This window comes from Trachemys scripta, chromosome 11 (genome assembly GCF_013100865.1).
Source record: "Trachemys scripta elegans isolate TJP31775 chromosome 11, CAS_Tse_1.0, whole genome shotgun sequence".
Lineage (NCBI taxonomy): Eukaryota > Metazoa > Chordata > Testudines > Emydidae > Trachemys > Trachemys scripta.
This window is the reverse complement of record NC_048308.1, coordinates 34,043,245-34,115,333: the sequence shown is the minus strand read 5'-3', so window position 1 is coordinate 34,115,333 and position 72,089 is coordinate 34,043,245. Positions and strand designations below refer to the sequence as shown.

Below are 72,089 nucleotides of genomic sequence, written 5' to 3'. Positions count from 1 at the left end.
GGTGGACTTTGCAGAGGATGAAGGAGCGATTCAGTCAGTCTCTTCTATATCAGTTCTGTGTTCCCCTCCACATCCAAACAGGAACCCGTACTTCAACAAGGATCTTTGTCCATGACAGGGATAGTGGGATCAGCCCTGGATGCCACCTCCTGCCTTGTATAGGCCCCCACCACTGGCCACACTACGGTTCTTGGACTGTGTATTGACAGCAATTTACCAGATCTCTAGCTCCATTGCACAAGAATCTAGGATTGCACAGTCCATCTACCAAACCCCAGCACGAGATGTTTGAAGAACAGGAGGTTAGGGCAGATAAGGGGGTCACCCCACAAAATCATATTTCATCATCTCCAGACGAGGTGGTCGTGCCTCCACCACCATTGATGGGTGCCAATTTCTTTCAATTCCAGACCTTGTGAAGGGAGTGGCTGCCACCCTCACATACCTCTTGGGGAGATCAAAGACTTGCGACTCCAGCTACTGGACATTCTGCAGTCAGCAACATCCACCCAGGTTGGTGCTACCCATTAATGAAGCGCTCCTGGATCCAACGAAGACTATGTAGCAAATGCCTTCTACGATCTCACCAACTTGTAAATGGGCAGATAAGAAATATTATGTTCATCTCAGGGACTCTGAATTTTTGTTTGTCCACACCTTGCCTAATTTCCTGGTGGTGGATGCTGTAAATGAACAGGGTAAACAGCATTACTTAGGGTTCACCCCAATGATAAAAATCAGAAAAAGTTACTTTTTTGGCTGAAAGTCTGCGACCCTCCAATTTCGGATCATAAACTAGGTGATCATGGCCAAGTACAGCTTCATGAAATACAATACATTTGCAGCCTTTATTGAACATCTTTCACAGGAGCACAGAGAATACTTTCACACCATCATCAGAGGGTCAGTTATTAGCCAGAACCTCTCTTTAAGCAGCCTTAGGTGTTGCAGACACCATCACCAAATCCATCTCCACAGAGGTTGTTTGCATAAGGCATCCTGGCTCCAGCTCTCGGGGTTCCCGAGGGAGGTTTAGAATACTGTTGAGGACCTCCCATTTGATGGTTGGAAGCTGTTCTTGGGGGCCATGGATGAGTCCTTGCATGCACTGAAGGACTCCAGGGCCATGTTGAACTTTCTGAACAAGAGGAGATTTTGTATGTCTCAAATTGCCCAGAGATCATACCTTGCCTAATTCACTGGCTTTCAGTGAACCACTAAATCTGCTAGGAAGAGACAGACAAATTCCAGAGAAAGAGAGCTGCTAATCCTCCTTCAGCAAGTAATCAGTTATCACTGAAACAACAATTTTGACAGGATAGCTGAGGGTTCGATTCCTCTCTTGCCTCTAGTTTACAAGATGCAACCTTTTGCCCTCCTCCCCAATTTTGGAGACTGCCTTTCTCATTTGCAACTGATTTGATGGTGTATTACAACAAACACGTGGGTCATACAGGTCATAATATCAGGCTATATCATCCGCTTTGTATCCCTCCCGTCCTCCCTCTTATTCCATCTGTCTTTAGAGATTCCTCTCAGGAGACTATACTGAGACCTGGTCTACACTGCCACTTAAGTCAATGTAAGTTGCGTCACTCAGGGGTGTGAAAAAATCTCCCACCAACTTAGCTTCCGTCCTTGGGGAGGTGAAGTACTAAAGTTGACGAGAGAGCGCTCTCCCATCAACTTATCATATCTTCACCAGATCCACTAAATCGATGCCATTGCATTGATCGCAGCACCACTGATTTGGGAGGCAGTGTAGACAAGCCCTGAGTCAAGAAGTGCACTCTCTCCTTCATTTAGGAGCTATGGAGGCAATCCTGTCCCTTCACATGGGGGAAAGGGTTTTACTCAAAGTATTTTCTTGTGCCAAAGAAGGACAGAGAGTGAAGACCGATCTTAGATCTAAGACAACTGAACAAAGTTGTAAAGTCTCAAAAGTTCAGGATGGTGACTCTGGCAGCTGTAATCCTTTTCTAAAGGCATGAAAATATTTTTTTGGTCCTCAGCTTACAGGACACCTGTTTCCATATAGTGATTTACCCCACTCACAGGAAATACGTATGGTTTACCATGGGCCAAGAGCATTTTCAATACTGATTACTTCTGTTTTGGTCCCAGGGTGTTTTTCAAAGATTCTAGTGGTAGTAACTTATCTTCAGCAAGAATCAACTGTATTCTTCCAATATCTCAACGACTGGCTACTCAAGGGCCAATCTTAGGAAGCAGTGCTGACCTCCACCCAGACAGCTCTTGCTCTCTTTCAGGAATTGGGATTCCAGCTAAATGTAAAAAGAAAATCCATGTTAGCGCCAGTATAGATAATATAATTCATGGGGCCCAGGGCTTTCCTTCCCATGGACAGATTCATAACTTTGGCATATCTGGTCTATTCAAGGAAGCCCCAGTAAGGAACTTTTTACAGGTCTGAGGTCATATGGCAGCTTGCACCATTGTAACCGAGGATGCAAGATTATGCCTCCACTGCTTTCAATGCTGGTTCAAAAGGACCTATTTCTGGACAAGAGACAGCTTGGACAAACAGGTCACAGTTTCCCTCCAGGTGAAGAGCTCTCTAGACTGGTGTAAGAATCAACTCAGTGTCTGTCTGGGTATTTGCCATCTCCAGTAGTAACTGTGACAACTGATGCATCATCACTAGCGTGGATAGCATCCTCAATATTGTCACAACGCAGAGCAGATGGTCATCTCAGGAATCTGGTCTCTCTATCAACTTGTGGAAACTCAGAGCACTCAGGAACACCTGCCTTCAGTTCCTACCCCTCACTAGGGGCAACTCAATCAGGGTCATGACAGTGTTGCTTGCATGTTCTGTATCAACAAACAGGGAGACTCAAGATCCCCCTCCCTGTGCACTGAAGTTATAAAGTTGTGGAACTGCGTTCTAGCCCATTAGAATCAGATCTCAGCCATTTACCTTCTCACAGGACTCTGAATGGGAATTGGAGACTCAAATTCTTCACCGGATATTCGAAAAGTAGGGTCTTCCAGAGGTGGAGCTATTTGCAACATGCAGCAATAAGTGTCCCTTGTTCTGCTCAAGAGGAGGCCTACGTTGCCATTCTTTGGAACATGCCTTTCTGCTTCCCTGGACAAAGGTAGTCTTCTATGTGTTCCCTCCAACATTGCTAATACTAAGAGTGATGAACAAGATCAGACAGGACAAAGATAGTTATCTTTATAGTACCGACTTGGCTGAGACCTGTTTGGTAACTTTACCTGCTTCATCTGCGTGTCAGCTGGCATTCAAGCTTCTGACCATCCCCCATCTCCTGTCCCAAGATGAAGCTTTTGTGCTTCATTCCAACCTAGGAGTCCTCCATCTCCGAGCATGACTCTTAGATGGTATACAGGATTAGAATGCACCTACTCAACAGGAGTACGATGGATATTACTAAACATTAGTAGGAAGTCAACTCAGATTACTTCAGATTGTATCACTGTGTTGTACCTGAATACTCTTTGCTTTCAGCTATTTTGGTTTACCTTCTGGACCTGAAGACATAAGGGTTATCAGTTAGCTCTATTAAGGTTCATCTGGCCAAGATATCAGCATTTCAGTCCCCACTAGAAAGGTTTTTCATATTTGCTTACCCTGTGTCCTCAAGATTTATTAAGGGTTTTGGGAACCACTACCTCCAGGTTAAAGATCCTGTTCCTACTTGGAATCTCAACCTGGTACTTAAATACTTCATCACATTTCCATTTGAACCTGTGGCAACCTGCTCCTTGCTTCACTTATCTATGAAGATGGCCTTTCTAGTAGCTATCAAGTTTGCCTGCAGGGTGGTGAAATTGTAGCCTGGATGGCAACCTTCCCTCCCCTCCACCCCTGCCCTTTCCTATTTACAGTGTTCTTCAAAGACAGGTTCTCCTTGTGGCCTCACCCTAAATTCTTACCTAAAGTGCTGTCAGATTTTCACCTTAACCAGTGCATCTGTTTACAGCAGAGAGATCCATGGGTTCCCTGATCTCTATACAGAGACTTTCAAGGAGGATCTCTGGGTGTGTTACATGCTATGCAGCTGGTGCTCCCCTGTCCCCTCCCAAAAAGAGTAATATCGCACACTACCAGATTGTAGGCAACTTCCACAACTTTATTCAAGAACATTCTGGTGTCTGACGTATGCAGAGCTGCTACATGGGCCTCTGTGCATACTTTCACTAAACACTGTCTTGCTCTAGACTGTCAGATCTGATGCTGAGCTTGGTAATTCTGTACTGTTTTCAGTCCTGGACTCAATTCTGAAATTCCCTCCTCCCTGTGGGGATACTGCTCAGGAATCACCTCAAGTAGAGCAACCATAGGGACACTATTGGAAGAAGTTACTCACCCTATGCAGTAGGCTGTAGTTTTTTTGAGATGTGTGTCCCTGCACAAGGTGAGTAACCTTTTCTTCTAGTCGACTTCCCACAAGCTTCAATTTTGGAACCCATTATGTTTCACTGTTTCTATTTGCAACTTACATATTGCCTATTAATATAGTATTAATTTTGAATATACATTATGATACTTATTATGTATGAATTAGTGGCTCAGCTTTGTGACTTTCTTACAATTTAATTTTGATCAGATTTTTTGCATATAATTTTTAAACTAAGAATTTTTAATTTACATATCTCCAACTCAAAATTGGTAGCCAATTAAATACTGTTCAGGATATTTTTAAAGTTCCACTTAAAGTCAGTGAATTCAACTATTGGAATGTGTGTTTGGTCTCCTACTTTTAGACCATTTTATACAGAAGAATGTATACAAACTTTACACAGGAGACAGATTTTTTTTTTTTATTAAATAAAACCTACCGCCACACTCATAGGATGGTGGTTTCCCAAGTTCAGTTCCCAATTTTGGACTATGTTGATGGCATCTCAAAAAAATAAACACTGTTTACAATGCACCCTCTTACAGGCTTTTCTTGTATTTTTTTTTAAAGGATGTGGAATGATAGTTTTCTATGCAATCTAGAATACCATTGTTTTCATAAGGTACAGCTGTACCTTATATACAATAAATTGCTGCATCGTATGTTTCTTTAGGTGCAGTTCCTGAATCTCCTTATGTCTCAGATTTAAATATTTTTAAGTGAACTGTATATTGGAGAGGAACTACAGTGTCTGTAAAGGAACTACATTTATCAACTTAAAACAAATAATCTACATATTTAGGCAGGTTACCTAAAATAAACTAGTTCCTAGGTGTACTTGGCCTCAGAAAATAGGGAAGGTCAGAGTGCACCAAGAAAAGCTTTTAAGGGTCCTAAAGGTTGGAAAGGAAAAAAAAATAGGAAAAGGAGGCAGATAGGAAGCTGGAAACATCTTTCCATAAAGAGAACGAGATTACTGAAGTGTTCATTTTGCATGCTAGTAATGAACAAGAATGATCAAATGGTAACTGGCTTCACCAAGGTTTCTTGAGCTAATCTTTCTTGAAGATCTTTTCCTAGGAGGAGAAAGTGTCTAATAGTGAATTATATCTGTGGGTTTCACACTGAGGGGCTGGCCTATGGAATGTCTGGATGGTGTCATAAAGTTGCATCTCAAACAACTACATTTTGAAGAAGCCGCCTCAACAGACCAAGGCCCAAGAGAAATGTTCATTTCAATGAGGCCAGCATAGAACTTGTCCTTGAACTTTCTTGAAACATTTTAGAGGGCAGATGTGGAGCAAACATGCAAACTTATGAAGTCATTTGGCATCTAGATACTATACCACAGTTAAAAAACGTAAAGTAGATATAATCTTGCATACAGTAGAATCATGACCAATTGAAAATATTGTTGTATGCCTCTATTTCTCATTGTCTACACAAATACCAGATTTACAATCCTCATGCAGTAGAATCAATGCTAGAAAAAATGGTAGAAACTTCAGCTGGCATGTAGACCTTGTACACATTGGTAAGGCTCCGTGCCTGTCTTGGAATTCACGGATTGCGTGACTTTCCACGACCTTCGTGATTTCTGCAGTGGCCAGCGTGGCTGACCCAAGGGTCGCCCAAGCAGCTGGCTCAGGTGGCCCAATGGCTAGCCACACTTGCCACTGCTGAAGCTGCCCCACAGCCAGCGGCACTGGCCTCTGCTCGGGGGGTAGCCGGAGCAGCTGCTGCTCAGTGCTCCCCAGGCAGCCGGAGCAGTGGCTCCCCAAGGTGCACCTCCCCCCCCCCCAAGATTTACTAAAAATACCTGTGACTAAGTCATGGACAGGTCATGAGGCTGTGAATTTTTGTTTATTGCCCATGACCTGTCCATGACTTTTACTAAAAATATCCGTGACTAAATCGTAGCCTTACACATTCGTCATCTTATTGCCCATTTGCTTATGTAGGATAGCTTTATAGAAAATGTTCTGAACTCTAGACTTTCTTATGGCTGTCTTGGAAATTACTCATCATAGACTTTATTTCTGGGCTCTGAGCTTTTCCCCAACCTGAGATATTTGGGCTGTGCCTCTTTTCCTGCAAATACCAGATTCGTCCTCATGTCATTACGGATCTTGGCTATTCCTAGTGTCCTTTTACTCGCTTCTCTGCCTGGAGAGATACAAACAGAATAGCATTTCAGCTTTCCTGTCTTAGCCAATGCAGGCCAGACTTTTAAAGCTTTCTTTGAGGCAGCAGTATATTCCTCACATTGTTGTTTTTCTTGGGGGACAAGAATTTTCAAATATCTATATCCCCAACAAGGCCAACTCATCAAGCTCCTTTTTGTTGGCTTTCTACTCCCCCATCATGTTATAGCTAACAAAATGGGGTAGGTAAAAGACAGAGATGCTTCATCTGTGAAGAAATGTTCTCAAGAGCCATAGAACCACTTTTCAGTACTATTGGTAGAGAATTTGAGGTGAGTACAGAAGAGATGTGGCCAAATTCTGATGCCTCAGAGACAAATGTTAACTGCCTCTGATATTTGCTACAAGGGGCACAGTCCAAATATGTTGATTGAGGGAGAAGCGAGTTCCACCAAGAACATAATCAGCTAAACAAGTTTTCCATTCGTGTTCTCGTATCTTTTTATTTAGTTTTGTGTCCTCACCTAATATAACTAAACTATCAAAAGGGTGGTTTCTATCAAAATAGTGATTCATAGCCCAGTGTGAGAAGTCATGAAGGATGATATGACAACTTAAATTAATATGGGTTACCACTATATATTCTTTAGAATGTAAATCTTCTTTCCTGTGTGTAAATATAACTGGTGATAAGTTTATTTAATTTTAAAATAACTTCAAAACTCATTTTAGAGCTCTACCTAACTTGTCTGTTTCAGCGGGGTGTTTTGGAGATAACTTAGCAAACAGTTATTCCAACTTTTTTCTTTTAAGTAAACTTGACCATTGGGATATTTTTCAACTTGAATGTGATGTTTTTTTTCTTTATTTAATTTTAAGCATAATATGTCATGGGTATTTGCACTGCTTACAGGATACAAGCTGGCATTTAATTACTTGAAAGGAAAGCGATACGTAGAAGCAATTGATATTTGCCATAAGGTAGGCTTTTAATTCATATTTTAATTGTTTGCACTACTATAACTTCCTTTTAAGTACTGAGTTTTTTCTTAAAAAAGAACAGGAGTTCTTATATATGCATCCGAAGAAGTGGGCAGTAGCTCACGAAAGCTTATGCTCTAATAAATTTGTTAGTCTCTAGGATGCCACAAGTACTCCTTGTTCTTTTTGCGGATACAGACTAACACGGCTGCTACTCTGAAACCTGAGTTATTTCTGTATTTTTGAGATTCGGGAACTACAAATTATGTAGCATTTGGCTTTGGAAATTGTTTAATTTCATAAATTTGATAGATGTTCAGGCTACTTGGTTTAGTTCAGCCTGTTTTATCCTAAATTCCTCAGATCTGAGGAATAACTGAGAAAGTACGTGTCTCCAGTGTTCCCTCTAATTTTTCCCACCCATGTGTGGAATGAATTTTGTTATGTGCACCAACATGGAGATGATGTGTGACCCACATCATCTCCATATTGGTGTATATGACAAAATTCATAGGGCAAGGAATTGGGAGCGTGGGAGGGGGGCCCAGGGCTGGGGCAGAGGGTTGGGGTGCAGGGCAAGGACTTCGCTGGGGGTGCGGGCTCTGGGTTGGGGCCAGAGATGAGGGGCTCAGGGCTGGGGCAGAGAGTTGGGTGTGGGTTTTGAGGACTCTGGCTGGGGGTGCAGGTTCTGGGGTGGGGCCGGGGTGACAGGTTTCGGGTGCAGGCTGTCCCGGGGCTGTGATGGGGAGAGAGGACTCCCCCACAGCTCTCTCTCCTCGCAGCAGTACCTGGGCTGAGGGGAGGAGGGGTACCTCACCCATGGCTGTGCTGGGGCTGGGTTGGGTTGGGTCCGGGGGAGGGGTGCCTCTCCCCCAGCCACGGCAGGTCCAGGCCAGGCTGGTTTGGGGCCGGGGCACCTTTACCCCAGCCACAGCAGGTCCAGGTTGGGTTGGGGCAGCGGGAGAGGCGCCTCTTCACCAGCCACGGCACGTCCAGGCCAGGCTGGGTTGAGGCACATCTCCCCCAGCCGTGGCAGGTACAGGACTTGGCTGGGTTGGGGCCAGGAGAGGTGCACCTCTCCCCCGGTTGCGGCAGGTCCGTGGCTGGGCTGGGTTGTGTCCAGGGTTGGGGGAGAGTAATCTGTCCCTGCCGCAGCCCTGAGTGCCTGCATGGCACTTAATGGGCTGCAGCGCGATCGCGCAGCTTAGAGGGAACTTTTGCTTGGCTCTGATATACCATGGGAGACAGCCTAAGTATCCTCTTCTGTCCTATGGTTGCAACTTGGTAAACCATGTAGAAGTGTAACTTAAGTTAATGAAATTTGAGAGCAGAATTCCAATATTAATGTCACATGAAAGACTAGAAGAAGAGTAACTTTTCAGTAGTGTCTCTGTAAAATAAATTTTATGACCACAACAACCTTTTGAAATTTGGTGTAAATTAATATTTATTAACAGTTCTATTTAACTGTTCCAATTTATTATGGCTGACTTAAATAGTCTCAATTTGAGGGGTGAAAGGGATGAGGTTGGAGGTAATGAGAAAAAAAAAAAGTATATTTGAATATTACTTAGTGCAGTCAAGTACTATCTTTCAAGTCACCTGTTTATTAATGACGTTTATAATGGTCATGCCTAAGCGTCAAGCAAGAATGGGGCCTTATTGTGCTAGGCACTGAACAGATTAGCACAGTCCATGCCCCCAGGAGTTAAACTGTTAAGACGCACAAAGGACTGAGGAAAGGAATATAACAGAGAAGCCAAGTGAACAATGTCTGCAGAGCTCATGTTAAAGCCATGTTTTTTGTTTGTGGGGAGGTTAATTAGGAAGGGATGAGCTAAATGGAAAGAAAAGTGAAGGGAGAGGATATTAAAGGCAAGGATGTGAGGGGGACAGTGCAGTGGAGAAGAGGGAAAGGGGCTGGTGTGGAGTAAAGCTGAGATGGAGTATGTGTGAGAGCAGTGGGATGGGCTAGATGCCCTAAGAACAATCCTATCCAAGACCCTAGGTACATACTTGGGTGGCTAGCCTGTACTGCCACAGCCATGCTTCTATTTTTAGCATGTTAGCTCGATCAGAGCCAGCACATGTATGTTTTCTCAAACTGGAAATTACACCTTCCAGCTCCAGAGCAGACCTATCCTATTGGAAGGCAGGGAGAGGGGGTTGGAGCAAACAGCCAATCAGCACAGAGCAAAGAAAGTCCAGTCAAAACTAGGAAGTTCTCTGAATGTCTGATGGTCCCTGTTTTGCTGCTTCTGCTGGTGCTCCTAATGGCTGGAGTCACTGGCTAGTTTCTCCCTGCAGTTTTCCCCCAAGTTCACGTGGTGGGTGGAAGGGACAAGATTGTCTTTATGATACAGCTATTTATGACCTTTGTACATCTGCTGTGATGAAATATCTTATGTATTTATAAGCAAAATCATCAAACTGTTACAGATTTATTAAAAGGTTTAAAATGAAGCTCAAAATAATGACGGAAATAACTGATGACAGTACTTGTTCATTTTAGGCTGCTTTATAACTGGTTTTAAATTGTGTGTATTGTTTGCCTTTAACAGGTCTTAAAAGCACACCCAAACTACCCAAAGATCAGAAAGGAAATACTTGACAAGGCCCGTGCATCTTTAAGGACTTAAACCTTATTTGTATGGATCACTGAATTTTTATCCAATTTTGGAAATTATGTATTGGATATTACAATGAAGAAATGGCCATTCAGTATGTAAATATTATAAATACTGTACACATCATCTAGATCTCATATATAGTTACCCTTCAAAGAGAGGAGAGATTCTTTCTTCAGAGCTGTGGATTTACCTTTTCTCCAGTAGAGGAGGCTTTTGTACATCAGGATTTAATAAACTAAAAAAGAAATAGTGTGTACAGGGCCATCCCTAGCTATTCTGGGGTCCTACGTAGCCCTCCCGTGGGGGTGGGGAACCCAGGCCTTCGCGGGAGGGGGAGGCTGGCTTGGGGGACAGAGGGGAACAACCCCACAGCACTCACCTGCGGCGTGGCTGGGGCCGGGTCGCTGCACTTCCCGCTGCCGGTGAGTGCAGGCCCGGCCCTGTTGCAGTCCTCAGGGGTTGGGAAGAGGCGGGGCTGGGGTGGGGGGCCTGGGGAAGAGGTGGGGCAGGGGCTGGAGCAGCACACAGCTGCGCAGGGCACCAGGAAATTTGGTGCCCTAAGTTTCCTGGTGCCCTATGCAGCTGCGTACTTTGCGTATGGGTAAGGACGGCCCTGAGTGTGTATGAATTACAATTTTGTACTAGACAGGAAACTGACAAGTGATTTCCATTGCTATCTTCTAGAAGGTACTAACTTTAAACTATATACAAATAACCCATCTTGCAGTCCTGTTCCACAACAGGAAGAAATACTACTTTGCTGTGTGAAGAAGAGACATCTGAAAATACAAATAGCTACAAATACCACATGTGTTTATGTAGTACTGATTGAGTACACTTCTCTCAAATGGATTCACCCACAACTAGAATATTCATCTGTCTTCTGCTAGTGATGATTTACTAACTATCAAAAAGTTTTAAATATAATTTGAAAATGTTTTTGGAAGATAACAGACATGTATCCCAAACTATACACAGTAAATAACTTGTATTTAAAAAAAAATCAAAATGTTTAAAATAAAATAGACTAACTCCCTATACTTCCTGAGCATATAGCAATCTCTGGTCAGAAAAGGCAGTGAAGAAATGGAACAAGAACAAGGTGTTTCCCGTCTTAAGTGCTGTCATTTGTGGCACAGCATTTTAAACTCAGTGTAATTTTTCCTCCTCCTCTGGAGGTCATTATTTTTGTTCATCACTAAAGACAACAATCCGTCCTTAATTCTCCTTTAATGATTACTTACAATTTCTCAGTTCCAGCAAATTGACTTAATTAGCAATCTCAATGTAATCTTTATTTATACTGTTACTACAGAGATATTTGTAAATGGGGTTTTATTTTTACATTCACTTTTAACTGAGCTATATGGTTAAAGTGGGAAAGCAGTAGGTTTATATTTTAATACGGTTTTAAATGAAAATGAGCTTTTAATTGAGATTTAGCATTTAGTAAAAAAGATTATTTTTTTGTAATATTTGGTAAAGCTGTTTGATTTAAAAGGCTAGGAAAATCAGTATTCCCAGTTGTGAGAAATATTCGTAACACTCTAAAGTATTTCATTTTGAAATACTTCTGTTTTTGAATGTCCATCCATTGATGTAGTATATCCATGTATAACTAATAGTTATGTGTGTATAACAAATTATGGTTTGTCTCATTTAATCTATAAATGTTTTGCAGAGAGTGAGTTTTGGTTATAGCAATCAAAGATTTCATACTCGGTACACAAAATACTGGCTGTGCTATAAGAACAGTTTCATCCCACAAATGAGGAAGACTGACTAATGAGTGGGTTCTGAATGCTTTTCTCTTGACTGGTATATCTTACTCTACAGAAATTGTTACACTACAGCATTATGTCTTCAAATAGCACATTGTGTTTATCTTTCTCAAAAAAGCTATTTTGGCAAGAAAAGAGAACTTTTAAAAACAGTAATTAACTTCCTAAAATAGCTAATTTCAGTTTCCTCAAGTAATTCTGGCTGCTTATGTTGACATTTTGTAAGGTCCGTAAAAAGACATGACACTTGAAAATGTCTGTTAAGGATGTGTAGCCTACGTAAAGGAAATAACTTAAAAATCATATCTGACATAGCTACCAGTAATTGGGTACAATATCCAGGTTGACTTTTTTTAAAATAGCAGGGACCATATCAAGCCATTTTGCAGTAACATCTGTGGGTGAGGGACAGAACACAAGAAATTGAAACGTTAACTTTGTGTAGTTTCCTCTGACAGTTGTTGTTGAAGGGACTGTTTGGGAGGGCTGCAGAGGAAGGGAAGTATGCAGCTTCCAAATCCTGTAGATCATGGGTGAAGAAAAGCTGCTGTCTTGTGAAGGAATTGGCCCCGATGTCATTTGTGAATGATTATTTTGTCCATCTGGAACAATATTTACTGCCACACAAATCTTGTATCTACTGTGCTCTGAGATGTGTTTTATGGTGCAGTATGTCTACTCCTGGCCTTGTTTTCACTGGCAAAAGTAAGATCTATAATTCACTAATGCAGCTCTACTGGTGGTAGCAGTGGTTAAAGATGTATTAAGTGGGACTCGGGCATTGTTACTAGTGTTGTCTAACAGTAGGGTTAGATGATGATAAAGGCTTATAAGCAGGCCTGGACACTCTACAGCTTCCACTGTTGGTACCACCATCAGAACTGCACCAGAGGGCACTAATGAATCACAGGTCCTATTTTTGGTAGTGTAGATACAGCCCCTGACTCACTGAAGGGGAGCCACAGATTCACCCACTTTCTCACACCCAACCCAGTTCCACCAGCCTCAGCCTGCCTCCATTTGTATTAATGGGAGCAGGATCAACACTTGGTTTTTAAGTCAAAAGTGAAAACTGAATGGTCTACTTCATGATGCTAGTTAGAAGATGCCTGTCTATTCAAAAGAGGCACGAGTGGTTCTGTTTCTGTATCCGTTTAATCTTCGTATATAGTGTTGTTGTAACCATGCTCATCCAAGGATATTAGCAATACAAGATGGGTAAGGTAATATATTTCAGTTGCCCAGCTTCTGGTGAGAGAAAGACAAACTTTCAAGCTTACACAGAGCTTGAAATATGTGTTAACTACTTATGCTAGACAATGTGTTCCACCTTATATTTAGTTGTGACACTGAGTACATTTCCAAGACCTGAAGAGCTCTGTGTAAACTTGAAAGTTTGTCTCTCCCACCAACAGAAGTTGGTCCACTAAAAGGTATTCACTCACCCACCATGTCCATTTAATCTTGGCTGTCTCATTAGAAAGAGCAAACTATGGGGAGGGAGTAAGGAAGGTTTGATCATGGACATTTTGTGATGTAAACACTAGTTGCTAGGAACTGAACTGAGACCACAAGGTCACTTAACTACCATCTGATTATTATAATTTCCTGTTTTTACCAAACAGGGCTGTATTCATATTGGCAATCCTGGTAAAAGGCTTCCAATTTTCCATTAAGAATTCCTGAGCCTTCCAGTCCCTAATGTCTTGTTAAGGATGAAATCTTTTTAGGCGGGAAGTGCGGGAAGAAACCTTTAAATCTGAAGATGAACAAATATGCTGTGATTATAGACAGTCTGTCTTAAGTGTTGCTTAAATGTACTTTTCTCAGATGAATTAAATGTTTTCTCTTTGGTCCATATGAACCACTTCAAACTCTTGTTATTTTGTATTCTTTACATTCTCTCTCAAATTGCCTTTTTTTTTTTTTTTTAAAAACTGAATGACCTTGTTTCATTTCTGTATAATTGGAAATGCTGATTCCTGATCTGCTGTTTTTTATTTTAGTAGTTATTTCTTTTGCAGTCTTTTTCCAACCGCCTTCCTAATAATGGTTTTGAATAGAAGAGGCTCCTGGGATTGAGGGAAGTCAGCTATGTTAATTTCAAAGAGCTCCAATCTTCAGTATGATGTTTCCTAGCAACCCATCTTCCACTCTTGCCTTTGGTGAACAAGGGAGGGGTATGAGTGTGTTTTCTATTGATTCACTCGAGATCTAAGTGTCCTGTGGCTATAGCAACACAAACCAGGGGTGTCTTCTCTCTCCCCCTCCACCCCCTTTTGGTTTAGGATCCCTGAAATATTTTCTAGGAGGACATCCATAGGGTAGCTTTTCTGACTGTAAGCAGAACAGGCTCTGGTAGACTGCTTTTCTATCTCTATTTTGAGCACTATGCCAATACCATAAGAATTATCTTAGAGGTAAAATGGCAATAATTTCACTAGCTAAAATAAGCAGACTAATCAAACTAATACTGAATAATTTTAAAATAAGAGTACATCTTTACACTGGCCAGTGTAGACCAGGTCTAACTATGTTATGAACCACTTTGCAAATTGTTGTAGCCACACTAGGGAGGGTTCACAATAGGGACAACTCTAAATTAGGGTTCTAAACCCTAATCCTGCAAACACTTAAACATGAGTAATTTTATACATATGAAGTTATTGTTAGACTAAGCCTGTGCTGGCCAGAGAAAACTTGTCAGCAACCTTTCTGACAAGAACAATCTTTGAAAAGAGTTTGGGATAAGTGTTTTTCCACTGTAGATTAGACATTTGAGATGAAATCCTGGCCTCAGTGAAATCCGTGCAAAACTCATTGAACAGTGGGGCCAGGATTTTATGCTTGAAGCATATACCAAAATATTAAGCATCAAACATTAAGATGTTCAATTAAGAAAACTTTACACTTAAAAATACAGTATTTGACTCATCAGTAGTAACAATCCATTATCACTGCAGCATGTGGGATTCCTTAAATGTGTAAAGTTGCTCAGATGCGTAAAAGTTTCAGGATCAGGGCCTTCATCCAGAAGATGGTTACACCTGGTCTATGCTTACCAGGGAAATTGTATAAACTTTCACAGGCACCTTACTGGGAACAATGCCTTTTAAAACTGGTTTTGGATAATATGGTCCCTTGTATTGTAAACAAATACTGAATGCTAGCATTTTAAATTTCATCATTTTTATCAAAACAGTACTGCCTAGGCCTCATGTGAAAAGATCTGGGTAAGTATAACATGAGAGCCATAAAAATGTGGTTTTTGTTAATTTTACACTGAACATTTTGCATATTCTGGTAAAAGATAACTCCGTATTCTGGTTATTGAATATTCTGAATCAGTGTGATAGCATCCAAAAACTGGATATCTTTGAAAGATCTGCAAGAAATGGTAAATGGCAAACTAATTACATTTATAGATGGTACTAAATCAAAAGGTGCTCCAAATATCAGCAGGGACAAAAGATTACCAAGTCGGATGTTAAAAATATGGGTGAGATATGAAATTAAATCTGGAAAATACAAACCAACAAATCTAGGGGAAATAATTGTAAACACAGATATTCAATTAGAGATTCTTGGAAAACAATAATGCCAAAAAGTATCTACAGTGATAATGGACAGAAATTGGATAGGAGCTTGCAATTTGATATGGTAGCAAAGAAAGCAAAAGCTATTCTGAGCTGTCTGCAAAGGCATTATGTCATGGACTAGGGAACTGATTTCTCTGTACAGCACTGGTGAGACTGCACATAGAATACTGAAACAGTTCTAGGAAATTCAATACCAGAAAGAGATTCTTAATTCCTTCCTATTTTGTTAAATGCAAAATAAATAAAAATAAAGGCCTGGAGGGTCTGCCCTGGGGGGGTGGGGTGTGTGTGTGTGTGTATGTATGTGTATGTATATATATGTATGTGTATATGTGTGTGTATATATATAAATAAATCGGTATGGCTTTGCTAACTGATGATCAATGGGAAATATAAAATATTGATTATAAGTAACTGAAAGATGCACACATCATGGAAGAGATGTGTATCTTTCTTTAGAGAGAGCCTGAGGCATGTAACCAGGAATGCTATGATGAAACTGAGCAGAACAAATTTTGAGTGATTCCTATTAAAATATACAGTATATTAGTCATTTCAAATTCAAAAGGGTACAGTAGGGACTAATTTATGCTAGTATGGGGTGGACAAGAGGACTTAGATCTTCTGTCTCTAAAATTACTGGAGGTTTTTCCTACATTTTGGTGAAAATATTTTTTTCTATTCTCCCCCCCCCCCAAGGGAGGCGAATCTAGACACTAGCTTAAGATTAAAACATTCCTCTTCAAGTTGGCAGAGATTCCAAAACCAATGTTCCTTCTCTAGTGCTTTCTTTGTCTACTTGTGATGGTGTGCTACATCCTGTTGGGTTTTGGCTATTTGCTTTACAAATTCTTTGCTTGGCTGGTCAAGTGAAATTTTAGTGGCCCCAAATTGCTGTGCATTCTCCAGTATTTATGCTATATGCTCTAAGATTTGCAGTGACCTATGGAATTGATGAAGCCTCCATAAACCACCTTTTTATTTTATTTTATTTTTACTGTGTAACAATGCTGTCTTTAGAACAATACAATCTTTATTTTGTTCACTATTGACTTAAGAAAATAGTATTAGTAATGTACACTAGTACTTTAAATGGAAAGCATGTACTTCTGGTTGTATTTAACCTATTGTATGGCACAGAGTTCAAGATAGCAAGAACAACCCCTAGAACTTTAAATAATTGTCTTAGAAGCTGGTGAGGAAGAGAGAGTTCTGGAAGAAGGGGCATCTGATGCTCTAGTCTTGTTGATATTAGGAGCATCATTTCAGATGTGCAGTGGTGCAGAAACTGAATCTCCCAAATAAGGATTGAGGTGATGCTCCTAACCTCCGCAGGAATTGAAACATCACCATCCATCTGTCCCTGCCATATTTCACTCCTAACCAGGTGTTCTCATTCCAAACCTTGATCCCCTCTTTTCTGTCAACCACACTAATGAAACTCCCTTCTTCCACTGCCCCTAAAAAACACAGCCCTGAAGCTCTGCTTCTGCAGTGCTTATAAACACCCCATGAACAGAACTTTACCCCCTGCTACTTCTATTCAATTGTCTGAACGCATTTAACCCTTGTTATCTGAAAAAGTTATAGCCCTAGCTAATACTTTGGATCTGGGTTTTTTTCTATTACTTATATCCTAGGGGGGGGCACGGGTTAAAAAAATATTTAGATAAAGCAGTGTAACTCACCTGCCACATTGTGTTCCTCCTAATGCAATTATTTCATAACCTGAAAAAGGTCTTTTATGACCAGATTCTTCTTTCTTCATCTTGCAGTGAAATCATAAACTCATTTTGTAACAGTCTGCATATAGAAATTATTTTTACAATTGAACCACTTTTATTTCACTGCAGAAATAACTATGAAGAGAAAATGGGATTGCCCCTGTTCAGAGTTATGTTTAAACATACATAACGCTAGTATTGATAATTAGCAAACTAGCAAAAAATTGATAAATGAGTTAATGCAGTTCTACTCTGAAAATTGACACCTTTTTAGGCTGTGTGCACATTACCAATTTTTGCCATATTTGAATATGGTTGAATAGAATGGGGTTAGATGACATGATGCTGACCACTTTAGACTGTATTCACTAGGAGAAAGTGTTTTTTAACATTTGGTGGAATTTTACTGTAGAGAAGGCAAGTTGTACTTTTAACATCCATTATATAGTGGAGATAAAGTCTAGAAGGTAGACTAGAATTTACTTGAATGAACTCATACAAGAACACCTTGTATTCATAATCTGGAAGTGGCCTCAGTGGTCAGCATAGATTAGTATGAATCATGATAAGCATGTGGCTCAGTCTGATTAAGCCCAGACCCAGATTGCATACACAGTGGAACCAAGAATCCTAGGTGCTTGCTTTACTGATAAAATTAGAGTTTTTTAAAATCCCTGTTACCACTGCAGTCAGTATAACAGGAGAATGAGCTGGATTCCATTTTGGCTCAGCAAAACTAGTTATCTTAATTCTAATAGTAGAATACTTATCAGTGAGCCAGAAAAAAAGACCCCTTGACTTTGAGATTGTTTAATTTAAAAAAAATTATATATAAAGAACATGTGATCTGGAAGTTCGAGAGACACACACATAGGACATTACCTTGTCATTTTCCCCCATAAAGTCACTTTTCAGAACAGAGTCACACCTCAAATTTGGTTCTGAGTATGATTTTTATTATATGTAAAATTGAATGTTTTCTGCATTATGTGACGCAGTGTTTGGGAGATTTTATACTGCCATTATAAAAGGAAGGAACTCACTGTGATCCTCTCTCTAAGGCCTTTTTAAATGTGTTTTCCGCCCCCAGTAATGCATGCAGAGTGTACCTGGTCAACCACCTCTTATATGCAGCACTTATTTTTTTGGAGAAAAACTAGAGCATCCTGCTGCTCAATTAAATGTCAGCCCTGAAACACTGCAAGAAAAAACACATCTACACACTGGAAATTAAACAAAGGAGGGGCGGGGGGAGAAGGGGTAGAAAATTACACAATTTTGCTAAAAGTTACTCACTCCATGCAGCTATTTATAGAAAACAAGGGCAAAAGAAAGTTAAGGGAAATGTTACCAAATGTGCTATGTTCTGTGAGGCACAAGGTTTACATTTTAAGATTTGTACAGTTTTGATATTTCTTGTGTTGTACGAGTATGCAGACAATATGAGCATAATAAAGTAGTAGTACTTGTGGAATCTTCATTATAGTAAGCTTATTCTAACATTATATAAATCTAACTTCAAGTGTGTTTGCTGTCTTTTGTCTGAACCCTCATTAGAACAAAACAGACAAGGCACAGTTCATTCCTTCAAATGTATTTGTACAGAACTAAAAAAATTCTTAATATGGATGTCTTAATGTCAGCTCATGAATCATACTCTGTGATGATTGTAATTATATAATGAATTAAAGCAAAGAACTGCAGAATGTACTGTAAAATGCACTTGATGAATGATAGGGCAAGCTAAAAAAACTAAATGTATTAAAAGACAGTAATTTGTATGGTGCTATTACAATAGTGTATTGTTAGAAGTAGTGTGACATATGCCCTGTGCCAGCTGTGGCTTCCAGTGTGGTAGGTGCTGTATGAACACTGAGTGGCAGTCCCTACCCTAATGTTTATATTCTGTAAATCCTGTAATGTAATCCTGAAGAATTAAATGAGTTTTAAATAGCAGAAATCTGGTAAAACTAAGAAAAATTGAGTCCTGGGAATGTTTGAATTGTTTATGCAGCATTGTTTGGTCAGGTGCAACTTAGCGGGGTCTGCAAGTCTCACAAAGGAGCTGGGGGTAGCGGGAGGGATGATCATGGCTTTGGAGGAGTGTTTCAAAGCCAAGGCGACAATGTGTAAACTCTACCCCACTACAGGGGTGGTCGATAACTACTTACATCAAATAAAATAAACGCTCCTGCATGGCAGAAGAGGGAAAGTGCGGCTGGCACTGAGTGGCACAGCTGAAACTTTGCCCCTTGGCCATGGAAGTGGGACGCCTGTTCCTCCTCTTAAATGGGTTGGTAGATTAATGTGCATTTCATGTGGAAGTGAGAGCTTTCTAGGGCTGGGCCCAGGGCCGGGGGAGCCCGCCCGCTTGAGACCAGAGCTAGGGGAAACCAGGTGCGTATCTCAAGCCAAAAGCACCCGCCGGCTGCTGTCGGCGCCCAGGAGCAGTCTTCCTGTCAGCAGCAGATGCTGAAGAGCACAAGAGAGCCGAGGGCCGGCGGGGCGAGGTGGAGCCGCGGCCGGTGAGTCTCGCTGGCGGCTGGGGCACGCGGGCTTCGCTCAGGCGTACCTGGGCGGCCAGGTAAAGCTGGGGCGGGGCCGGCGCGCACGCGCAGTACAGGCCCCAGGCCCCAGCGCTCACCTGGACGCAGCAGCGGCTCCGCTGGCTGGAGAGGCGCGCTGAGGAGAGCCCGGGCGCCAGTTCCGCGTCTTCCCGCCACACGAGGTGAGCTGCCCCCGCCGCTGGGGGCGTCGGACGCTGACCCCCTGGGCCGGGGGGACCATTCAGGGCGCGGTGCGAGGCCCGCGGGGGCGCCTCGTCCCTTAGGAGCCCTGTTGCGGTGACCGCCACTGCTCCACCATCCCGGCCCCGTGTGGTTGCGGCCGGTTCCCGGGCCGTGGTCCCCGCTTGCGTGCTGGCAGGGCCTAGTCCTCTCCCCTCAGGGCGGGGTGGTGGCCGCAGCTCCCCGGTAACTGTCCTGTATGGGGCGGGCAAAGCGCTCCCAGGCCAAACGCGAGCGTGGTGGGTCTCTCCTCCTGCCCCCGCTTCCCCGCGAAATGCTCCAGCGCAGCCCGGCTGTGTCTAGCGCCCGGGTGTGTCTGCCCGCTCCCGGGGCGGCACAACGCCAAGCTATTGCTGAAGGTTGCTTAGAAAGTAGAAGCGAGCGGCTGCTATGTGGCGAAGGGCAAACAAGTGTCCAGGAAGCGCTCGCTATTATCCGGACCGCTTCTCAAACAGACCTGTTGACTAAAGGAGGCGTATCCTGTTTGGGTTGGCCAGTCCCATGACTTAGTTAAGGTGCTGTCTGCAACTTGCTTGCTCCTCAATGTAACGCTGCCCCTTTCTAATCTAAGTGGCTAGTCAGAGTTTAGTGCGCGGGGGAAACCAGTGGCACCAAGTCAGATACATGGGTGTGTGTGTAAATTCTCATCCCTGCCTATCCACCTGAGCTGTTCTGGTCCAGATCCCCCGTGGGACCCTGTGTCTGTCTCTGCTAGGGAGGTTCCCTCTTTCTTATCCACACAGTGCATGAGCCAGTGCCACCAGGAGTTAAGTTCTTGGCAGACTTCCCTATGTTGTGCTGTACAGGAACAGGTTCCCTGTGCACCAAGTTGCAGTGCTACTCCATCTGGCAGCAGGCCAAATGTGAGTGGTGTGACCCTATGCACCAGGTTACAGTGCCACTCCCTGAAATTTGGCCTGGCGATTCCATCTCTCTGGAGGGACAGCCAGATCAGATTTCAGTACTGGACCTCTCTGACAGAAGCCATATTGATTTAATATGGGAGCACTGCTTAAAAGTGGTCAGATCATGACCCTTCTATCTCCCTGATTTATGGAACTTTGAGCAAGTGCAAAAACCTTTGGTGAGGAGAGGGAGCATTTGCCCTGCCTCCCCCACCCCCAATTGATGCCACTGTTGGAGAGTTGGAAGTAGAAGTGGGTGGAGTCTTTTTGTTTTATGCAGTGTTGTTTGTTTACAAGGAATATACAAAGTCCTGCTTCTGTGAATGCAGGAGGAACAAAGAACAAAATATCCACTTTCTACAGCATCAAGCCTCTTTAGCCAACATTCGACCCAGAGAACTTGCTATCTAGCTTTTTCTTGGATCACTGTGCTCAGAAGCTAATGCTTGACTTTCTTGCCTTTTGCCTCTGCCTCTTTGTTCTTATCTGTTCTCAGTTTCTCTCTCTTCTGTTAATTTTCTCACACTCTCTCTCTCTCACACATACTTATCCAAACAATACTCAGCAAATCCCCTCTTCCAAAACTTCTAGATGGGTTTATATAAGAATGTCCATACTGGGTCAGAGCAATGATCCATCCTATCTTCTGAAAGTGGTCAGTGTCAGATGCTTCAGAGCAGGACTACACTGAAAACTTACATCAGCACAGCTGTCTCTCTCACGACTGAAAATTCCACACCACTGAGAGATGCCGAAGTAACCCGGTCCACCTATCTACAGCCTCTCGGGGAGGTAGATAAAAGCTTAGGCTACATGTACACTACAGGGGGGAGTCGATTTAAGATACGCAAATTCAGCTACGTGAATAGCGTAGCTGAATTCGACGTATCGCAGCCGACTTACCCCGCTGTGAGGACCGCGGCAAAATCGACCTCCATGGCTTCCTGTCGACGGCGCTTACTTCCACCTCCGCTGGTGGAGTAAGAGCGTCGATTCGGGGATCGATTGTCGCGTCCCATCGGGACGCAATAAATCGATCCCCAAGAGGTCGATTTCTACCCGCCGATTCAGGCGGGTAGTGTAGACCTAGCCTCAGTCTATACTACAAAATTAAGTTGGCTTACCTCCAGTCATCATAGGTTGTGAACCACTGCTGTGGCACAGCTGTGCTGCTATAGCATTAAGTGTAGCTATAACCTAACTATGGTGAAGGGAGAACTTCTGTCACTATAGTGAATGTCTACACTGAAGCACTGCTGCAGCAGTGCCACTAGCAATTTGAGTGTAGACATAACCTCAGAAGAAATGAACTGAACAGGACATTTACATGATTCTTTTGCCATAGGTAGGTTAATTTATCCTTACATTTGTGTTAATTGACATAAATCCAACATAAATCCATAAAAAAGCTTTACTCAGCTCTTATAAAGACAAAGTGTTGTTGCACTGAACACTATCTTGTTAATAGTATCATTTAATCAGCTCCCTCTCTCTATCTTTATATAATTCACATAGGATTTATTTTTTAAAAACCTGTTATTGAATTATGTTTCCCTCTCTGAAGCCTCATTTATACTCTTAAGACACTGGACAAAGGAGTTGCATGATTTATCAAGTTTTCTCTTAAGTCTTGGATAGGTGGCTTATAAAATAGATTTGGTTTATAAAAATTGTAGTTATGAGGTAAACTTACAAGTCCACACAATTGAAATTCCTAGGCTACGAAATTTTGTTGTAAACATTTTGTGTAACTATAATCAAAATCATTACATGTTTTTACAAATATTTGAATAAAATGAAAAATGATTATTTTAACATACCTGCGGTATCGAATGTGTCAAACTCACAGTATAGTATTTAAATACATAGCTCCTAATATATTTATGGTATCTTGCACAGTAGTCTTCTGACACAAAATGACAGCATTTGTTCCATGTTTTAGTTTTAATGTTACCTATATTACCTTAAAAGCATTGCATCAGTTAGAAAATAATGTACTTAAAAATATCTTTTGGATTATGTTTAGGTACTTTAGGCCAAATGTGTAATTGATTTATTGAGTTATCTAGGTTAGTGCAACCTCCCTAACTGCCATGGCATCTGCCGCCGTGCTGTCTTTAGCCCCAATTCTACAATGGGTTCAGTGAAGGCCCATACAGGCAGATTAAGGTCGGGGAGGTACAGGACTGGATGAAACACAATTATTGAAATATGTGGTTGAGATTTGGTATCTGTTGTTTAGTTCCAGGATTAAAAAATAAAATAAAAAATCAATACCTCTCAATGCTAACATCATAGGAAGGCTGCAAGTCTGTCACGGAGGTCACAGAAGTCACTGATTCCATGACTTTCCGGGACCTCCATGACTGCTGGTGCAACTGGCCCGGTGGCCGCTTGAGCTGCTCAGGCAACCCCTGGGCCAGCTGCACCAACCGCTGCTAGGGCAGTCTTGGGCCACTGTGGGCCCCCCACAGCAGTAGCAAGAGTTTGGGAGTGGAAGGGGGCTGGGGATTGGGGCGGGGGAGGAGGTGAGGGCTCGGGGCAGCGCTTACCTCAGGGGGCTCCCCGGAAGCGGCAACATGTCCCTCCCTCCCTGCATCCCTAGGGCTCCTAGGCAGAGGTGCGGCCAGCCAGGCAGCTCTGCTCACTGCCTTCAACTGCAGGCACTGCCCCCACAGCTCCCATTGGCTGTGGTTCCCAGCCAATGGGAGCTGCGGAGCGGGCACTCAGGGTGGGGGCAACGCATGAAGCCCCCCTGGCTGTGCCCCCATCTATGGGCCACTGGGTCATGCCGACCGCTTCCAGGAGCCGCGCAGGGAGCCCAGGCAAAATGTATCCTTGCCTATTCCTTGTTCTGGACTTCTTTGTCTCCTGTACTTCCATGCATGGTGGTTGGAAGTGGGAAAGTAATGGCATTACTCATTTTGTGCTACTACAGTTGAATTCTTCGAGGTTCTGACCATCTTGGGAGTTGTGTGCTCAGCAGTCTGCACTTTGCAAGATCAAACCCTTACTGATTCTGTACTACTTCGAGTGCTTGCTCATGTCAATTCTATTCTAGGTGTGTGCATGCCCACGTGGGTGCACAGTCGTCAGAGACTTTTGCCTTGGTGGTATTCGTAGGTTCAGCTGCGGCGCTCCCTTGTCAGTATATTAGATGCCGCCCACCCGATTCATTCTTACCGCACGGGACGGTTGGTTGGAGCACCTTGTCTTGCATCACAAGAGCGTTAGTGGTTCTTACAGTCCATTGTTCTGTCTCCTTTGTATTTAGTTGATAGGTTCAGAAAAGGGCAACAAAAATGATTAAGGCTAAGGAACAGCTTCTGTATGAGGAGAGATTAATAAGACCGGGACTTTTTAGCTTGAAAAGAGACGACTAAGGGGAGATATGATTGAAGTCTATAATATCATGGCTGTTGTGAAGAAAGTAAATAAGGAAGTGTTATTTACTCCTTCTCACAACAGAAGGACTAAGGGTCACCAAATAAAATTAATAGGCAGGAGGTTTAAAATAAACAAAAGGAAATATTTCTTCACACAACGCACAGTCAACCTATGGAACTCTTTGCCAGAGGATGTTGTGAAGGCCAAGACTATAACAGGGTTCAGAAAGAACTAGATAAGTTCCTGGAGGATAGGTCCATCAATGGCTATTAGCCAGGATGGACAGGGATGGTGTCCCTAGCCTCTGTTTGCCAGAAGCTGGGTATGGGCGATGGGCTGGATCACTTGATGATTAGCTGTTTTGTTTATTCCCTCTGGGGCACCCGGCATTGGCCACTGTTGGAAGAGAGGATGCTGGGCTAGATGGACCTTTGGTCTGACCTACTATGGCCGTTCTTGTGTTCTTATTATGGTCACTACTGCTCCCGCTATAGCAATGTGATTCTGGTAGATGCATTTTAGCCATTTAAGTAATATCAAAATGAAATAAAATTAAGCCTTGCCCTGAATTAATGGATTTTTAAACATACAGAGCTGTGAATCCATGTGTATCACAATATTGACAAAGGGATGGGCCTTCTGTACTAAAACTGTCTTTTGGGTGTGACCTATTCATTGCACTAATTTTATAGTACAACTAAAAGCGTCTTATATTGCAATATAACTCCTTAAACCATACCATTCATTTTTTAGTTGAAAAGCACATGCTAAGGGCTCTTACACAAAATAACTTCCTAGTCTTGATTTCTACATTCAGTAACAGTATGTATAGGCTAAAAGGTATGCTTGGTTGCAGGATCCCTTCCCCACAAAAATGATGGGCTAAGCAGATAATTCTGATCAGATACACATTATGGTGTCTCTTGGAGTCAGAGGCTGGGTTACAATGTCTGTGATGACTTTGCCAGTTTCTTGCACCAATTAGCACAGCTCTTGGGTCCCCCACAAGGTCAAGCCCTTAATACATACATGACTTATTGTGCCATATTTATAAAGCTTGACCATAAACATTTCCTGATTCTTTCTCTATACTGAAAAGCAACCTTTAACTCAAATTTTTTGATTTAGGCTCATGGATTCAGCATACTTCTTTTTATTTAAACATTTTAAGAGCTTATAAATGTAGGTTTTAGCATATTTTGTATTAAATTCAGATTTCATTGTAAACAAGTTTATTATTAAAAATAAAATCTGATTTAAATAAAAAAAATTAAAAAAAAATATTTTTAAAAAAATCAATTTTTATCCACCCTCATTGCTAAGCATCAAGAAATGCACCCATAATAGAGAGCACTATTTTAAGGACTAGCATAAAGTTTACATTCACAAATTCAGCACTAGCATACTGTTGTCTGTGAAAACAGTACCTTACGTTTATCATGAAAAATAAACACAAAACACATTTAAATGTTCTACAATAATTCATCCAGTCTCCACAAATCAAGAGCTCACACCTATCAATTTCAACCCTGTAAAAGGCTTGTATACACTTGAAATGCTACAGTGGCACAGCTGTGCTGCTGTAGTGCTTTGTAAACACTATCTATGCCAGAAGTTGTTCTCTCCTTGGCTCATGCAATCCACCTTCCAGAGAGGCGATAGCTAGGTTGATGGAAGAATTCTTGTATTGACCTAGCGCTTGTCTTCACCAGGGATTAGGTCAATTTAACTACGTTACTTGGGCAGTGTGGATTTTTCACACCCCTGAACGATGTAGCTGGGTTGACCTGACTTTTTAGTGTAGACCAGGCCTAAGTGGTGGTGTTCCTTCGAAAAAGGGGTTTGAAGTAAAAGTCAGATATTAGAAAAATGTTAGTCACATGGCCATTTTTAAAACAGTCATACTGGTATAAAAAAAAATCAAGCAGTGCACAAATGACAATAAACTAGGGCTGTCAAGTGATTAAAAAAATTAATTGTACAATTAATCACACTATTAAACAATAGAATACCAATTTAAATATTTTTGGATATTTTCTACATTTTCAAATATATTGATTTCAATTACAACACAGAATACGGAGTGTACAGTGCTCACTTTATATTTATTTTTGATTACAAGTATTTGCACTGTAGAAAAACAAAATAAATAGTATTTTTTCAATTCACCTAATACAAGTACTGTAGTGCAATCTCTATTATGAAAGTTGAACTTACAAATGTAGAATTATGTACAAAAATAACTGCATTTAAAAATAAAACGATCTACAATTTTAGAGCCTGCAAGTCCACTCAGTCCTATTTCTTGTTCAGCCAATCGCTTGGACAAACACGTTTGTTTACATTTGCAGGAGATAATGCTGCCTGCTTCGTGTTTACAATGTCACTGGAAAGTGAGAACAAGCATTCTCATGGCACTGCTGTAGCTGGCGTCGCAAGATATTTACGTGCCAAATGAGCTAAAGATTCAGATGTCCCTTCATGCTTCAACCACCATTCCAGGGGGTATGCCTCTATGCTGATGAGGGGTTCTGCTCGATAACAATCCAAAGCAGTGCAGACCGACGCATGTTCATTTTTATTATCTGAGTCAGATGACACCAGCGGAAGGTAGATTTTCATTTTTGGTGGTTTGGGTTCTGGAGTTTGCATCAGAGTGTTGCTTTTTTAAGACTTCTGAAAACATGCTCCACATCTCATCCCTCTCAGATTTTGGAAGGCACTTCAGATTCTTAAACGTTGGGTCAAGTGCTGTAGCTATCTTTAGAAATCTCACATTGGTATCTTCTTTGCATTTTGTGAAATCTGCAGTGAAAGTGTTCTTAAAATGAACATGTGCTGGGTCATCATCCAAGACTGCTATAATATGAAATATATGGCAGAATGCAGGTAAAACAGAGCAGGGAACATACAGTTCCCCCCAAAGGAGTTCAGTCACAAATATAATTAACACATTGTTGTTTTTTTAACGAGCATCATCAGCATGGAAGCAGGTTCTCTGGAGTGGTGGCCGAAGCATGAAGGGGTATATGAATGTTTGGCATATCTGGGACGTAAATACCTTGCAATGCCAACTACAAAAGTGCCATGCAAATGCCTGTTCTCACTTTCTGGTGACATTGTAAATAAGAAGAGGGCAGCATTATCTCTTGCAAATGTAAACAAACTTGTTTGTCTTAGTGATTGGCTGAACAAGAAGTAGGACTGAGTGGACTTGCAGGCTCTATTGTTTTGGTTTTGAGTGCAGTTATGTAAACAAAAAAATTCTACATTTGTAAGTTGCACTTTCACAACAGAGGTTGCACTGCAGTACTTGTATGAGGTGAATTGAAAAATACTATTTCTTATCATTTTTACAGTGCAAATGTTTGCAATAAAAAATATACACTTTTTTATTTCAATTACAACACAGAATACTATATATATATATATATATATATATATATATATATATATATGATTCTACATTTTCATATACATGAAAATGTAGAAACATCCAAAATATTTAATAAATTTCAATTGGTATTCTATTGTTTAACAGTGCGATTAAAACTGCGATTAATCATGATTAATTTTTTTGAGTTAATCGTGTGAATTAACTGATTAATCAACAGTCCTACAATAAACATTTTAAAATGATATTTTAATGCAATTTTTGTAGACTTTTTTTTCACCCGTGTTAAAATGGAAATCCTGGTGTTACTTGAGCTGTGATAGTGCTGACTTGCAGTCCACCCTAGATCTTTTCTCAGGTGCCTATCATAGCCTGAGACTTTTCCTTAACACTGGGAAGACTAAGGTGCTCCACCTGCCTGCCCCAGTGCACATTTTCCCCCCCTTCTCCCACAAATTGTCATCAGTGGTGAGCCCTGGAAAATGTTGAGCATTTCCCTTACCTTGGTAGCCACCTCTCCCAGACAGCCAATCTTGATGTGGAGATTGAACATTGTGCCAGCATATCCTTAAGAAAGTTGTTCAGTCATGTCTTAATTAACAGAGATCTGTGTATGGAAATTAAGTTCCTGGTCTACAATGCAGTAGTCATCCCCACTCTTCTTTATTGTTGTGAGACATCGATGGCATATCTAAGCCATCTTAAGCGTCTGGAGTGGTACCAACAACACTGCCTTAGGAGGATTCTCTGTATCAGATGGGAAGATTGTCACACCAATGCCAGCGTTCTCTCTGCAGCTAAAATCACCAGTGTTGAGGCAAAGATTATGAAACATCAACTTCGCTGGGTTGGTCATTGTGTGTGGATGGCTAATACTAGTTTTCCAAAGCAAGACCTCTTTTCTCAACTTAGTCATGGTAAGAAGACCCACAGGGGACGGAGGAAACGCTACAAGGATACCCCGGAAGAATGTCTTAAGAAGAGAGGGATTGACTCCACGAATTGAGAAGAGTTGCTGGCAATAGACTGCAATGCCAGAGGATGTTGTGAAATCCAAGTCTATAACAGCGTTCAAAAAAGAACTAGAGAAGTTCATGGAGGATAGATCCATCAGTGGCTATTAGCCCAGGATGGACTGGGATGCAAAACCATGCTCTGAAGTGTCACTAGCCTCTGTTTACCAGAAGCTGGGAATGGGTGATGGGATGGATCCCTTGATGATTACCTGTTCTGTTCATTCCTTCTGAAGCACCTGGCATTGGCCACTGTCAGAAGACAGGATACTGGGCTAGATGGATCATTGGTCTGACCCAGTATGACCCTTCTTATGTAATGGCATCTCATCATACATCAGGCCTCATCCCATTATGAAAAGAATTGCCTTGCTCAAGAGGAGGAAGAAAAGTGTACAGCATCCTGGCCAGCAGTTGTGCTCTCTCCAAGCAACCACCTGTCGTGGAAAATCCTGTAGAGCACGAATTGGACTCCTTATCCATCTTAAGTCTCATCAATGACATTTTCCCCTGACAGACATCCTCGTGTTGAAGGATAGCTGATGGATAGTGCTACTGTTCCACCATAGCCACATTGGAGCCAGGGCTAGAGTTAGTATAGGGCATGTTTTGGAGCAGGGTAAAAAGTGGAGGTGTTGTGTTTAGAAATTTGAGTTTTATGTAGATGTCCAAAAATTGCAGTTTTTCAGGGCTCTCTCTTTGTATATACATGTAGAGGTGCAGACTCACCCCTGTGGCAGCGCCTCCTGCTGCTGACTCTGGGAATTAGCTCGATCCAGCCGTCAGAGCACCCTCTGCAGGCTGATGATCCACCTATCCTTTGGCCCCGTGTCCCTCCCAGGACCCTGGTGCCCCTTTCTCTGGGTGCTGCCCCCTGGCAGTAGACCCCTCAGTACTAGGGTCTCTCCTCCCAGGGGAGCCCCCACCCACTATCCCTACCTCGCCTCAGAATAAGGCCCCTGCCAGTCACCAACTAGCCCCCGCTCCCTGGGGCAGACTGCAGTATAGGCCACTCATCACAGGCAAGGTTGGGTTTGGACCTGCTGCCTTGGCCTACCCCTGGGCTGCCCTCTGCAATCCCCAGTACCCCTTGGTCTCCTATTAGGCCACAGCCTGGGGCTATCCAGGCTGGAGCTCCCCAGCCCTGTTCCACCCAGGTACTCTGTCTTAGCTCCCTCTAGCCAGGCCCTTCTCTCTCTGAGTGCAGAGAGAGACTGCTGAGCTCCTGGCTCCCAGCCTTTTTATACAGGCCAGCTGTGGCCTGATTAGGGCATGGCCCAGCTGTGGCTACTTCCCCAATTGGCCCAGCTTTTAGAGCTGCAGCCCTTTGCCAGAGCTGTTTTAAGCTCTTCCAGGCAGGAGCGGGGTAACCACCCCACTACAATACAGTAATAGATTACTCGCTGCAGTAGTATATACTGTAATGAGTAATCTCTTCATAATGTTCCCTAGAGTTCTTTAACATACTGTTTCAAACTGTATCACTTTAGCATGCACCAGCAGGGTCTACACAGACCAATTAATGCACAAAACATTTGTGTGCTTTAGAAATCACACCCCCATAGTCTGCATTAGTGCTCCATCCATGTAGACAAGCCCATAGATTCAAGTAGCAATTTCTGATGTTTCTCTGGTGTTTATTGACTAAACACCAATTTATTTATTTATTTATTTTAATTGGAAGTGTTTTATTGGTGTATATTTGTTAAATCTTAAAAGCTGGAGCCCTATGTTAGTAGTACAATTTCAGGTCATTTGGTCAAAGGGTTCCTCAGATAAAGCCCTATCAAAAAGAAGCTAATTGTAATATACAAATTGTTCTAGAAAGCTTATATGTAAGTCATGGATTTCATGACTTTCCAGAGACCTCCGTGACATTCTCAGCTCCAACCCCACCGCTCCGGGGCTGAAGCAATCAGCTGGCTGGGGCTCTGGAGCTCTGAGCCTCCAAGGGCAGTGGGGAGGCCCCTGTAGCTCCAAGTTGCCCGCTACAGGTGGTGCTGGACCCCCAAATCCCCTCCCCGCAGCAGGGCTTGGGCTCTCATCCCACCATTAGCCCCATTTTGTCAGAATTATTTTTAATAAAAGTCAGGGGACAGGATTCCATGAATCTTTGTTTATTGCCTGTGATCTGTCCCTGACTTTTGCTAAAACTAACAGTGACAGAAGCTTAACCTTACACATGCATTCTTGTAAATTGGTATTCCATAACGGGCTAGAGTGAGAAAGGAGGAGAACATACATTGAGATGAATGGGTCACGTCATACCTCTGCGGTCCTCCTATGTTGTAGGGGGTTGTGCAGATCCTCTTCCCCCTACACTAGCTCTCCAAGTGAAGTGTGGAATCTGGGGCTCCCCTTCGCTCCCCCTTAATGCCTCCAGGCGGTAGATGTGCTCTTCATAGCCTATTGGTCTTCAACTTCCTTTATGCTAAGGCCCATCTAGCCCTACTGGGATCATGGATGGGACAGAAGGAGGGCAGAGCTGATGGCTGAGTGGTGTTTGAAGGAAGCCACCTTGTGTCACTCTCCTCCCCCACACAGCTGCTCTGCAATCATGCCTGTCTGTCTCACTACTACCACCTCCTCAAAAACTAAGGGAAATTCACTGCCCAAAAACACTGTCAAGAATGAAGGTTGACTGGCAGTGCCTCATATCCTTCCAGAATATTCAATGCCTATGCTTAAATCTCTGAAAACCAATAAATAGAATTAAGGTACATATCAGTCCTCCCCTGGTCCTTCCTGTAACCTGAACTGTGCCCTCTTGAGTGATGCCCCTGACAGACATTGTAGCACACTATCTTTCCAGATGATATGGAATACTGTGGGGACACAGCACATGAGTACAGTAGGAGAAACTGTCAGACTGTGTCCTTACTAAAGCAAAAGTTGTGCTTAGGGTGAGTTTAGTGAACACCAATTGACTACAACTGGCCTATACTCAGCCACTTCACTTGCTTTGCACAAACCAAACCAGAATTATCACTCCTTAAACCTTGGCCTAAGGATTCCCTCGTCAACATCTCCTGCATCTACCTCTATTCCATAGTGCACTGTTATGTATGCTACCAGACTGCTACAAATCCTCATACCAAGAATATTTCGCTCCTCTACTTGCACAACCCACATAACTCAGCACAGAAATGAGGAGTCTCTGGTGCCTTTGGAGGGCAGATGCACCCCTCCAAAACTCCCACTGTGAGCTGTGATACTCTATACCAGTCAATGCAACGGTCCCTAACACAGTGAAAGGCACTTGGAGTACATGAGGACAAATGAGAGAATACAATTTGGTGGGACCTATCATATTTCATAAAATGGCACATTTACTTTATCATTCATCATGTCTATTTATTATGGGGTAGTCCTGGCTGAAACAGACCGTATATCCTCAGTGGATCTTGCCCTGGTACCTTAACTCTTATTTCCTGGTTTTCAGAGGTTTAAGTACAGGTGCACGTGACATTCTGGAAGAGTAGGAGGCACTGCCAGCCAACTTGAACTGTTTGTTAACAAAGTTCTTGGGCACTGAATATTGATATTTTGTGCTCTGTACTTGTGTGCCTAGGCTTTTAGTGTATACTCCTTTTGTAAGAGAAATAATCCCAAATATTTTTAAAACACATAGGTCATATCATATGGTGCTGTTTGATCTCCTCCATCTCTCTTGACAGAAGCATGAACTCTACAGAGCTCAGAACAAATCTCATATGTGTTGCTTCTACAGGATGTATGATTCGGAGTATTTGCAGATATTAAGGGAGTACTGCAATGATCAGGATAGTGATGAGGAAGATGTGGACATATTTGAGCGCTATAACTGAATGCTGATGGACATAACAGAAAAAAATTGCCAGGTTGCTGCTGGCATTCATGGAACAGCTCCACCTAGTGGAGCACAACTTTTGGGCCTGAGAAATGAGCACTGATTTCTGGGATAGCATCATAGTGCAGGTTTGGAATGAGGAGCAGTGGCTTGAAAACTTTTGGATGCAAAAGAGCAGGTTCCTGTATCTGTGTACAGAGCTTGCCCCAGCCCTTTGGCCTGGGAACACAAAATGAGAGCTGCATTGACAGTGGAGAATTGAGTGGCAACCATGCTCTAGAAATTTGCAACATCGGATTGCAATCAGTCAGTGGACAATCATTTTGGAGTCCGTTGTGATCCAAGTATGCAAGGCCATTAAACATTTCCTGCTTCAAAGGACTGTGACTCTTGGTAATGTACAGGAAATGATGGATTTGCAGCAGTGGGGTTCCTGAACTGTGGTGGGCGATAGACAGCATGTGTATCATTATTGTGGAACCAGCCCACTTAGCCACTGAGTACATGAACAGAAAGGGCTAGTTCTTCAAGTGCTATCCCTGTGGGTGCTCCACTTTAGGTGTTCGTGTGCCCCTGCACTTGTAATCAGAAATTTGTGGTAGCAGTGCCAGATTGGGTCGCACATGCGTGATCCCCGTCTTGCGCCAATTCAGGCAGTTAACTAATGCTGTGCGATCAATCCCCCCCCCCCCCCAGTTCTTTCTCTAGCACTTTTGGGTTTGAGTCGGCGCACTTAGCAGCACTTTGCTACTTCGTTCTTTAGCCTATTTACTACCGTTATTTAGTTAGGATGGATAGTTCATTAGTTTCTCTTTGTCCCCGTCACCTCGTTTTAAAAAAAAGTGATTTTTTTTTTTTATTCTCCTTGTTAGAAGCTAGGTTTCAGTTGACCTTTAAGAATAGTCAGCCTCTGTGGAGACAAAAGCCTTTCCTGATGGGAATGCGTGGTTCCCCGAGCTTTAAACGTTGCCTCACCTGCAGGCTCTCCATACCAGTTTTGGACGAACATGCTCAATGTGTTTGCTGCCTAGGCGAAACATGCATAACACAGAAGTGTCCTCATTGCCACAAGTTAACTGCTCAAACAAGAAAGGCTAGAGACTTACAACTAAAACTCCTTCTCATGAAGAAGTGTCTCAGACCGATCTCGCTTCTGACAAGGGTCCCTCCTCCTCCACTCAGGCTTCTGATCACCCCGCTAAAAAAGTGTCCAAAAAGCAGGTAACCATGTTCCCAATGCAGAAATTGCCCAAGAAATGCCGTTCCGCGAACGGGCAAACAGCATCGGCACCAAACGCACCAGCAGTGCCAGGAGCTGAGATAGTGGGACCATCTGGCACTGCTGGTACCATGAGAGCTAAGGGCTCTAAAAGAGCCAGCTCGGACGCAGGCGCTAAGGGGAAATTGAGACCCCGTGCTTCGACACTGATGCAGCCAGAGCCGCGATCAACACACAGTGGCGAGGCACCGGTGCAGACTGTGGCTCACTCTTCGACCCCCACTGCACGCTTGGTGCACACAATGGCACTGCCTATGGTGCTGACATATACACCGCAGCTTCCGGCACTGATGCTCATGCAGCCTCCGGTGCAGATCATGCATACACCGCAGCAGTTCCTACGGCACAAAGATCTCTTAGTCGGATCTCCCCCTGACTCTCCCATTCTCAGCACCAATGTGACCTCGGCATCGACATGACCCCGGCACCAAGTCTCCTTGCGACTCCATCGTGCTCCATGCCACCCTTTTCGAGCAATAATGAGGAGGACAAGGAAGGACAAATAGATTCTCCTCCACAATCTCCTGCCCACCATGAGCCACCCAAATCGAGACCCCCTCAGGGGGCATATTATAGTGATCCCAAACATCCAAAGTGGTATGACCAACCCTGGGGCCCTCCTATGCCCCTTCCGCCCGTGGGCATACTGGAATCCATCAGCGACACACCCCACACAATAAGGTCTGCGTCCCACATCCAGACTAAGCACATAGCAATCGTCTGAACCTTTGGTACCTGGACCTTCGGAACTGACAGGGGAAGGAGATGAAGAGGAGGAAGAGCCCTCAGACCAGGAAGGGGCATCACCTACCCACCTGTCATCATTCTCCCCAGATGACACACTCATTCCTTCTCTCCTCAATATGGGGGATGATTTCAAACAATTCCAGAACCTATTTAAAAGGGTGGTGAAGTCTCTGGACATCTCTCTGGAAGAGGTCCAGATGGCACAGCACAAACTAGTGGACATTTTGAATACATCCTCTTCTTCCAAAATCACTTTATGAATGATGCGATAATGGAACCTATCAAGACCAATTGGCAGACCCCTGCAACTGTTCCTCCAACTTGCAAAGGGTCTGACAAAAAATATTATGTGCCAGCAAAGGGCACAGATTTCCTTTTCTCCCATCTGGCACCCAATTTACTGGTGGTCAACGCAGTCCAGGAACATGCAGACAACAGCAGCCCAAGAACACACTTTATAATAAGGACTGGAAAAGGCTTGACCTTTTCAACCACAAGGCTTACTCTTCGGCTACACTACATCTCCGGATAGCCAATTATGTGGCCTTGCTGACAAAGTATGATTACAACAACTACACAAAGTTTTCTGAATTTATTGGCTGTTTCTGAAGATAAAAAACAATTTACAGCACTTGCAGCAGAGGGACAGCTCATCTCTAGAACAGCCTTCCAAGGTGCACTGGACTCTGCAGACACAGCTGCAAGAGCAGTGGCGACCGCAGTGGTGATGGGAAGGGCCTCGTGGCTCCTTCTCTAGGGAAGCCAGAAAGATGTGCAGTCCACGGTCGAAGACTTACCATTCGAGGGGCCCAAACTCTTCGCCGTAAAAACTGATGACTCAAACGATCCATCCATACACTCAAAGATTCACAGGTGACACTCTGATCTCTGGGGATTTATACACCTAGACCCAAGAAAAGACAGAGGAGTTACTATCCCCCTCAACGCTACTGCCACACTCTGTACTCACAACAATAACAGCAGTACGAGTCACAGGGTCGCAAACACAGGCCATCGAGGAGAAGACCGCCTATTCTTCCAGCAGCTGCGTCACAGCCATCAGTGTCCAGGCAACAAATTTGAAGCCTTGGTCAAGGGCCTGAGAACTCCATGTCTTTCTATGCTGAAAACATCTACTCTTTCCCAACCATTCGGAGATTGCCTGGTTCCGTTTTATCCAATCTGGAAAACCATCACATCCAACAGATGGGTGCTAAAAATCATACAAACTGGTTACCCCTTTCTTTTCAAACCCCCCCCCCACCCTCCCTCCCTGTCCCTCTTCAGGGGCCCCTCTCACGAGCATCTACTGCATGAGGAGGGAATCCACCTCAAACATCTAAAAGCAGTAGAACCCGTTTCAGCAAGACACAGAGGGAGGGGATTTTATTCCCACTATTTTCTCATGAAGAAAAAGTCGGGCAGGGGGAGACTCATTCTCGATCTATGGCGACTCAACAAGTTTGTGAAGACGCAGTGCTTCAAAATGGTCACACTAGGTACAGTAACTCCTCACTTAGTCGTCCCGGTTAACCTTGTTACGTTGCTGATCGATTAGAGAACATGCTTGTTTAAAGTTGTGCAATGCTCCCTTATAATGTCATTTGGCAGCCGCCTGCTTTGTCCACTGCTTGCAGGAAGAACAGCCCGTTGGAGCTAGCTGGTGGGGGCTTGGAACCAGGGTGGACTGGCAGCCCCCCTATCAGCTCCTCGCTCCCCTAAGGTCTCTGTGCGGCAGCTGCCCAGCAGGCTATCAATTGCCGGCAGTTCAGCTGTCCCTCCCTCCTCTGCCTTGGAGCTGCTCCCGGAAGCCACCTGCTTGCTGTGGAAGGGGGGAAAGAGTCTTTTGTCTGGTGGGGGAAAAAAAATTCCCTGAACCTAACCCCCTCCCCCATTTACATTATTCTTATGGGGAAATTGGATTCGCTTAACATCGTTTTGCTTAAAGTCACATTTTTCAGGAACATAACTACAACGTTAAGTGAGGAGTTACTGTACCATAATTCCAGCACTTGAAAAAGGGGATTGGTTCTCGGCCCTCGACCTCCAGGATGCGTATTTTCATATAACGATCCATCCCTTACACCAGAGATTTCTCCTATTTACTATTGGACAGGAACATTTTCAATACAAGGTTCTTCCTTTTGGCCTATCCACTGCCCCTCAAGTTTCCCCATAGGAAACTAAGGAAAAATGTTTTAAAGTTACACAAGCCCTTATCTGTATTTAAAGATGCCAAATGTTTTGGTCATCAGTAGAAACCGATCACCTTTATATCACCACTTAGTTCAGCTTTTCAACTATGTGTGGCTCTTGCGGGGGGGGTTTAAATAAAGACTTTTTTCATTTAAATTTTTCATAGAAAAATCTTTAAAAGTTACTGAAAATAACAAGTCGAGAAAAGTGTCATTTTTATTTCAGGCCCCTAAAAGGTAGCCATGTTTATAAGCATAGTTAGTTACTGAACTCCTCCCTCCCCTCTGTTAAATCCTAAATTAATAATTCCAGGATATTTACTAAATAGTAATAGAAAACAAGTTGAACAGCATTGTCAGTCACAAATTACCAGTATTGGATGCATTAGAGTATTTACTAAATGCAGTCTCCTTTTGAACATTACTCTAAACAACCATGAGAAATGTAATGAGATATGATAGATATGAAATCATAATGGTATAGAGAGGGTTAATAGGGAAGTGTTATTTACCCCTTCATGTTACACAAGAACTAGAGGTTCTTCTTCGAGTGCTTCCTCATATCTATTCCAATTAGGGTGTGCGCGCGCCACGTGCACGATCGTCGGAGAATTTTTACCCTAGTAACACCCGGTGGGTCGGCTGTGGGACCCCCCTGGAGTGGCGCCTTCATGGCGCTGGATATATACCCCAGCCGACCCAGCGCCCCCTCAGTTCCTTCTTACCGCCCGTGACGGTCCTTGGAACTGTGGAGAACGGCATAGCTGTCCTCCACTCTCCCTAGCTTTTACTTTGGATAATTGTTCTAGTTCTTAGTAGTTATATAGTTAGTGTAGTACAGTAGTTTGATAGTTACAGAATTAGTTTTATAAGTGAAGTTAGCAGGCTGGAAGGGGTCCCTCCCCCCACTTCCTCCCTGCGTGCCGCCCGGGCTCATGCCCAAGGCTCTGTGGTTTAAGCCATGCTCAGCCTGTTCGAAGCCTATGCCAATGGGAGATCCCCACGACTCTTGTTTAAAGTGCCTCGGGGAGTCTCACCAGACCGAAAAGTGTAAGATCTGTAAGGCTTTCAGGCCTCGAACCAAAAAGGAGCAGGACTTTAGACTCAGTGGTTTGAGCATTGGCCTGCTAAACCCAGGGTTGTGAGTTCAATCCTTGAGGGGGCCACTTGGGGATCTGGGGCAAAATCAGTACTTGGTCCTGCTAGTGAAGGCAGGGGGCTGGACTCGATGACCTTTCAAGGTCCCTTCCAGTTCTAGGAGATGGGATATCTCCATTATTAAATAGCTCCTTATGGAGGTGGCCCTCAGCCCGGATCCTCCTTCAGCACGCCCCAAGTTCCGGCACCGAGTGCCTCGGTGCACAGTGCTCCGGCGGCGACTTTGAGTACTGCACCATGAAGAGACTCGGATAGAGTCCCACGGCACCGGCCTTCGCCGGCACCGCATCCACCGCAAGCACCTTGACGCCATTCCCTGTCCCCAGGACAGAAGAGACCTCACAAGCCGGAGGGGGCTGCCTCCCAACAACAGGCACCGGCACCCCCCTTACCAACCTCGGATTTGCGTCCGGGACCGGAGCGACCGAGGATGCAGGCGCCGATATCGGCACCGTTGACTCTGGCACTGACAGAAGGGCCATTGAGTCAGTCACGGACTGGCTCCCCGACCTGCACCGTGGTTGAGCCCCAACTTCCATCGACGCTGGAGATGTTTGCAACGGCAAGGGACTTCATTGCCCTTACAGAACTGGCACCGACTCAGACTACGGCACCGCATCTCACCTGTGTGGTACAGTCTAGGGGCAAGCCAGCCCTAATATGTCCACCATCTCCGAGCATGGACTCTTGGCACCGCTCCCAATCTTGGAGTAGGTTCCGGCGCCGTTCTCTATCACGGCACCGGTCATACTCGCAGCCCAGATCTTCCTCCCGGTACCGCGGTGCCTCGCGGAACCGCCCCGGACCCTGGTACCGTTCGGACTCCCGACGCCACTCCCGGTACCAGTCAGAGCGCCAATCCCATCCGAGAAGCCGCTCCCGGCACCGCTCCCGCAGGCGGTCTTCATCGTGATCCAGGTCTGGATCTCGGTACCAGCATGACCATTGGGACCGTTCTCGATCCCAGTACCGCTCCCCGGCACTGCGCAGAGACCGCTCTCCTGTGGGCCGGCACCGGTCGGCACTGGTCCCAGCAGAGTCAACGCAGGCATGCTCCGCACTGCCCTGGCCCTCACGCTCCGCCTCACACTCTTCACAGTCGGACGGCGCCTCCCGCTCAGCCTATCCCGCACTGGGCCAAGCAGCGGACAACCTGGGTCATTGGCAGGACGAAGCCGAAGACCTTAGCCAGGAGTCTGCACAGTGGTCCTTCTGGACCCCGTGGGCGTACCACCAAGCCCAAGGGCTTCCTCCCACTCAGGCCATTCAGAGCCCCGAGTACCAGAGGCCACCATCAGTCACCCCTCCCCCCCCGGGGGGGTATGAAGACGTCTTCACCCACCCCTACGCTGGCCCCAGACCCCGGTACAGCGGATCCTGGACATCAGGACCCCTCGCAATTGGACTCGCCACAGGATCCATTAGCTCCTGTAGCATCTTCCTCATCTTCTCCAGATGAGGCGGTGGTGGGGACAACGACCTCGGGGCCCCCCCCGCCGATAGACCTACGTGCTCACCAAGACCTTTTACATAGGGTGGCACGTAATATGGACCTCCAAGCAGAGGAGATAGTGGAGTTGGAGGACCCGGTGGTGAGCATCCTTTCAGCTGACACCCCATCCGGGTAGCATTGCCCATCATCCGCACCATTCACGCCAACGCCAAGACAATATGGCAGACCCCTTCCTCTATCCCATCTACGGCCAGAGGGGTAGAGAGAAAATACTTTGTTCCCTCTAAGGAGTATGACTACCTGTATACTCACCCTCAGCCATGTTCACTGGTGGTGTCCTCAGTGAACACAAGGGAACGGCATGGTCAACAGGCTGCAGTGCCCAAATCTAAAGATGCCAAGCGCTTCGATTTGTTTGGACAAAAAATTTACTCAGCGGGGGGCCTTCAGCTCAGAGTCGCAAACCAACAAGTGCTCTTGAGCTGTTATGATTATAACTTGTGGAACCCCATGGGTTAAATTAAGGATTTGATTCTGCAAGAGTCCAGGGATGAGTTTGGGGCTTTAGTGGAAGAGGGCAAAAATGGGGCTAGGACCTCCTTACAGGCCTCTCTTGATGTAGTGGACTCTGCGGCTAGGACCCTGCCATCGGGCATAGCTATGCGATGCACCTCCTGGCTTCAGCTGTCTGGCTTACTGCCAGAACTGCAACAGACCCTGCAGGATCTACCATTTGATGGGCAGGGCCTGTTCTCAGATAAAACGGACTCTAGATTACAGAGCCTAAAAGACTCCAGAACCATCATGCGCTCCCTGGGGATGCATGTCCCAGGTACCCAGCGCAAGTCCTTTAGATCACAGCCTCAAAGGTTCTACTCTCCCCCTTGTCCAAGACAGGACTTTTACAGAAGACATGGACAAGGTGGCAGAAAGAGATCTGCCGGCCACCAACCCAGTCAGAACCAAGGCCTTCCTAAACCATCGTCAGGGCCTAGGCAAAATTTTTGAAGGTGCACCCGACGACAGCGTACTAGTCACCACCCAGGATCCTTTCCCTCCATTTTGAGATCGTCTCTCCCATTTCCACCATGTGTGGTCCCTTATAACTTCAGACTGATGGGTTCTTTGCATGGTGCAAAGGGGATATTCTCTCCAATTTTCTCTCCCCCCACCCCATCCTCCCTCCCCATCCCTCTTCAGGGACCCCTCTCATGAGCAACTCCTTATACAGGAGGTCTTTATGCTCCTGTCCATGGGAGCGATCGAGGAGGTTCCATCAGAGCTAAGGGGCAGGGGGTTTTACTCCCGCTATTTCCTAATCCCCAAGGCAAAAGGGGGACTTCGACCCATATTAGATCTGCGCGGACTCAACAAATTCATGGTAAAGTTGAAGTTCCGCATGGTCTCATTGGGGACCATTATCCCTTCCCTGGATCCTGGAGACTGGTACACCACCCTCGACATGAAGGACGCGTATTTTCACATAGCGATTTACCCTCCGCACAGGCGCTTCCTTCACTTTGTGGTAAACCATGAACATTACCAATTTGCCGTCCTTTCCTTCGGGCTGTCCACGACTCCAAGAACGTTCACCAAATGTATGGTTGTCATGGCAGCCTACCTTCGTCGACAACGGATACAGGTGTTCCCGTATCTCGATGACTGGCTCATTCGGGGCCACACCAGGGAAGAAGTGCAATCCCAGGTCCAACTCACCCTAGGCACGTTGCGCAAGCCAGGCATCTTACTCAAGAGAGAGAAGTCAACCCTGGAACCAACCCAGAGAATAGAGTTTATCGGGGCAGTCTAAGACTCCAGACTCGCCCGCGCTCTCCTGCCGGACACTCGTTTTCAGGCTATCGCAAACATCATCCGCAGCCTCCAAAGCTTCCCGACTTCCACGATAAAGATGTGCCTCGGCCTTCTGGGGCACACGGTGTTGTGCACTTATGTAACCAGGCATGCCAGACTTCGGCTCCGCCCGCTTCAGGCCTGGGTATCAACGGTGTATTGTTCAGGTCGGGACAGCCTGAACATGATGGTCACGGTTCTGGAATTGGTCTTGACCTCCCTCAGCTGGTGGCTGAACCACATGTCGGTGTGCGAAGGGGTACCGTTTCACACCCCACAACCTTCCTTATCCCTTTTCACAGACGCATCATCTCTGGGCTGGAGCACCCACCTCGGGGAACACCAGATGCAGGGCCTTTGGACCACATCCGAACTAACTCTGCACATGAATGTACGAGAACTGATGGCAGTACGCCTAGCGTGTCAGGCGTTTCGCGGTCTCCTACATGGCCGTTGTGTGGCAGTCCTCACAGACAACACCACGGCCATGTTCTACATCAACAAGCAAGGGGGAGCCCAGTCATCCCCCCTGTGCCAGGAGGCTATTCGCCTGTGGGAGTTTTGCATAGTCCACTCGATACATCTGATGGCATCGTTTTTCCCAGGAGTCCAGAACACGCTGGCAGACCATCTCAGCAGGTCATTCCAGACTCACGAGTGGTCGATTCATCCAGATATCATCCACTCCATCTTCCGGAGGTGGGGTTTTTCCCAGATCGACCTATTTGCCTCGTGCATCAATTGTGCCAAGTGTTTTCTTCTCTCCAAGGGCGCTCTCAGGGCTCCCTATCAGACGCTTTTCTACTTCCGTGGAAAGACCAGCTTTCCCTCCATTCCCGCTGGTCCACAGGGTCCTGCTCAAGCTCTGCAGGGACAAGGCATGTATGATTCTAGTCGCCCCAGCATGGCCCAGGCAGCACTGGTACACCACATTCCTGAAGTTGTCGGTAGAGCCTCCGATCATGCTCCCACTGTGGCCGGACCTAATCTCCCAGGACCACGGACAACTCTGTCATCCCAACCTACAATCGTTCCACCTTACAGCGTGGATGCTGCATGGCTAACTCGGGCAGAGTTACTCTGCTCACAATCGGTGCAGTAGGTTCTGTCAGGCAGCAGGAAACTCTTCACTTGGGCCACCTACTTAGCCAAATGGAAGCGCTTCTCCTGTTGGTGCGAGCAGCGCGCCACGCTCCTCTTGCAGGCGTTGATACCGCTTATACTAGACTATCTCCTATCAATAAAGCAGCAGGGCCTTGTGATATCATCTGTCAGGGTGCACCTAGCAGCTATCTTGGTGTTCCATCCAGGAGAACATGCTTCCTCGGTCTTCTCTAACCCAATGGTAGTTAGATTCCTAACGGGCTTAGATCGCCGCTATCCACAACTGCGTCAACCAGTTCCGGCGTGGGACCTTAACCTGGTCCTCTCCAGGCTCAAGGGGCTCCCATTCGAGCCAATGGCTACCTGCTCACTCCTTTACTTATCTTGGAAGACAGCCTTCCTTGTAGCCATCACTTCAGCGAAGCGTGTTTCTGAAATCAGAGCCTTCACGTTGGAGCCTCCGTATACAGTCTTCCTTAAAGACAAGGTGCAGCTTCGCCCCCACCCTGCCTTTCTCCCCAAGGTGGTATCAGCTTTTCATGTGAACCAGGATATTTTCCTCCCAGTCTTCCATCCAAAGCTGCACGCTACTCGGCAGGATCAACGTATGCACTCTCTGGACGTTCGCAGGGCCCTCGCATTCTATATTGAGCGTATGAAGCCGTTTAGGAAGACGACTCAACTCTTCGTTGCAGTGGCTGACCGGATGAAAGGCCTACCGGTCTCATCGCAACGGATCTCCTCTTGGATCACGTCCTGTATCCGTGCTTGCTACGACTTGGCCGGTGTCCCGACGCCACACCTCACCGCCCACTCCATGAGGGCTCAAGCCTCGTCGACTGCTTTCCTGGCACAGGTTCCAATCCATGAGATCTGTAGGGCGGCGGTTTGGCCATCTGTTCTTACCTTTGCTGCTCACTACACGTTAGTTCAGCAGTCTAGAGATGATGCCGCATTTGGCTTCGCAGTTCTGCACTCAGCGGTGTCTCACTCTGACCCCACCGCCTAGGTAAGGCTTGGGAGTCACCTAATTGGAATTGATATGAGCAAGCCCTTGAAGAAGAAAAAACGGTTACTCACCTTTGTAACTGTAGTTCTCAGAGATGTGTTGCTCATATCCATTCCAAACCTGCCCTTCTTCCCCACTGTCGGAGTAGCCGGCAAGAAGGAACTGAGGGGGCGCTGGGTCGGCTGGGGTATATATCCAGTGCCATGAAGGCGCCACTCCAGGGGGCTCCATAGCCGACCCACTGGGTGTTGCTAGGGTAAAAATTCTCCGACGATCGTGCACGCAGCGCACGCACACCCTAATTGGAATGGATATGAGCAACACATCTCGAAGAACAACAGTTACAAAGGTAAGTAACTGTTTTTTCTCCTGATGAAATTAACAGGTAGCAGGTTTAAAACAAAAGGAAGTATTTCTTCACACAATATACAGTCAACTTGTGGAACTTGTTGCCATGGGATGTTGTGAAGGCCAAAAATATAACTTGTTCATAAAAGAAATAAAATTCATGAAGGAAAGTCCATCAATGGCTAATAGCTAAGATGGGGACAAGGCCCCCCTGATCCAGGTGTCCCTAAACCTCCAGCTACCAGAAGCTAGGACTGGACAGCAGGACTTGAAATTGCCCTGTTCTGTTCATTCCCTCTGATGCATCTGGATCTGGCCACTGTTGGAAGCCAGGCTAGATGGACCATAGGTCTTGTGCAGTATAGCTGTTCTTATGTTCTTAAGTTCTGATCTATCTTTTAAAACTGTTTTCTTCTTTTGTTAGTCATTCCCAACAAAACAGGTCAAAGTTGCCCCTTTTTATTCCTTTCTTAGTCTTTCCACAGCTATTGGGGGTGGAGGGATAGCTCAGTGGTTTGAGCATTGGCCTACTAAACCCAGGGTTGTGAGTTCAGTCCCTGAGGGGGCCACTTAGGGATCTGGGGCAAAATCAGTACTTGGTCCTGCTAGTGAAGGCAGGGGGCTGGACTCAATGACCTTTTGGGGTCCCTTCCAGTTCTATGAGACAGGTATATCTCCATATATTTAATTAATATAGTTTTAAATTTATTCTCAAATGTGTAAACTGTGTTTGTGTTTAACTAGTCCTTCCTGCATACATTCTTAATTCTTTAGAACTATATGGCTTATCTCTTTACCACCACTTTATAATATATCTTGTAAACAACTGTGAAATCATATCTGTTATTTGTTAAAGACTTTTGTTCTAGAAGTGCATGGTAGTTCCCATCTAATCTATTTGATGTATTTCTGAGGCACCTATCTGCTTGCTATCATAATGTGTACAACAGGATGTAGACGTACTAAGTAATATGTAAAAACAATACATTCCTCCTTGCTTCTGATAGTAGCAGCAATGAGGCAGAAATAGTATAGGTGCAACAACTGTGTCCTTCAACTTTTCTCTCCTCTCTCAACAAAAACTCTGTACTAGTATCTCTTGGTATAGCAATCAGCATTTGTGATTGTATAAAATTCTAGAAACTACCTTTCACTAAATAATTCATACATGTAGTGGCATTCTTTCCTGCTCCCACAAAGTTCTCTTTTCAGGGGATGTCAGAGGTCCCTTTGTCCAGGCATTTACTGTTGGGTCCTGTGTAAGGATTCAGTATGCATACAGATAAATGTCCAGTCTTGTTATGGAGGCTTGTTCTGACTACATTGTTCTCTCACTCTTCCTGGATCTTAGTTAATTCTAAGTGTATGTTCAGTCAAGGAAGTGCTAGCCAAATACCCCCTATTTCCAAGTCACTCAGAACAGTAGAAATATTTATTAAGGAGAACGATCCTAGGAGGTCAGATATTTCCCAAAACTGCCTCCACTCTCACTTACAGTATGCTTTCCCCATTCTGCAAATATTTTCTGTTTCAGCAGGATGTTATAACTTGTTTAATTAATAGTATTTCCTAGAAGGAGAAGTTAATGTTTGATTTATAAGAGTTTGGAGGTTAGACATATGATTAAGTTGCACAATTATACTAATCTTTTATTTTGTGGTTTAAAGGCAGGTATATCTGATGTCCCAATTGAGAACTAGCTAATCCAGCAATTCTAAAACTTGCTTACTATGTGTAATATTTAAAAGTACTTGATACACCAATACCACCTTTTATAATTAGGTGCAGTCATAACAGATCCTTATTTTGACACATCTAAAAAAATCCTGCTCTTTTCTCACAGTTACAGAATGAGCTGTTTTCCTCTTTTCTCTCTCTCTCCATGAGCAACCTTTGAAGCAATAGACCCAGTGCTGCACTTCTCTCAGGGTGGAATCTCACAAGTCACTTTTAGACTGGGTCTCCGGGCTCTGGCACCTCCATGTACCAACTGTAATTACTTCAAACGCCTGACTGTGTTTGGCCATTTGCACAAATTTTTTTCAGGAGCCGTGCACAGTAATCTGTGTATTTTCTTATTTAAAATATAGCACCTCTTTTCTTATTAGACAGTGAATAACTATATTGAGTTTAGCCAACTTACTGGTATGATTCTTTTGGCCTCTAAAACCTCTCACCCACTTGATTATGGTGAATGGAAGTTTTGTCTGAGTGGGGTCAAGTGGGACAAGGAAAGCTGTTGGTTCCCTCTCTAGAGGGAATAAATATAGGGAAGGCAGGGAGCAGAGCAGCCCAGTTGTTGTTTCTTTCTCAAGAGGGGGACTCGAACTGCCAAAACAGCTATATTTTTCCTGGGGTGGAGAGGAGGGATGGAAGAACAAAAAGGCCACTAATCCTTTGAGACCAAGAGGGAGGAGCTGGAGAACAAAATGCTCAGGTTCAGAGGAGGAAAATCTGGGAAGCTGTAGGCCTCTTGTACTACCAGGAGGATAGCAACTCGCTCTTAAATCCTAGACTGCAGGCTGAAAAGAGGACCTCTGCAAAGAGGTGGGGGCAGAATTGATTTATGGGTTTGGAGTGTGGGAGTGAACGTGTGTCAATCTAGTGTAAGAAAATAAAACAATAATTAGTAAAATGGAGGTGGGGGGAGAGAATTGGGCGGTAACACACTCTTTAATTTTATCCAGGCTAGTATGGAATTATTCCTTCAACATTTGCCTAACTGCATACAAAATACTACATTAAGAGAACATTAAGGTTGCAAAGTCAAACACTGAAAAGTGAGGAAATGCCAGAATTAAGGTTGCCTATCTAACCTTAATGTGGCGCCCTTGTTAAATGTTACAATTGATTTTCACGTTTTGTACTTTTGCATTGTAGTGCACACTTAACTGCATACATATTAATACTTTTTTTTAATTTACAGGTGTTTCCGTTTCAAGAAACGTTATTGAGACCAGTTTGATGCTAAAGAACATCTTTATCAGAAGTTTTTATAGATGTGATAAACTTTTAATACCAGAATGGCTCACATAAGAATACTAAGACGATTGTTTAAGAAACTGTTTTCCCACGGGAAGCTTTGGAAGTTTAGCATTGTTGTTTTTGTTTTTCTAGTATTTTTGTTTTTGTTACAAAGAGAAGTAGGTGTTCAAGACGCTAAACATGAACCAGGGATTGAACCAATTGTGGGAAAGAGAAGTGATGTACTAGGTTTCATGTTAAATGCTGTGAACAATATTAAAGGTGCAAAGCCAAAAATGCAAATAAAAGCACCTGTTAGGCAAACCAATATTCCTGGAGAGAGACACTGTTTGCCAGGACATTATACACTAGCAGAACTGAAACCTTTCTTAGAGCGACCTCCTCAGGACCCCAATGCCCCTGGAGCTTCTGGTAAAGCATTCAAAGCTATCAATTTAAGCCCAGAAGAGGAGAAGGAGAAGGCGCGTGGGGATGAAAAACACTGTTTTAATGCTTTTGCAAGTGACAGAATTTCTTTGCACCGAGATCTTGGACCAGACACTCGACCTCCTGAGTATGTTGAAATCCATACATTGAGAATAACATAATTATCAAACATAGAGAGACCCAGCATATTCTCAGAGCAACTTGGGCAGCATTTAAATACACCGAACACTGCAAACAGATGTCATATAACAGGGGTCAGCAACCTGCAGCACGCGTGCCAAAGATGGCACGCGAGCTGATTTTTAATGGCACGTGTCTGCCTGCCGGGGTCCCGGTCCCATTCAGCCCCCCCTCCCCGCCCACCGCTCTCTCCTGCGGGGGCAGGAGGCAGAAGCTTGGTCCTGCCAGCAGCCAAGCTCCCCCTCTCCCCTGCTTCTTCCCCCAATGTGGTGCTTTCCTGCGCCGATCAGCTGATCGCCCTTGCCAGGGAGAGGGGGAGCAGAGCCGCAGCATGCTCGCTGCTCCGGGGAGGAGGCAGAGAAGAGGTGGGGACGGGGTCCTGGGGGAAAGAGGTGGGGATGGGGCATATCCCCTCCAGCCCCCTGCTGTGAGCACCCCCATGAGCCGAGCACCCCAGCCCTCTGCCCTGACCCCTGAACCCCCCCATCACACACACACACAGCCCTCTGCCCTGACCCCTACACTGCCTCACACACCTCCAGCCCCCATTCTGACTTCTGCACCCCGAGTCATACCCAGCCCCCCTACACCCCATACCTGACTCTTGCACCCCCCCACATCCCCACCCTGAGCACCAAACGGGAGCTCCTGCAAACCCCTCCCCCCACACACACACACATTCCCACCTGCACCCCCGGTCTGGGGTCCCGGCCACCGGCCCCGCTCAGCCCGCTGCTGGTCTGAGGTCCTGGCTGCTGGCCCCTTGCCAACCAGGGTCCCGCAGGCTCTCAGGGGCAGCTCCAGGCACCAGCGCACCAAGCGTGTGCCTGGGGCGGCAAGCCGTGGGGGGGCGGCCTGCCAATGGCGTGTGGGCAGCAGGCAGGGACTTTCGGCGGCAATTTGGCAGTGGGTACGCCGAAGGCGCGGGACCGGCGGACCTCCCGCAGGCATGCCGCCAAAAGCCGCCTGACTGCCGTGCTTGGGGTGCAAAATACATAGAGTCACCCCTGCGCAGGCCCTGCTCAGCCTGCTGCCGAACTAGGTGAACTGAACCCCAGGCCGGCAGCGGGCTGAGTGGGCCGGCGGCGTAAAATCAGCGTTTTAATTTAATTGGAAATTAAGCTTCTTAAACATTTTGAAAACCTTGTTTACTTTACATACAACAATAGTTTAGTTATATAATATAGACTTATAGCGAGAGACCTTCTAAAAAACGTTAAAATGTATTACCGGCACGCGAAACCTTAAGTTAAAGTGAATAAGTGAAGACTCGGCACGCTACTTCTGAAAGGTTGCCGACCCCTGCTCTAAGCCAAAGTCAAAGAGATTTGCATTTTTTTACATATAGGAAGAACCTAACCTTTATGCTCCTACTTGATAGGTAATTATAGTATCTATATGGCATACATACTGGGAAATGGCTGGTGTTTAGAACAAAAACAATTATCTGGCTGATATGTAATAACCAAACACAGGAAAAATAAAGCTTTAAATGGTTTTCTGTGTTGCTTGGTGAACCATTCTGAAATTTGTATATCTGTTCTCATGAAGTTTTAAGACCTTCATTTACATGGTCTTTGAGTCATGTTTTTTCAGATGCAGATGCGATATGTATGCCTGGCAAAAATGAAGTTGTGCTGTTCCACCTGGCTACCTAGTAGCTGCCACCCACCTTTCTTTCCTCTCAAGCGAGTAGCAGTAGAAGTGATTTTTTTGAGAATGGAGCGTGAAAGGATTTTGCAGCGTCCTTTTCTTTGTAGTTTCTCTTCTCCGTTGTCCAGAAGTTATGTAGCTTCCGTCCTCTCCTGCTGCTTCTCCTCAAACCTCCCAGTCATGGGTAAACCATGCCACATAATCTTTTCTTCCATTACATCATTGGGAGTTGTCTGCTGGGTACGCTGAGCCCTCAAGTGTTTAGGCCAGCAGATCTGGGACTTGTGCTCCTGCTTTGCACTTGTACACAATTCCATTTAAGTATCTTGAAGCTTTAAAACTAAAGTTTTAAAGTTCTTTATCTCCTCTGTGAACTAAGCAAGTATTAACCCGCCTTACAGATGGGGATGCTGAAATACAGGCTACATAAGTGGCACAGGCAGGAACAGAACCCGTATCTGACTCCCAGTTTGGTAATTTTCAGTCCCAGACCATTCTTATTTTCAATAAAGGCAAACATTTTTATCTGGGGTAAAAGACCAAATTAAAAGTTTTTCTTTTTTGTTTTGTTGCTGAATTGTTGCCTGTTATGTGGCTTTATTTGTGTGCGTATTGTTTTTAAATTAGGAGTTGTTAAACTATACCTTTTAGATGAAGATAGTTTCTTTCTGGATCGTATACATAAATTAAATTAACTTTAATATTAGCCTTGATTTGTTAAGACATCTTGTTTGTAATGTCATGTAGACAGCCAACATTTTTAGGAACATAGGAATGCTGTACTGGCTCAGACCAGTAGTTTATCTAGTCCAGAAGACTGTATCCAACAGCGGCCAGTACTAAATGCTTCAGAGGAAGGTACAAGAAATTATTTGGTATGCAGGTATAGGTGCAGTTATAGACAATGCCCCCAAGGAAAGTCTTCTCCTAATCCTTAGTAGTTAGAGCCTGGTTATGAAGGAGAGTGTAAATTCCTTCCAAAACATTTGATTTTTCCTCTCCTTCCACTCTCAGTATTTACTATTATAACTCTGGATATTCTTATTATGCATCTTAATGTCTATACCCTTTTAAGCTCTTGGACTCAATGACTTCCACAGACTGACTGATTGCATTCCAGAAAGTATTGTCTTTCAATATGCCACCTTCCAGTTTAATTGAATGTCCCCTTAAATCTATAATGCTCACTTCAGTGATTAGTAAGTAATAATAATGCCTAGGAGAAACTGGATGAGTCAAAACCTGCATGCACAATTCCTATTGACTTCCATGGGTGATATATGGTTGACTCCAAGAGGAAAACTGGACTCTATTTCAAAGGTACTTGACATCCCTGCTGTCAGAAGTGACTTCATTGCCCAAATAGATATTCATGAGGTATTAAGAATTGGCTATCAAGAATTCTATTTGAGATGCTGTATGACACTTTCCATTTCTTTATTTTCCAACGCTTGGATGGAACTAGAAATTATAAGAGGGGAAAAAATAAAATGTCAGTAATTTCTCTGTTACAAAAAGGGTGTTTTTTTAAAGACTGAATTAGAGTTCATATTAAATTTTATATAATGTCTAAAATCTCTTTTAATCTTTAGATGTATTGAGCAAAAATTTAAACGTTGCCCGCCACTGCCTACTACAAGTATCATAATAGTTTTTCACAATGAAGCATGGTCTACTCTGCTAAGAACTGTTCACAGTGTGATGTATACTTCCCCTGCCATACTCCTAAAAGAAGTTATTTTGGTGGATGATGCCAGTGTAGATGGTAAGAATTTTTTTTTTTTTAAATCTTACTTTTCTAATTAATCCATGTTAAGATTACATTCGGGATTAATCAGTCAGTGATATCGGTTTTGCATCAATAATGGTTAGAAAGAATGAGAACGACCGTTATCTCTTAGTGTGTGTGTTTCAATTTGTAAACACTTGTGTGTGTAATTAAGTTTACTTAATTGGTTTTAATACTCACATGCAAGATAGAAAATAGAAGGTTTTTCTCCCTTCTGTTTTTAACTCCATTTGGCAAATATGGATTTCTTGTCTATTCATCCCAGTGTTCTAAGTCTGTACCTCCCTAACACAAAGTTTATATGTTTAAATGGTTTATTACTGTTTAAATTGCATAACAGTGCCACTGTGATTAGTGACCACATTAACCCTTGGGGAAACAAGTTATATTGCACTTTGTAGAAAAAGGAGTCCTAGGATAAAGCAACCTACTACTAACCTATGATTATAGGCAATGTTTACAATGATCTGCAAATATTTATACATGTGTTCCTCTTTAGGCCTGTAAATGGTCTCATTAAACTAAGTGTTTGAAGATAAGGGACAATATGAGAAGAAATGATTACATATTAAAAGGTGGAGCTTTAGGTAATTGTCTAAATAATCACAGGTGCATATACTTTGGATGATTACAAAGCCAATTTTACAAACTTGCATACACTGAAATACTGAGGCAGACATCTGAAAGAACACACATTCAGATCAATGCACCTATGGTTGTTTGCAAGTCCACGTATTTGGAATATCAACAAAGTTGGAGATACGGTGCATTCGGAAGCAGAAGGCCACTTAATATTAATATGGAAGTGAGAAGATACAAAAACTTCCAAGAAAAATTAAACCTCAGAGGCAAATAAATCTTCTTAAAGATCTTTAACCATCTGTATATTTAGAGCTCCTACTGTGAGTAAACATTGTAGCTCTTGATTGTTTATGCTTGCAAGATGTGCACATGCACCCATATGTACAGGTAAAACCTGCACTTGTGTATTTGTGTATGTAATTTGGGTGGCGAGGTGCACGATTACTGAGTTTGCTTGCAACATTAGGTGATACAAATGCAAAATGCAGGCCTATTGGAAATGTCCCTTGCACTGTGAATGCTTTTATAATTTTTTTTGTAAAGTAGAATCAGTAATGACCAACAGGAACTGCTCTTTAGTAGAAGTCACTCCTGTCAGAGACCCAAAAAACCCCAAAAACCTGAATTCAAGTCTTGCTTCCACATTGCAAAATCCTTTAAAATGTATTTTATTTGGACTTGCATACACTTGCATTGGCTTTTGATGCCTACTATAGAATCTTAATAATCACATGGACACAATAGTAATAAAATTGAATGCAGGCTACCTGTGACAGAAATTCTGATTTTATTTTAGTCTCATCTAAATGAAATGGTACCCATTGTTTTCATCTTTTAAAGCTTTAAGAATTGAGATGGTTTCTCTTCAAATATATATTTTATAAACCCCAAATTTCAAAATATGTTTAATTATAGGCTACTCAGCAAAATTTAACCTTTTCAAAAGTTATATTTTAACATACTAGCATGCAAAGTTGATCGTGACGTTAAAGAAAAAAAATTAAGGAATCTCAGGCAATGGGTTTCTATTGAATACTCTGAAATGTATTTGTCTTTTCAGAATACTTGCATGATAAACTAGATGAATACGTGAAACAGTTTCAAATAGTTAAGGTAGTCCGACAAAAGGAAAGAAAAGGTCTAATCACTGCAAGATTATTAGGAGCTTCAGTAGCAACAGGAGAGACTCTCACTTTTTTGGATGCACATTGTAAGTACATCTGTGCTACTTGTATGATATATAGTAGTAGTATTTAAAATATCAAATATTTAGGAAACTGTATTGTGTTCATTTTATAAATCATCGTTTTCAATTTTACTTTGTTTTAATTTCCTTCTCAGTGTTAGAAATGTAAACTTTGCCAAATTTACCTTTTAATATAAAATAAGCATGGCGAAAGTTAATGCAATGCTGTCTAGAACAGTGCTTCTCAAAGTCAGGCCGCCGCTTGTTCAGGGAAAGCCCCTGGCGGTCCGGGCTGCTTTGTTTACCTGCCGCTTCCACAGGTTCAGCCCATCGTGGCTCCCACTGGCCGCGGTTCGCCGCTCCAGGCCAATGGGGGCTGCGGGAAGGGCGGCCAGCACATCACTCGGCCTGCGCTGCTTTCCACAGCCCCCATTGGCCTGCGACAGCAAACCACGGCAAGTGGGAGCCGCGATCGGCCAAACCTGCAGAAGTGCTCAGTTGCTTGTGCCAGGGACTCTAAAGAGTTGACAAAATTGTCTAACTAAGCTTGGAGTCTGGACGAGGAAAGGGGGAGCATAGGCTCTGGAAGGTTTGCATGTTCATTCTGATGAACTATAGCATTTCTGAGTGCTTTATAAACATACGTTAATTATCATAACCTTCCTGTGCAGTAGCTAAGTACAGTTATTCCTATTTTACATATACAGAAATGGTTGCAGAGAGAGATTAAGTGACTAGAGTAAGAGGGTGTCAGTGTCTGAGCTGGGATTGAACCCAGGAGTCTCTTGCTATTGGTCCATGCTAGTTCACTAGAGCTCTCATACTGCTGAGCTAACTCTCCTTGGAACCCTCGGCTACAGTGGTAGCTAGGGTTACCAACTTTGGTTGGATGAATTCCTGGAGGTTTCATTGCATGACATTATCTTTAATTCCTGGAGACTCGAGGACAATCCTGGAGAGTTGGCAACCCTAGTGGTAGCTCATCAGGAAGCAGCAAGGTTGTAGGCAGTTGGTGGTAGCTGAGAAGGAGCTTCTTGTGGATCTTGGGTACCATTGACCACTTATAGCATAGCCCACTACTACTGGGAATTGATCTGGGGTCTTGCTAAAACTGTGAGATCCATGGCTGTGGGGTTTCATGAATTGCAAAGGCCATGAGCAGGTATATGGTGAGTAAGTAATTTATAAATTTTAACAGTGACAAACTTTCAGATATGATGATCAGTTTATATTGGCTTACATTTAAGGCTCTCTTCCCATTTGAATTGTTAACTATTAAGAAAGTACTAGTCAACATTTACTTTTAAATAGGCACATAAATAACATTAGTCAGCTAGATCATACTAGTGAAATTTGATGCAAGAGTAAGAAAATCTTTTAAAAAGAATTTCTAGCATAATCAAGAATTATTTACCAAGTATTTTAATGTTCATGAAACATTACAAATTCTAAAATGATTGTTATGGAAAATCATTCCAAAATGCTTAACGTTGTAGTTATGTTCCTGAAAAATGCAACTTTAAGTGAAACGATGCTAAGTGAATCCAATTTCCCCATAAGAATTCATGTAAATGGGGGGGGAGGAGGTTAGGTTCCAGAGAAAAATTTTTTCACCAGACAAAAGATAGACGCGCGCACACACACACACACACACACTCACTAAGTTTTAAACAAACAATTTAATATTGTACACTACACAGCGATGATGATTGTGAAGCTTGGTTGAGGTGGTGAAGTCAGAGGGTGGGATATTTCCCAGGTAATACCTTACTGCTAAATGATGAACTAGCTTTTGGCTGAGCCCTCAAGGGTTAACCCATTTTTGTTAATGTAGCCTAAAGCTCTACAAGGCAGCACAAATGGAGGGAGGGGAGACAACATGGCAGACAGAGACACACACCCTGTGTGTGAGAGAGAGATGCACATTGCCCCTTTAAGTAAGCTGACCCCACTCGAAGTACACTGCCTTGTTAAATAGATAAGCAAGTTGAGACAGCAGCTGCTCCCAGGAAGCTCCCTCCATCCTGAGTCCTGTTGTGTCGTGTGGCCCCCCCAATGGAGATGGTGTAAGTGGGGTGCAGGAGCAGGGGGGAGGGACACACCCTGACATTAGCCCCCCTCTCCCTGCCCCTCCCTGCACAGCAAGCAGAAGGCTCCTGGGAGCAGTTCCAAGCCAAAGGGCAGGAGCAGCACATGGCAGTGGGGGGAGGGATAGCTGCACTGCAGGCAATTGATAGCCTGCTGGGTGGCTGCTGCACAGGGAACTTAGGGGAGCTGATAGGGGGACTGCCGGTCCACCCTGGTCCCCACCAGCTAGTTTCAACGGGTTGCTCTTCGTGCAAGCAGTGGACAAAGCATGCGGCTACCAAATGATGTTATAAGGGAGCATTGCACAACTTTAAACGAGCATGTTCCCTAATTGATCAGCAATGTAACAAAGAAAGAATGTATATTTTGTTTCTCAATTACTTAGAATTGCATGTTCGAAATAAATTTTTTTGATTCACATCACACTTGATGTCACAACTGATAGAGCTGAATCTTTCATTAATTATCTTCAGCCTTAGCTCTTTGATTGCAGACGGTCTTTCACTGTGTCTCTCTTGTTCATGCCTGCTCTCATCCCAGGGTCTAGCCCAATCTTTACTTCACTTTGTCCTCCTCCTGGTCCCTTTTCTTAGTAAGTTTGTTTTGCTAATTTTTTTTTTTTTTAATGCCAGCACTTGCTTTTTTTCCTCCAGACACATGATCACTTATGCCAAAATCTAAGCCCACTCAGCAAGGTCCGGTTAGGTGCCTCTAAGCTAACATTTAATCTTTTAAAGGAAAAAAAAAGTGTGGATTCTACAAAACATGACTCTGTTCAATAATAGTCCCTTAATTATACTTTCATTGTGAAGAAAAATTCCAGTGCTTCATTTAATTAATTCTTTTCTCTCCTGCCCCTCATTCCCATAGGTGAATGTTTTTATGGCTGGTTAGAGCCATTGTTGGCACGAATAGCTGAGAACTACACTGCTGTTGTAAGCCCTGATATTGCATCCATAGATCTTAATACTTTTGAATTCAGCAAGCCTTCTCCTTATGGACATAACCATAACAGAGGAAATTTTGACTGGAGTTTATCATTTGGATGGGAATCTCTTCCTGAACATGAAAATAAAAGAAGAAAAGATGAAACCTATCCAATTAGGTAAACAGTTGAGCTTGTAGAATATTTGAAATTCTTCACTTTGCAAATGGTTTGCTAAAAAAGTTCTAATTAGCAACTTCTAAACAAAGCATTTCTTTGCCTGAGGATGGGAATAGCAGCACTGGAATCAGAAGTCTTAATATCTTATGATTTGAGATCTTTCACTTATTGGAATATTTTCTGTAGATTTTATTTTTTTTACAAATCAGATTTTTACAAACAACTTTAAAATGATAAATATAAACACATTGTCCTTCTCCAGTAGATTTTGTTTGTAATTTCCCATAATTGCTTCCAGCAATGGAAGCAGTGTTAGTCTGTCTACATGAGCACTTCTATCAGTTAAATTTTTAACTACTACATCATCTCATTCTGTTCTGAATGGAGTTAGATAATGTGGTGGTTAGAATGCCAGTAGCCTGTCTATGCTAGAACTCCCAATGGTGGATCTGCAGCTACAAGAAATTGGAGAGAAAAATGCTAGTGTAGACACAGTTACAGTCTCCATAATGTATACTGGTTGAAACTGTCTCATTGTAAAAAGAAGAACAGGAGTACTTGTGGCACCTTAGAGACTAACAAATTTAAATTTGTTAGTCTCTAAGGTGCCACAAGTACTCCTGTTCTTCTTTTTGCGGATACAGACTAACACGGCTGTTACTCTGAAGCCTGTCTCATTGTAAGGCACTTATTTAAACTCATACTGGGGCATAGTACTGTTTCACAGCAAGGTAACAAAAATATAGCAGAACCATCCCATGTACGTTAACAGAAAAACTAGACAGAGGAGGACTAATAGGGTATAAATGTGGGTGGAGTGAAGAAAATTTTCCTGAAATGCAAGTATGTTTTCTGTTTTCTCTCTCTCTCTCTCTCTCTTTTTCTGGTGTTTAGTTCTAAAGTTCATTGCATTGGTTTGTTTAAGTGCCATCCATCCTGATATCTTAAAGAACTCTTGATGTCTTGTCTGTCATAACTCATTAGTAATGGCTAATTATTATATGCCTATTTATAGTGTTTTGTACCTTGCATCGTGGGAATGTATAATAGACTTGAATGATAGGCGCATTGAAAAGGTGTGGGGGGGAAAGAGAGGAGGAAATAAATACTTTTCATTAGCTCTGCTGCCTGGGCATCAGCTTTTTCTGTTTGCTCATATTTCACATCTTGAAATGCTTCAAGAATTACAAAAAAAAAAAAAAAAACCTTAAGTGGGGACTTTGTGGATGGTGGCAAGTTTGTTAAAATGTCCAAACTGAGAAAACAAGCTTGTTGTGTGTGCTGCTCATCATCTTACAAAGAAGGCAGACACCCATATCCATCAACTACTATGTCTATAATAATAATTTCTATATTTAGAATATACTTTTTTGGCTTTCAAAATGTTTTGTAAATAAAAGTTTAGATGTGCTACACAAACATTTTGATATAATTGAAGAACCTCTTAAACTGATGAGAGAAATAGCCTAAAAGTTATTTATGGCTACTGATCCAGAAAGTTCCACATCTGCATAAAACTATTTTTCTTACATCTTCCGCAGAGTGACATGAACTGATGTTGCACCCTTCAGAATAAAGCCAGAATTAAAATATTAAGGATCACCGAGAAGATGGCAAATGGGCAAACGGACCCTTTTTAGTATGGTTTAAGAAATTTTTCTGAGCAATCCCTCTCAGAGATAATATAACTGAATTCTGGTAGAAGAATACCCACAAAGAAAGGTGCATCTCCCCCAAATTCCAGAACAGCTGGGGTGCTTCTTATCACGGTACTGAAGAGTCAGACCTGGCCAGGCTTTAGGCTGAGTACCAGTATGGAATAACACACATAGTGGTTGATCTCAAGATCTCAGTACATTGGAGAAAGGCCAGACATCTTTACTGATGCTCTCTGCCTTTTCAGCAATTTTTTGTCTGTTCATTGGATCACAAGGTGCTGCCAACACAGTTTAGTTACTTACAGGGATGGAAAAATGCATAAAGTTAACTAATGACCTGTCTACCTAGGAAAATTTATTGATATAAATATACAGCTATAGTTATTCTAGCATAACTCCTTGTATGAACACTTATTCTGGCATAAGAATGCCTTTTTCCAGTTTAGTTTGTTGTTCTGGAATAAGCATATGCACACAGGGAATTACACTAGTATAACTGCAGTGGTATAATTATGCTAGTGAATTTCCCCAGGTAGAGAAGCCCTTCAGCCAGTTTAAACCTTGCATCAGTAACTTACTTAATGGTTTCTCTTTTTGCAGAACACCTACTTTTGCTGGAGGTCTTTTTTCAATATCGAAAGACTATTTTGAATATATTGGAAGCTATGATGAAGAAATGGAAATATGGGGAGGTGAAAATATAGAAATGTCTTTCAGAGTAAGTTTAGAGATATAATCATATGTCTGGCCTTACATCAGTCCAGTAAATGTGTCCTCAAAAAAACACACAACCCCGCCCCCCATCCCACCCCACCCCGAAACCACGGTATCAGACGTTTGCCGTAGTTGACCGATTCACCAGAGAGGTCAAGGACTGAAAGAACGTGAAGACTGAGCTATCACTAATCTATGGGCAGAAAATAATAGAATAAATAATAGGCTTGTTCACTATAGTAAGAAAGTGTTTGGATTTGATATCCAAAATTTATGCTTCCAACATTCACCTGTGGACTTGAGTTTTGATTAACAAATCCCATTTTCTAACGCAACTAGAGGTCTTACCTGGGTGTTTAAGATGAAACATTAAAATTGTAAAGTAGATGTTGTTTTTAGACCTTGTAAAAATTATAACTTCAATGGACTTATACAAAAATACTATCACCAGGTATGGCAATGTGGTGGACAATTGGAGATCATGCCTTGCTCTGTTGTTGGCCATGTCTTTCGCAGCAAGAGCCCCCATACTTTTCCAAAAGGCACTCAAGTGATCACACGTAATCAAGTTCGCCTTGCAGAAGTCTGGATGGATGAATATAAAGAAATATTTTACCGGAGAAACATAGAAGCAGCAAAAATTGTGAAACAAGTAGGTGGTGGTGGTGGTATTAGAAATCACTCTTGCTGCATTGAAAGTTTTGGTGAGCAAAAGTTATTTGTTGACAAAAGTATGTAAGACTTCTAGATAGTCTAATCAAAAGTACTAGGCAGGACAATGTTTTATTTGCTCAAATATCTAGTAAATAAAGATAGGTGTTTCACTTGCTCTTGAATTCTGATTGTTTGCTCTTTAAAGACCTATAATTAGAGCTTGTAAGATAGGGTACTCACCACACCTTTGTGTCAGAGTACAATGCTGCAAGGGATCCTTGTCACCAGCCTGTCCTGTAGACCGTTATACCTCTCACTGGGTCTTCTGTGGCTCAGTCCTCCAGCCAAGTCCCCTTCCAGGGTAACAACAAGATCCAAAAACTGCTTGGGGTTATTCTTAAGCTTGTCTTTTGGGGTCAGTCTTCAGTCTCACCCTAGGCTTAATATGCTTTCCATTGCGCTTTCGTGCCCCTTCCTCAGGGGCTACTAGGGGAAACCAGGCCCATTCTCTACTCTGGCTTTCAACCCAGGGACCCTGTATGAAGCAGCTAGCTGTGCTCCTTCAGACATGCTGCTGTTTCCTTGTGCCTTTCCCTGCGCCACTTTCTACCTCTAAGCCTCCTTGTGCTGTTTCCCCACACCCTGTGCTTAACACAGCCTCCCTTTGGTTCTCAGGCCCCTAGCTTCTTCCTAGATACTCCCAGCTTCTCCTTTTTCTTCTGAAATGATCCCTCTTTGACTCCACTGAAGTGCTTTTAACTACTCTAATTTAGAACCTCCCCTACCGGAACCTAACCTCCTCCCTGTGGAGCCTCTTGCCTGCTTAAACCCTATCTTTGTCCGCCCCCATGGGTTTCTCTCCATGGAAGAATCCAGTCTTCTTTCTACTGAAATTCCTTGGATTCCTTATAAGATTCAGGTGCCTAATGATCCTTACCTAAGTCTGCACCCTCAGCCCAGGAGGCAATTAATCTATCAATCACAGGTGCACTAATTGGCTCGTCTGCCTATCACCTATTAGGTAAGGGGTTGAACCCCATCAAAGAGCTGTTTGAAAAATGTTGATTATCAAAAACATATTTTTGTTTGAGTAATAAAACGTGAAAAATTTGATTTGTTTGTCCCTCGTGTTTTTTCTGCTATCTCAAAAAACAGTTTTTGCAGGCCTTTCATTTTACCAAATGGCATAATTCCATTTTTACATCACAAAAAAAGTTTTTGTTCATTAATTCAACTGAGACAGCCATTTGCAAGCAAAAAAAAATTGAATTGGCATATTTTTATGAAAATGCTGGTAAATGGTTTCACTGACCAAAATTTGGTGACTTTTTCATAAAGCAAATTTTTTTTTTTTAAGCAAATGATTTGTGAAGGGAAAATTTGTAGAAAAACTATACCTAAGTGCCTGAACAGTGGAAATTTATCAGGCAACCATCAGGCTACTGAAATATCTTTGCCTTGAGATAGAAGAAACACTGACACTTAATTGAAATTGTTTTCTACCGTATCTATTCCATTAGTGGTTCTCAACCTTTTTTCATTTGCAGACCCCTAAACATTTTCAAATAGAGGTGCGGACCCCATTGGAAATTTCAAATGAAGGTCCGGACCCCTTGGAAATCGGTTGTGTGTGTGTGTGTGTGTAGTTGAATTCTGTTCAGTTAGTTTTCAGTCTGTCTTTCGCAGACCCCTTAGACATAGTTTGTGAACCCCAACAGTCCCCGGATCACAGCTTGAGAATCTCTGTACTACATCAAAATATACAGTAAAACATCTAAAATAGAATAATATGTTTAGATGCATTTTCACATTTATTATTTTTTTTTAACAAAGTATCTAGTGGGAGATTGAATCTTGTCCATGTGTACCTTTTTAGGCTGTAAGTTGAACCATGCTTAGTAACATTGGGCCAAATTTATCCCTGAAGTAGCCCCACTGACTATTGAATTAATTTGGTCCAATATCCCTTTATTTTAACACACAGGTTTCTATTTAAAACACAACCTTCTTAGCTAATTGCATATTGTAAAGAAACTGATTATTCATTGTACTAATTGACTTTTATTCTGTTGTTCTAAGGTTCATTTGGGCTTTGTGTTGCTCCTTTGTTGTTTGAGCCCAAGAAATGTGATTTATAGCTGGAAACTGTTCCTTGCACTTGGTTACAGCTATTATCAGGAGTGGCTTGTTCATTTTACTTGTTGCCAATACATTAATTACATTTACCAAACAGGTGATTACCACTCCAAAGTAAATACAAATACTTAGGGTGTGTGTGTGTGTGTGTGTGTGTTGAAGAGAGAGAGATGAAGAGGGGGAGGGGTCTTACAGCAACAATTTTGTTGCCATTCAATATTGCTTTGGACTTTACTTATCATATAACATCTACTTTTCCCCTTCAGCCAGTTGGTCTGTCTCTTATCCCTTACACAACAAAAACTTATTTGGGCCCCTGATTAAGAGTCTTCTCTCATTTCCTATACAATTTCTGATTCTTTCTTGACCTTCCTCATGGTGCAGACTCATAGAAATGTGAAGCTGGAAGGGACCTCGAGAAGTCATTACTAAGGCTGCGAGTTTGTCACGGAGGTCACAGATTCCGTGAGTTTCCGTGACTTCTGCAGTGGCAGGGGCAGCTCAGGCAGCCCCTGCGCCATGCGCACCGGCCGCTGCTGGGGCAGTCTCGGGCCACCTCCCACCCAGCAGCAGAGTTTGGGTGTGGGAGGGGGCAGGGGGTTGGTGCACCAGACGGGGGTGAGGCGGGCTCTGGGCAGCGCTTAACTGGTGGGCTCCCTGGAAGTGGTGACATTCCCCTTGCTCAGATGCTAGGTGATCACGGGGATTCCTTGGAAGCCTATTCCAAAGCTTAACTACCCTTATAGTTAGAAAGTTTTTCTTAATATCTAACCTAAACCTTCCTTGCTGCAGATTAAACCTATTAGTTCTTGTCCTAACTTAGTGGACATGGAGCAAAATTGATCACCATCCTCTTTGTAACAGCACTTAACATATATTTGGTCTGTTAGCATGTCTCCCCTCAATCACAAGACTAAACATGTGCTTAGTTGTTTTTTTAGCCTTTGCTCATAGGTTAGGTTTTTCTAAAAGTTTTTTTGTTTTGTTTGTTTTTTTGCTCTCCTCTGGACTTGCTTTATTTTGTCCACATCTTCCCTAATGTGTGTCACCCAGGACTGGACACAGTACTCCAGCCGAAGCCTCACCAGTGCTGAGTAGAGTGGGACACCTACCTCCCTGGTCTTACATACAACACTCTCTTATTAATACGTCCCAGAATGATATTAACCTTTTTTGCAGCTGCATCACATTGTTGACTCTTCTTCAATTTGCGATCCACTATAATCCCCAGATCCTTTTCAGCAGTACTACCACCTAGCCAGTTATTCCCCATGTTATAGTTGTGCATTCGATTTTTCTTTCCTAATGGAAGTACTTTGCACTTATCTTTACTGAATTTCATCTTGTTGAATTCAGACCAATTCTCCAATTTGTCAAGGTCATTTTGAAATCTAATCCTGTCCTCCAAAGTGCTTGCAACTCCTCCTCCAATTTGGTGTCATCTGCAGATTTTATAAGCACACTCTGTACTCTATTATCTAAGTCAAGACTAACCCCATGCACACCCCACTAGATATGCCTTCGCAGTTTGACAGCAGCACTCTCTGCTTAGCAACAAACAGAAGGTATTCCTTCATTAGTTTTGTATTGGAGATCAGAACAGAAGCAGTTTAATACTGTGTTTTATTTCATGAACTGTACATACACACAGCATTAAACTGCACTGCATATGTGTGTGTCTTCCACTACATTGCCTTACTTTGACAGCCTCACATTTACACCTAGACTAATTTATTGTTAACCTAATATAATGTGTTGGATTTTCTTAACGTAATCAGTATTACGTTTCCCTGCTCCCTGTTGCCATTGAGGACCCTTACAGCACTGCTTCAGAGGAAACATGGGTTGGGTTTGCTCTGCCTGTAGCAGTTGGAAGTGTGTGCAAGAGGTCAACGGTGCTATGTCTCTATAAGTCTAATAGATGCAATTTTTATGTATTAAATGTATTGCTGTGTTTTGTTTAAACCCAGTATTTTTTTAGATTTAAATATTAAACTCACACACTTGTTTAGTGCTACTCTCCAGGACATCTCCCAGACAGTTATATACATCTAATTTGTTATTGTTTTGGGGTGTTTTTTCCCAACAGAGCACATTTGGAGACATCTCAAAAAGACTTGATTTAAGGCAGCGGCTACAGTGCAAAAATTTTACTTGGTATCTAAATAATGTTTATCCTGAGGCATATGTACCAGACCTGAATCCTCCATTATCTGGATTTGTGAGTGTATTTCCAATTTTGGTTAATTTCTGTTTCACTATATAATCCTACCACTGAAGTCTGCCTGATTTCAACCCTAAAGTAGTATAAACAACAGTACTAGCAAGTTTAATTCAGTTATTGTTAGCATGATTCTAGAATTTCCCTGACTAGTGTGGGAATTCTTTTCTCCAAATTTTGCTAGAAGAACATTCTTTAGACTCATTCTTTAAGCTTGTGTATACTTGTATTTTTTATGAAAATCTCCCTCATGACTAGCACATGTAGCTCCACAAGTGCACTTTTTACTTGACTGATGTTTCACAACCCTGTTCAGATGGTAGTAACATTAGTACTCCTACAGTTTCTAGCTCTGAAGTGGCTGCAGCAGCAGTGTTAATTAAATGGTGAGAGATTTTCCAGAAATTGTCAGTATAAATGCAACTTTAAATGGTCTGTAACATGGTTTTCAGAGAGAAATCCCTGCTCAAACTGATGAGGGAAACTGTGCTAGAATCCTGTTTTAGCTTAGCTTTTCCCACAACTCTCTTTGGCTCCTTCCACACTGTCTCTTGCATGTGGATTCTTTCTCAGCACTTATCTATAAGGCCATCATGTTTTCCTGCACCATATTACTTCTCATGTGTTATAGTCCTATAAGAAATTAGCCTACTAATATTGGCTAAGTTCAGGTGCATTTGGGAATAGTTAAAGTTTATTGTAAACTATTTTGTTTTAGCTTTCTCATATAACCTTAATAGGTTGCTTGCCTTCTTATATTGCCAGCTGTTCAGAATAGAGAATATGTCTTCCTGAGTGTGTGGACAATGCCTAACCTATTGTGGGTACTATCAGAATACAATAATGAGGTTTAGTCTAGCAAAGATTTAACTTCTTGTGTGGACAGGGTTGTACATTTAAAGATAGAACTTTAAGTAAAATAGCTGTTTACTCTTTTTAATTGTTGGCAAGTTTTAAATAATGTAGTTATATGCAAAAATAACTTGTTTTCTTCAGTTAAAAAATGTAGGTAGACGTCTATGTCTAGATGTTGGCGAAAATAACCACGGTGGCAAACCATTAATTATGTATACCTGTCATGGACTTGGGGGAAACCAGGTAAAATGTTGTTATACTTAATTTCTTTCGCAGCTGATCCACACAGATATAACATATCCCTATGCAAAGCTTAACTTTCCTTCTAGTAGTTTTGGCATACATATTTTAGTATGAAGATAAGCTAATTGTTTTTGTTACCTATATTATTCTTGCATGAGAGGACAGTAAATATAAAAATTGTAAGGACGTTTCTATGATCTTTCACTGTTATGGTTCAGATCTTCAAAATTGCTTGCACAAAAACTGCACATGTAACTTTAGACAGACAAATACCCAGGCGCATTCATGCAAGTGAGAAATTGCATACACATACAATGGTATTTTTACCGTAGAAGTGGTTTGAAATTAGTTAAAAGAATAGGGTATCCTCACCTATAATAGCAGAAGCTGACACTGTAATAATTGCAAACTGTATTACAGAGAAACTTTTTTTTTTTTTTTTAATTTAGAAAATTGTTGGTGCAAATTTCTAGTATAACGATCTTCTCAGGAAGAATTGAACCTCCATTTCTGAGTCTGGGCTATTCAGTAGGCCTTCCCTTAGTGGAATTTACAGGGGCAGTTGGATGAAAAAATTTCTGGACACATGCAGAAAGTGCACAGAATAGATATCTCAGCCACATGATACCAGTTCACTGCTCTGTCATGCAACTTGCAGTTCTTTCTCATTTGACTTCTCTGCTACAGAAACACTTCTTTTTCCTCACTTTTCCTTTGTAAATGTTACCTTGATTCTTTTCTCTTATTCTTCCTCCTACTGCTTCTTTCTCTGTCACCAGGACTCACGCTGTCAAGGAGGAAGCCGGTGGGAAACTGTCAGTGGGTGATCGAACAGCCAGACCTGAGCTACCTGCCCTGTCATGCTTACAGCCTCATAGTGGGAGGTCAGAGTGGTCTGCCCTGTGCCAATAAAAATCTAGCATTTTGAGAAATATAACATTTTAAATTGCTGAATTTCCCAACAGGAGCTCTCCTTGACACACAGCTCTTGGGGCACGAATTGCCTTTTAATGTGTGTTACAGCACAGTGCATCTCTGATACTGAGTCCTCTAGCCACTACTGTAGTGTTAAAAAACAAAACAAAAAAGAACTGTCTATGCTGCTTTCTTAAATGCTGCCTCACACAGTCATTAGCAGTAAATGTTACTGAAACACTGTAAACATCAGTACGTTGAATAAAAATAGTTGTACCTGACAAGTTATTTCACTGCTGATTTGATACACCTCTACCTCACTATAATGCGACCCAATATAATGGGTTCGCATATAGCGCGGTAGCAGCAGGGCTCCGGCGGTGCTTTAAAGGGTCCGGGGCTCCGGCTGCTGCGGGGAGTCCCGGGCCCTTCAAATCACCGCTGGAGCCCTGCCACCCCTACCCTGGGGCTGCGGCAACGGGGCTCGCTGGTGCTTTAAAGGGTCCGGGGCTCCCCGCAGCGGAGCCCGGAGCTCTTTAAATCACCGCCGGAGCCCTGCCCCCCCCACCCCGATATAACAGGGTTTCAGCTATAACGCGGTAGGGATTTTTGGCTCCACACGACCGCGTTATAGCGGGGTAGAGGTGTACCTGTTCCTTTTATCAATTTTTTTTTTTATAATTCTCTCTTCCTCTTTTTCTCAGTAAAATCATTGGATGTTATCTATGGTATGTTCAGTTGTTAACAGTGTTTAACAGCTGCACAACCTAGGGGGTCTGATCCTGCACCATTAAAGTAAATGGAAATTTTCCCTATTAATTTAAATGAGAAAAGGGCAGTTATAGGTCTGTGCTAGCTGACTTGCTATGTTAGTCTTTTCTATTATACAGCATTTTCCTCTGGATCCCATTCACTATATTACTTGAGGGATTATGATTCTATATTAATCTCTTCAGCAATTTACACAAGCTTGGAACAAAAGCATGGTATTAAAAGATCTGCTACACAAAGGCATAGTCTGCCATATCTACTTTAATAAGTTGTCTTGGTGAAGTGAAGCAAAATTCCACATTTTTTCTGCTCAGTCATAATATTCTGAATCTTGTTAAAATTCTTTTAAGATCTGTATTTATTGTAGATGGTGCTGGTAGTGATGTGTGTAGTTAAAGATGCTCAGCACTTCCTAGGATAACAGTGCATTTTCTGTTGCTTATAAACTTTGCCAAACTTTATTGGTTTGGTTTGAAATTTTCCATGCTGGGTGTCTGCCTCAAGGTGATTTTTTTTATTTCAGCAAAATATGGTACAGCTATATCTCAAAAAGAGATTAGGGAAAAATACTAAACTCCCTATTTAGCAACTCAGTGTTTTGGAGCAGGTACATAAAATATGGAAAGGTGGTCATACTGATGTCAGGGATGTGCCTTTACCATCCCTGTAAAAACCTGCCAAAATTTGGCTGACTTTTGAGTGTCTAAAATCTCTGTTAAGCATATGCTCAGTAGAGATACGTTAGAGTTTGTGAGCTAAATTCTGTGAATATTCCATGTACACTGCATGCTGCATCCCAGGTCAGCAAGGGCTGAACAGGGCTTTCTCTGCAATTGTTCCTCCTGGAGATCAGGAGCCTTTGTGATGTTGGGTACAGGAGCTGAGTGCAAAGAGACAGTTTGTTTTCCCTGTATTCTCCCCCCTGCTAGGGCCCAGGTAGTGAGGAGGAGGAAGCTGACTGACTGGAGTGTATAGGAGTGAAGAACCAAACTTAGGGGTGTAGGTTGGGGGGGGGGGGGAGACTGGGGTGAAGAGCCTTGGGGAGATGTGGGTGTGGGAGACCGTGACTTGGTGCTGATGAACAGACTGGTATAATGAGGGAGATGAGAATAGAGGAGGCTGGAACTGTAACAAGCACTGGCTGGAAGGGCTAGGTTTTAGGTGGGGACATAGGTAGAATTTTTTTTAATAACTAGAGTACACTCCCATAATAACCTAGGATTCCTGAATCTCCGCATTCTTCTGTGGTCATCAAATAGTTGTGAAACACACTGGCAAAATGTGTGCCTACGTATCCTTTTAGTGACTAGCCTCCATAGAGGACAGCAATCTACTATTGTTATCAGTTACTCTATGAAGTCAAGTGGCTGAGATCTGTGTTGTGGACATAAAGGTTATAACCCTGCTAATGAACCAAGTGGGAATCGGTACATTTCCACATGATGAAATTTTGTTTTCAGTTGCTTTTTAAAAAAATGGTAGTAAATTACATAGAAAAAATATATTAAAAGTCAAGTAATCAAAAGTGCTAAATTTATGCTTTAATGCTAAAATTAAAGTAGTGCATGCAACCTTAATTTGGCCCCTTTTATGAGGCAGGGTCCTATGGAAAAATAGTAATGTGATCATGTAATAAAAGATTCTATCATAATTCAGGGGTCTGAATTAAGATTGTAATATAGTTTTTTGTGTAATAATTAAAAATACTAGCTGTAATACTTACTTCGCTTACATGGAAACGTATTATATGAATATTTTACTTATGTAAATATTTGCATAACATGCATGATATATTTGAACCTGGATTCTATATTTAAACTGTTAGATAACAGAATGATCTAATGTTATATGCAATGGTGATGTAGGAATGGTGGTCCCAGGATATTGGAGAAAGAAGGTGGGTGAGGTAATATCTTTTATTGGACCAACTTCTGGTGGTGAGAGAGACAAGCTATTGAGTTAGTTTTCCAGATCTGAAGAAGAGCTCTGTATAGCTCGAAAGCTTGTCTCTTTCACCAACAGAAGTTGCTCCAATAAAAGATATTACCTCACCCACCTTGTCTCTCTAGAATGATGCAATATATTTTTTAAACTTGACTTGTTTTTGTCATAGAATTTCAAGGGATGAATTTAGTAGCTGTGGTTGCTTGTTCCCACCTAATATATGTAAAAATGTATTTAATTTTTATTTATATAGTACTTTGAATACTCTGAACACTCTGAGATTCGACATAACATTCAGAAGGAGCTCTGTCTGTATGCTTCTCAAGGACCAGTGCAGCTTCGGGTCTGTAACTACAAAGGTCAAAAAACTTTCACCCCTGGAGAAGAGAAGTGGGAACTTCGAAAGGTACATCCAAGAAATTTATGCAGTAAATAAAGATGCATCTATTTTAATTGAAAGAAAGATTTTTTTTGGTCAATTATGAGTTGCTACAGGGTTAGCATGACTTTATTTATAGCAAAAGACAAGAATGGATAGCTCAGCTCTGGGGAAAAAAACGTGTATAGACATTTTCACCTTTAGGTTGCAGATTAAAATACAGCCCACTCTGTTGGCTATGCTGTGGCAAATGTAAAATGATGGCCTCAGTCCAGTTCCAGCGGAGAAATGTCCACATCACAAAAAACTTAAACAATTGGTGCGTTAGTACCCATGTTGAACTTTCTTGGTGGAAATGCCAAGGATCAGCTGGGCATAGTGAATGGACTTTTCATTCATCCCTAGAAGTGGCCCCTTCCTGACAGCTTGATATAAATTTGTGGGACAATGTGGGGCAGTTTGTTGTGCTATTGCATGGTGCTTTACCTGTTTGAATAAATAGGGTTTCAGTCTCTGAGTTTACCTGTTGGGCTGTACCCTAAAAAACTAGCAAAAAATTACAAAAAAATATTTAAATTTATTCTGTGTGCTGTTTTGTTGTTTTTCTCCCTTCTCCTCTCTAGGATCAACTGTTGTATAATGCAGCATTAAATATGTGCCTAACGGGAAACGGAGAACATCCAAGTCTGGTATCATGTAATCCATCAGATCTATTCCAAAAATGGGTTTTTGGCCAAAACAATTAAGTACAGCTACTTATAAATAGGAAATATTTTGTTAAAAGGATACATCTGCCTTGTGAAAAGGATATATCCACTTTAAAACTGTGACCATATATGCGCACTTCATTTTTTAAAATGATACAAAGCTAGCTAATGTAAAATATTCCAAGAGCAATTTTCTTATTTAAAAAAATATAAAATTGCACAGTTGCAAAGATCCCTTAAGCGTCTGTGTAGAAAATACCAAAGAATATTTTGAGGTCTCCACAGGTAGGAAAAATGTTTACAATATGTTGGAAATGTAATTTCCACAATAAGCTTAGCTTTTTATATATGTTAACCACTGATTTTACAGATATTGTAATCTCCTCTATTTTGGGATAAAGTGTAGGGTTTTATATATTCTCATTTTGTAATGACTGCAGAAAAACTGGTCAATGAAGGTTAGGAGGTGGATCTTCGTACAGTGTCTGGAAACTATTGTGCCTTTATAAGTGGTAATACTGTTTTAGCACTCAGTTGTTTGACTTTTCTGCTGACAGTTTCACTTAAAGAAAAGTAAATGAGAAAGGAAAAATTTTAAAACATTCTTAGCACTTCTCTCTCCAATTTTACACACTTAAAACAATATTTGGACCCAGAGATAAAGCCAATGGGAAATCTTAACCCACTCAATTTCTAGCACATCAATCTTTGCTGAATGCAAGAAAAAAATCATTCAGAATTTTTATTAAAGTATGTAATTCATATATTCTTTAAATGGAAAATATGTATTGTCCTGGTATTAATCTTATATGCTTTTTTTAAATTTGAATCCAATACACATTACCATTTATCACAGATTTCCTAAACTGAAGATTTTTTTGTACTTGTCGGTTTTCAGAAATTGCAGAACATAAACCGACTATTTGTTGCTAGCACTCTGTTCATTACTGTTCTTTTATTCTGTCAATAAATGTTACTGTTTTGTCTGCCTGTCTTAGTGATTCATGTAGTGTATACTGTATGGGTTTCTAATGCATATATGCAATTCCTTTTATGTTTTTCCCTTGAGTGTCTGATTTCTGGTTTTAATCATTCAGAAGGAGAGTCCAACTGCATTACAGAATTTTATAATGAAATATTGCCTTTTAATAGAAAATAAATTTGCAAATATAGTTTGGTGATACTCTGGATGCACAATTGTAGTTTTATTCATATTCTTCCATATGTGTTTTAGAAGTACAGTATTTTTCCTATGTTCTCCCTTGGGTAATTGATTACATAAACTGGTCTTAAACACCTTTAAATCAAAGTTTTCCTCCAAATTTCCCCTTGCCAACTACTTGTACTGCCCCTTTCATAAATGAAAGGTATCATTCATAAATGATCTGGAAAAAGGGGTAAACAGTCAGGTGGTAAAATTTGCAGATGATACAAAATTACTAAAGATAGTTAAGACCCAGGCAGACTGCAAAGAGCTCCAAAAGGATCTCTCAAAACTGGGTGACTGGGCAACAAAAGGGCAGATGAAATTCAATGCTGATAAATGCAAAGTAATGCACATTGGAAAACATAATCCCAACTATACATATAAAATGATGGGGTCTAAATTAGATGTTACCACTTAAGAAAGAGATCTTGGAGTCATTGTGGATAGTTCTCCGAAAACATCCACTCAATGTGCAGTGGCTGTCAAAAGAGCGAACAGAATGCTGGGAATAATTAAGAAAGGGATAATAGGACGGGATAATAGGACAGAAAATATCATGTTGCCTCTATATAAATCCATGGTATGCCCACATCTTGAATACTGGGTGCAGATGTGGTCGCCCCATCTCAAAAAAAAAATATTGGAATTGCAAAAGGTTAAGAAAAGGGCAACAAAAATGATCAGGGGTATGGAACAGCTTCTGTATGAGGAGAGATTAATAGGACTGGGACTTTTCAGCTTGGAAAAGGGATGGCTAAGAGGAGATATGATTGAGGGCTATAAAATCATGACTGGTGTAGAGGAAGTAAATAAGGAAGTGTTGTTTACTCCTTCTCATAACACAAGAACTAGGGGTCACTAAATGAAATTAATAGGCAGCAGGTTTAAAACAAATAAAAGGAAGTATTTCTTCACACGGTGCACAGTCAACCTGTGGAACTCCTTGCTGGAGTATGCTGTGAAGGCCAAGACCATAACAGGGTTCAAAAAAGAACTAGATAAATTCATGGAGGCTACGTCCATCAATGGCTATTAGCCAGGATGGGCAGGGATGTTGTCCCTAGCCTCTGTTTGCCAGAAGCTGGGAATGAGCGACAGGGGATGGATCACTTGGTGATTATCTGTTTTGTTCATTCCCTTTGGGGCACTGGCCATTGTCGGAAGACAGGATACTAGGCTAGATGGACCTTTGGTCTGACCCAGTAGGCCCATTCTTATGTTCTTACTCCTATAATCCTTTTCTAGTGGAGTTTTCTTCTTCAGCCAAGAAATCCCCTTTCAAGAACCAAGAGTATGTGTACTACTCTTTGCAAATTCCTAGTCTGGGAAATGAAAGAGAGACTAGGCCCTGTCCAAGATCTGAGGAGACTAAGAGCATGCAGAACTTACATTTTAATAAAGAGAACCCTGTTTCATAAGAGATTTGTACACCTTGATTTGGCAATCTAGGCACAACCATAATAGAAATAATAGTGGTATGTTGTTAAACTATTGCTTAAAAATCACCCATCAATTTTATTTTAATGCAATAAAGCTCTGTCACAATAAATGAACTTCCACTTAAACCCTAGCAATATGGCTTGTTATATGAAGCCTTTAAATTAAGTCTACAGAAGCTTTTTCTATCCAGTTTCAGCTCTGATGCATGGTGCGCATGTGCTCCCTCTCCTGGAATCCAAATAGGGACCACACATCTTGAAGAACCTCCAGTTACAGCGGCGGTTTTCAAACTTTAGCAACCCAAAGAACCCCATTTTGATTTAAAAATTTTCAGGGACCCCCAACCCACGCCCTGCTCAGCCCTTGCCCCATCCCCTTCCTTGAGGCCATGCCCCTTCTCCGAGGCCCCACCCTCTGCTCACTCCATCCCCCTTCCCTCCATCACTGTTTGACCTGCACATGTGTTGGTGCCTCCAAGGCTTTAAGAGGTTGTGCAGGTCGCTGCCACTCCAGGTCCCTCTTACCAGCAAGCAAAGGAGGCTG

At 42.7% G+C, this 72,089-nt stretch overlaps 2 protein-coding genes across 3 annotated transcripts in view; both read left to right on the top strand.

Moving 5' to 3' along the window:
• Positions 1–10,579, top strand: part of TTC21B (tetratricopeptide repeat domain 21B) — a 105,823-nt gene extending 95,244 nt beyond the window's left edge. Inside the window, exons 28-29 of the mRNA XM_034785703.1 lie at positions 7,449–7,516; positions 10,078–10,579. Of these exons, the coding sequence (XP_034641594.1) occupies positions 7,449–7,516; positions 10,078–10,155 (146 nt within the window). The 3' untranslated portion in view covers positions 10,156–10,579. The remainder of the gene's footprint in view (positions 1–7,448; positions 7,517–10,077) is intronic.
• A 9,308-nt stretch (positions 10,580–19,887) lies between these two features.
• On the top strand, positions 19,888–70,165 carry GALNT3 (polypeptide N-acetylgalactosaminyltransferase 3). Of its 2 annotated transcripts, none has more exons than XR_004647671.1 (11): positions 19,888–19,978; positions 46,635–47,246; positions 50,545–50,717; positions 52,384–52,533; positions 55,468–55,702; positions 57,961–58,078; positions 58,526–58,726; positions 62,954–63,085; positions 64,082–64,183; positions 64,963–65,067; positions 68,067–68,153. XR_004647671.1 is itself a non-coding variant. In XM_034785704.1 (11 exons), the coding sequence occupies exons 2-11, from the start codon at positions 46,732–46,734 to the stop codon at positions 68,936–68,938; spliced, it is 1,902 nt and encodes a 633-aa protein (XP_034641595.1). In that variant the 5' UTR covers positions 19,888–19,978; positions 46,635–46,731; the 3' UTR covers positions 68,939–70,165. The 2 variants fall into 2 exon arrangements, 1 of the variants encoding a protein (XP_034641595.1); XM_034785704.1 differs by lacking the exon at positions 64,963–65,067 and adding an exon at positions 68,816–70,165 and having other exon boundaries at positions 68,067–68,219.
• Positions 70,166–72,089: the final 1,924 nt, after the last annotated feature.

Bases quoted from the DNA above. Each gene is read 5' to 3' on its own strand.
- GALNT3 (XM_034785704.1), top strand. From the start codon at position 46,732: ATGGCTCACATAAGAATACTAAGACGATTGTTTAAGAAACTGTTTTCC. The intron at 55,703-57,960 runs GTAAACAGTTGA...CTCTTTTTGCAG, and splicing joins GATGAAACCTATCCAATTAG to AACACCTACTTTTGCTGGAG. The intron at 64,184-68,066 runs GTAAAATGTTGT...TTATTTATATAG, and splicing joins ATGGACTTGGGGGAAACCAG to TACTTTGAATACTCTGAACA.